Source organism: Lissotriton vulgaris, chromosome 2_2, assembly GCF_964263255.1.
Source record: "Lissotriton vulgaris chromosome 2_2, aLisVul1.2, whole genome shotgun sequence".
NCBI classification, from domain to species: domain Eukaryota; kingdom Metazoa; phylum Chordata; class Amphibia; order Caudata; family Salamandridae; genus Lissotriton; species Lissotriton vulgaris.
Window position 1 is genome coordinate 136,754,383 of NC_141688.1, and position 72,089 is coordinate 136,826,471.

A 72,089-nucleotide genomic window follows, 5' to 3' on the forward strand; every position below is an offset into this window, starting at 1 on the left:
GCTCAAACGGCTGAATGGAATTGCACGAAACTTGGCAAAATTGTAGGGACTGTTAGCCCGATGTGCCTTTGCTAGGTCTCAATATATGTGCTCCAGTGGATTTTGAGAAATTAACGTTCAAAAAAAGATATATATCTGTAACAGCGCTCCGGGCAGCGCTCCGGTTCGCGTACTTTTCGCGTAACGGAGCTTTGCGAAGCGAAGCTGATTGGCTCTCCGGTGTCTGTCAACATTCTAAACAGTCCGGAGTGGCCGCCATCTTGTCTCTGGGTAGGATCGAGAGACAAGAGGAGGCCAAAACAAAGGGGGAAATGAAGGAAAGGGGGCAAGGCAGACCCCTTCTGACCCCCTAGGATTGATGAGGGGGATATTATAGAGACACGCGGGGCAAAAAAAAAAAAAATCTGATTTTTTCGCCGTAGAGACGCGTCTTGGTACGCGAACAGGGCAGCTAACCAAGCAGCTAACCGGGCAGCTAACCGGCAGTGTAACGGGAGTCTGAGGGGTAGCTGATTGGCTGTCAACATTGTAAACAGTCCGGAGCGGCTGCCATCTTGTCTCTCTGTAGGATCGAGAGACAAGAGGTGGTGAAAAACGAAGGGGGAAATGAAGGAAAGGGGGCAAGGTAGACCCCTCCTGACCCCCTAGGATTGATGAGGGGGATATTAAAGTGCCCCGCGGGGCAAAAAAAAAAAATGCGATTTTTCGCCGTAGAGGCCCGTCCCGGTACGCGAACCGGGCAGCTAACTGGGCAGCTAACCGGCAGCGTAACGGGAGTCTGAGGAGAAGCTGATTGGCTGTTAACATTGTAAACAGTCCGGAGCGGCCGCCATTTTGTCTCTCGGTGGGATCGAGAGACAAGAGGTGGAAAAAAAAAGGTGTAAATGAAGGAAAGGGGTAAGGTAGACCCCTCCTGAACCCCTAGGATTGATGAGGGGGCTATTAAAGTTCCCCGCGGGGCAAAAAAACCGGGCAGCTAACCGGCAGCGTAACGTAACATATTGTGTTTTTGGAGCGTTTGTTTGCATACCGGGTAGCGTTCCGGTAAGCGTAACAAGGGGAAAATCAAGAGAAACAGTAAAATAAAATTTAAAGGAGTAGATTTCCACCAAACTTGGCAAAATTGTAGGGACTGTTTGTTTGATGTGCCTTTGCAAGGCCTCAAGATATGTGCACGTGTGGATTTTGTCTAATTAAGGTTAAAAAAATATATATATATCTGTAAGCGTGCTCCGGCGCGCTTACGTTACGGGTTTTGTTTGCGCTGCAGAGACGATACGTCACGGTTATGCGATGCGTCATGAGGCGTCTCACGGGCTATGTGATATGTCACGTAATAAAGAATATATTTTAAAGCTATAGATATTAGCTTTTAAAAAACCAATGAAATTCACTGAAAAAACCATAGGTTATAGACCATATATAGTTAGAAATTTGCATTTACAAAACCTTGAAAATTCACTGAAAAAACCATAGGTTATAGACCATATATAGTTAGGGATTAGCATTTACAAAACCTTATTTTACTTGCACAAAACCATTGAAATTCCATATATAGTTAGTTGCACTAACTATATATCGCGCACCCGCAATCCACTGCTAATGATGTCACATATTACATCATTCATGACATGGTCAGTGACATCACTGATGACATCACTGATGACATCTCAAATGACATCACTGATGACATCACTGATGACATCTCAAATGACATCACTGATCACATCACTGATGATATCATTTATGTGATAATACAATGAACATCTTCAGACTCTAATATAACCTTAGATACAATCAGTATAAACAGACACTCACAGACTGTCACTTATCCATGGAGTTACTCACACACCTAGTCAGTTATGCAAACAATCAATCACACCTCCATTTCCTCAACAATGCAGTTATACACACCTTACTTAATCAAACATATACTAACACATATTTACTGTCTTATACAATCCCTGATACAAGTTCACAATGATCCATACAGCCATTCACACATTCACTGGCTCTTATGCACAGTTATTTATATATGTCAACTCTCACATGTACTGTGTTTTACATATGTACTTACTTTGACATGTAGCACTGAGATATCCATTCACTCACCAATACACTCATGCACACAGTCAACCGCCCATACAGCTGTTTCCACATGCACTTTTGAACCCATACATTTAGTGAATCAACTGCTCACACATCTATGCACAGTCATACACCTCCCAGCCACCCACACACATACTCAGTCTCCCATACAAATACTTGGGCAACCATTCAATAACCCATATAGTTACTCATATAGCTACTGATTTAAACATGCAGCAGTTTACAGAACAACAGATATAATGATGCACAAATTAAGACAGTTTAGTCACTAACCCATGCACTCAGTGAGACACATTTAATCATTCTCTCATACAGTCAGTCATGCACCTACTAAATCCTTCATCCAGACACTTATACATCCACTCATTTTTCAATATGTAAGACATATTTCAACTTTACAGAAATATACAGTCACTGGGTGTTGTCATCAGTGATGTCATCAGTGATGTCATTTGAGATGTCATCAGTGATGTCATCAGTGATGTCATTTGAGATGTCATCAGTGATGTCATCAGTGATGTCACTGACCATGTCATGAATGATGTAATATGTGACATCATTAGCAGTGGATTGCGGGTGCGCGATATTTAGTTAGTGCAACTAACTATATATGGAATTTCAATGGTTTTGTGCAAGTAAAATAAGGTTTTGTAAATGCTAATCCCTAACTATATATGGTCTATAACCTATGGTTTTTTCAGTGAATTTTCAAGGTTTTGTAAATGCAAATTCCTAACTATATATGGTCTATAACCTATGGTTTTTTCAGTGAATATATATATATATATATATATATATATATATATATATATATATATATATATATTTTTATATATATATATATATATATATATATATATATATATATATATATATATATATATACATAATATTAACAAAACATATACAACATTTTTTCCGTAGGATAGCGAGAGGGTTAAATAAATTTACTATTCACACTCCAGAGAGTGCAACAGTAGGGAATGCGTTGGATAGCGTAGGGGTAAAAATTACTATTCCCACTCCAGGGAGCGCAACAGTAGGGAAAGCGTTGGATAGCGTACGGTTAAAAATTACTATTCCCACTCCAGTGAGCGCAACAGTAGGGAAAGCGTTGGATAGCGTAGGGGTAAAAATTACTATTCCCATTCCAGTGAGTGCAACAGTAGGGAAAGCGTTGGATAGCGTAGGGGTAAAAATTACTATTCCAACTCCAGAGAGTGCAACAGTAGGGCAAGCGTTGGATAGTGATAGGGTAAAACTTACTATTACCACTCCAGAGAGAGCAACAGTAGGGAAAGCGTTGGATAGCGTAGGGATAAAAATTACTATTTCCACTCCAGAGAGCGCAACAGTAGGGAAAGCATTGGATAGCGTAGGGTTAAAAATAACTACTCCCACTCCAGAGACTGCAACAGTAGGGAAAGTGTTGGGTAGCGTAGGAGTAAAAATTGCTATTCCCACTCCAGTGAGTGCAATAGTAGGGAAAGTGTTGGATAGCGTAGGGATAAAAATTATTATTCCTACTCCAGAAAGTATAACAGTAGGTACGGCGTTGGATAGCGTAGGGATAACAATTACTATTCCCACTCCAGTGACTGCAACAGTAGGGAAAGCGTTGGAAAGCGTAGGGGTAAAAATTACTATTACAACTCCAGAAAGTGCAACAGTAGGGAAAGCGTTGGATAGCGTAGGGGTAAAAATTACTATTCCCACTCCAGTGAGTGCAACAGTAGGGAAAGCATTGTATAGCGTAGAGGTAAAAATTACTATTCCAACTCCAAAGAGTGCAACAGTAGGGAAAGCGTTGGATAGCGTAGGGGTAAAAATTACTATTCCCACTCCAGTGAGTGCAACAGTAGGGAAAGCGTTGGATAGCGTAGGGGTAAAAATTACTATACCTTCTCCTGTGAGTACAATAGTAGGGAAAGTAAATCCTTCATATATAAATATAAATAACATGAATATTAATACAAATTCCAAAATAATTAAAATATTTTACAATTTTATAAAATGTATTTATTAATCAATTAAAATTACAAATAAAAATTAACTGATAATAAAAATTACCTAGTAATACTAATGATTTACCAATTACCCAAAAATTAGTTTACAATATAAAAATAAATAAAAATTAGACACAAAAAAATATTTTAAAAATGTAATTACTTACAATTAAATTACTTCCCAAGCCATTCCCCTATAAACATACAACCCACTACAGAAAATAAATAATGTAAAAAAAGTAACATATTTATCAATTAATCAATTACAATAAATTACAAATTATATTTTAATTAATTACCAATTAATAATTAATTAAAAATAATTCTAAATAAATAACATATTTAATAAGTTATAATTAAATTACTTTCCACCCTATTCCCCTCTAAACCCACAACCCGGTACAGAAAATAAATTACTAAAATTAACATATTTATCAATTAAAAAATTAAAATTAATTACCAATTATATTTTAATTAATTACCAATTAAAAATTAATTCTAAATAAATATCAATAAATAAAATAACATATTTAATTAATTATAATTAAATTAATTCCCACCCTATTCCCCTGTAAGCCCACAACCCGCTACAGAAAATAAATTACTTAAATTAACATATTTATCAATTAATCAATTAAAATTAATTACCAATTATATTTTAATTAATTACCAATTAATAATTATTTAACAATTATTTCTAAATAAATAACAATAAATAAAATAACATATTTAATTAATTATAATTAAATTACTTCCCACCCTATTCCCCTATAAACCCACAACCCGCTACAGAAAATAAATTACTAAAATTAACATATTTATCAATTAATCAATTAAAATTAATTACTAATTATATTTGAAATAATTACCAATTAATACTAAATTAACAATTAATTCTAAATAAATACCAATAAATAAAATAACATATTTAATTAATCATAATTAAATAACTTCCCATCCTATTCCCCTATAAACCCACAACCCGCTACAGAATTATATTACACAAAAATTAAAAATAAATATTAACTTGCCTTAAATTCGATATTTTTGTTGTCTATATTATGTCTAGTCGATATTATGTCCATTCTTTATTTTTGATTCAATATTATTTCCATTCTATTCGATATGAAAATTTTCTAGTCAATATTTTGGTAGACTATATTATGTCTAGTCGATAATATGTCTATTCTATATTTTATACTCGATATTATGTCTAGTCGATAATTAAAACTCAATATTTTGACTCTATACCGCTTGATTCCAGTGGCATGGAGAGCACAGGGTCCAAGTCTGGACATATCCGTCTCACTCGGCGTGACAAATGCAAAAAGGACAATTGATGGACAAAATGCAGAACAATGTCATACATTCATCCCATTAAAGAAATCTGGGGCTAAATGCATTTTTTCTTTTTTTTCAGTCTAGGGAAGACCTAGCTTGTCAGTTCGGGCTGGACTGTTCCTATGAGGCACCGGGTTAAGACTGATTTGCATATGGCTGGGTCTGAACTGGGGTGGTGAAGTGAGCTAAACAATGATGATGGATTTAACCTAGATCTGTGACTGGGGCTGAGTGTCTGAAAAGTTTCAGCGCTCATCCATCATTTCCTTGTGTTTGCTTTGTTCACTTAAGTTGGCACGGTATGCCCAGAGGAGGGTCCCTTGCTCACTTTGCCAATTGATTCAAACTAGCTTGGCTGATAAGGGGTATTACCCAAAACTGGTCCCAGGGTGCTTGTTTTTGGTTCAGGGAAGACCTGCCTTGGCAGTCCGGGCTGGACTGTTCTCATGAGGCACAGGGTCAAGACTGATTTCCATATGGGTGGGTCAGAACTGGGGTGGCGAAGTAAACTAAAGATGGATTCAACCAAGATATGTTGTTCGGAGTGAGTGTCTGAAAACTGTCAGTGCTCTGTCCATCATCTCCTTGTGTTTGCTTCAGTTCTCAGGTAGTAGCTCTTCTTTGTCTGCATCTTCTTCTTGTCCATCTAATATGATGTTCATAGTCCAGGAATGCCAGCTAAATATTGAATTTTGGGGTGTTAAAGGGGATGACAGGTAGTAATTAATGGGCTACCTATCCTTAGGGTGCCTACATACTCTAAGTGTACGCTTCCTGTAGGAAGCTGCACTACCATAGCCCTGATAGGTAACCCCGGATGTATTCGGCATAGCGGTGCTACACGGATGGCCACGGAGTTGAGAATAAACTCCGTGGAACTCTGTGAAGCTCAGCTACGCAACCCGCTTACCCTTTCTCGGGAAATGCACATGCGTGGGCATGTGTGCAAACACAGTTTTTCCAGAGAACGTGATGAAGAGGAGGAGGGCAGCCTGGGGCAGCTAAGGTAAGGTGTTTTTAATTACTTTATAGTTGTTTTATTTAACTTGTAATAAATTAGTAATAGGATGGGTGGGAGGTGGGGCCTGGCCAATTCCACTCCGCCACAGAGTGTGTGGAGATTTGCCTACTCTGTGTTCTCCACAGAACACGGAGTAGACAAATCTCCACACACTCCACGGCCGGAGCAGAGGTCTCCACCAGGGGTTACTGATGATGGTGGATTTTCAAAAGTGGGGTTCACATCGCCTGCTACACCTTAGGGGTGTTGCTGGTTGACTGTGGGCACACCTTCTCTTCTAACTCATTTTCCCACCTTTCCTCTCACCAAAATGGGAGCAGAAAAGAGGGGTTGAGATCCTCCGCTATCTGGAGATGCCTGGGTTACATTTCAAAGGCAGTTTCACCTTTGAAGCTTCCTGTCTTGGGAGACCTTCCTGTCCTGGGGGAGGTGTGAAGTATCTACACCCAGAGTTGGCTTTGTTACTGGCCCCTGAGAGTGCTGGCTGTTACCTCATGTTGTCTGAAACATGTTTGGTGGTGGCAGGCTGGCTGGAACTCGACAGAGACCACACCAGTGATTGGTAGGTTTTCAGGGGACCCTCTAAAGTGTCTCAGGTGTGCATGTATTAATAAATCCAACATTGGCATCAGTGAGGATTTATTAGGATGAGATGTTTGGTACAGTACCAAACATCTTAGGGTACAGGCTAGAGCATCATGGAGCTAAAAAACTCATAATGACAAGTATCCAGTCTATGTACTTTCTATTGCTTCCCTGTGCACTTACAATATCTAAGAATGGCTCAAATATTGCTGGTTCATAGCTGCTCTTGCAGATATGTCCACACATGTGATATACTGCACCCGGCTTAGGGCAAAAAGGCCTGCAGAGGGGTGTCTAACCTATATATATCATACAGTGATTGGGGGCATGGCACACGGGACTATGTGCCATGTTGATTGGTATGTTTTCTCTGCACCAAGACACGCACCCTGCAATGGCAGTCTCAACAGTCTTGGTGAGGGTTCCTTGGATCGGAACAATCTGTGCTGCAGCCCTAGTGGAACCCTCTTCAGTGCCCATGCTCTAGGTACCATGGGTAAAATTTACTAGGGACTTGCAGGGGTGGCTGAAGTTGTGTCAGTCGTGGTACAGTTTTGTGAAGGAGAACTCGCACAGGGAGGCTGGTTAACAGGCACCCAGTGCACTTACAGTTTGAAATCACATTAGGCAGAAAGTAGGGCCTAACCATGTTAAAAGAGGCACTTTCATACAGGAGGCATTCCATGGGTATCGTGGTAGGTCTTGCCATGCAACCCCCACTGATGTTGACACTGCCCCACATTTACAAGCCCATGTAAACCTGTGAATGGGCCAAAACCTTACACCTCTCGAGATAAGACACAATGAGGAGAAATTACTTTATTTCTCCTCGTTTATTCCTCTTTCTATGTGTGCTGCATTCTGCAGATGGGTATGGGAGCATAGGACCAGGTCATCTGCAAAGTCCAGATCGTTGTTGTGAGTCCAAGGTGTCCACTGGTTCTCATTTCTTCCCCTTGCTGTGGATGTCCTCATGATCCACTAAACGGCTAGCAGTAAAAGAAAAGGCTACAGCAACTCTGGCAGACCTCTATCCTCACTTGAAAGGTTTCAGTAACTTTTCCTCCATAGACTAATTTGCAGGTCATTCCCTCCTAAGAGTTCCTGATGATTCTTACAAGTTTATCTGGCACACCTTAGTGGCAGTGGAGTTTCCAAAGGATGTCTTTGTCCCTGCAGTTGAATGCCTTCTCATAGTCACTAAAGTTAACCTAGAGGGTGGAGTTTCATTTCATAGGCTGTGCAAGTGTGTCTCCCCCAGAGCCCCTTCTCATGCGCTCCCAAACTCCAACAGGGCCACTAGGGCAGCATGACCACGAAGGGCAATTCTCAGTGAGAAATACCATGATCTTTGTAAGTGGAGGTTGGGGAGAAATTTGATAAATAATGCAAATGTGTTTTCTGAATTATAGTACCTAGGAATATGATTTTACCGTTTCTGTGTATTAGAAACAGATATGGATCATTTTTAGGGCATCACAAAATTTAAAAAAGTGTTATATTTTATTTGAATTTATGTTAAATGTGTTTACATATTGAAGCACAGTAAAAAGGATGAATAGTTTCAGGAAAAACACTGTTACTTGTCCCAGACAGATCCCTCCTCCAGCACAGGCCCAAGCCGCTCAAGTGCAGCAGTCTTTGGAATTATAGGAAGTGGGCGGAGCTGGCCTCCACCCGCGGAGCTGGGAGTCCTGTCACCGCTTCTCAGAGTTGGCTAAAGCTAATAAAATTCGATCCTACTGAGAGCTTTTAATGGAACACAAGGTCCAAAAAGCAACCATATTGGTGAGATGTAAAGGCTCCTGTTTTTTGTAAATCCAGGCTCATGGTCAGGTGTCCTCTGCCTGTTCAAATCTGCATTTAAGATCATAGCAAAGTAATATTTGTTTGTAAGATTTTAACAATGCAATGCGTAAGTTTTCTTAGCCCTCTCTATTTATATTACAATATGTAACCTCTTTAAGTAGGGCCCTGTCTTTTATACTGTCCCCTGCAAATTGACACATTTGCTAGTCTTTTGACACGTTTAAGAGTTTTTTTAAATTGAATTGATATCGTATTTTTCTTCAGCACTATGTTGATGTAATTTATACCTATGGTATGAAGTGCTACTGTATTTATCTCTGAAGAGGTCAAAATTATTAAAACATTCAAATTAATAAGAAGGTATGGACTTTCCAGGCGCTGCTTTAAGAACCAATGGATCATTGGTAGGTGAAATATTTCTATTCCAGGGTTATATTCCCAATCTACATAAACATAGGGGCATATTATTAAGGGGTTTATCCCCGCTTTTTTGGCTTTAAAAGCCAAGAAAGCGGAGATAAAATTATCTCCCTATTACCTAGCTGCCGCTAACACCAGTTAGCGGCAGCTAGTAGGAGATAGCGACCATCTTGGGCCCCACTTTGCATGTCAGTGATATTTATCACTAATGAGATGCAAAGTGTGCGTGCCAAGATGTTAGAGACTGAAAACAGTCGCTAACATCGCTATCTCCTATTACCAACTTTTGGAGATATTCGCGCTAAGCGGGAATATCTCCAAAAGCTAACACCTGCCCTGAGCAGTTCTTAGCCATGTTATCCAATGGGAGGTGGATAACATGGCTAAGAGCATTAGCTCGCTAATGCATGAATATCGCTGACTTTTCAGCGATATTCATGCTTTGCGGCGATTTTTACCGCATTTGCGTTAAACCTTGGTAATACCAAGGTTTATTTGCGGTACAAATCGCCGCAGCGCGGTGGTAAATTTTTGTCTCTAACCAAGCAATAGCGATAATTATCGCTATTGCTTGGTAATATGCCCCATAGTTGTTCATTTGACTTCAATGTTACAGCTGGGCTGTAAACTCCGCTCCATTCGAAACATTTCCAAAGTTTTCCGTGCTCCGCAGAGCACGCAGATTTCGTAAAACTCAGGGGCATATTATCAAGGACTGGCGTTAAAATTATCGCCGCTTTAGCACAGTTTTTTGCAGCTACAGCGGCGATAATTTTATCGCCGTGCTTGATACCATGCCCCTCGACTCCGCTAAGCAGAGTATTTTCCTCGCTCGCCAACGTAAAATTTGCGAGCGACCACGGAAAAAATCCAATACGAGACCATCGCTGAGTCCAAGGTACCTTGCTTGTCCCTGGTGCGTACACTTATAGCATCCTGATTGTGAAAAAAGTGACTATACGTTAGTTTAACTAACAAATAGGAAAACCCGCAAGATTTCGGAATTTGTACATATGTATGTATGGTATTCTCACATATAAGGTGCAAACCAGTTTTCCAATACCCTTTTTGAGAAGAACTGAATCACTGAGGATATTCTGCGTGTGTTGGGTTAGGGAATGCATGCTATTTTTTTTTACTCCTGAAAAATCATTTTCCCATGAGGAGTATCCCCTTCTTCTTCACCTTTACCCCATTCTAAGAAATGAGGTCTCTATGCACATTGCTACTATTCCTTCACCACCTTCCGCCGGATCGTTTGTGTGTACGATTTGAAGCAGAGGTAAGTGTGCATATGTGTACTCACATAGGTATGTTTCTGTGAATGTGCATCTCATTTCTATTGGATTTCCTACACCACCCAACCACTACCTGAGGAATACCCCTTACCCTGCACACACTACAGAAACGTTACTCTCCCCACTGAGTAAAAACGTGCACTAACGCTGCCTTTGTGCATCGGATCATGCTTTTGCAAGCAGAAGATGAAGCTATTGTAGCACCTTGGTCTAAGTAAGAACAGGACCCTGAGAATCAGCCTAAGCCATCTTGGCGCATAGCCAAGTAACCTTAAGGAATGGGCCTGCAGCCTTTACTGTGACATCACCACTCACCATAAATCAACAATGCCCACTCCACTCCACCTCGCGTTACAAGAAAAGAGTAGCAAACTGGTGGATTAAGGATGCATGTCGGAAAACAATGATTTCCTGTACTGCCTAGGCTTTTGTTCTTTTTTGGTTAGATGTGAGCATTTAATGCAGTAAAATCCATCAAATGTTTTACAGATTTTCTCTGTTTAAAAACACAAAAATGCACAAGAAGTAAATTAATAAGTAAAACCCTCAAGCACAAAACGATCAAAAGTCGTGACTGAATACGTTTGATATATTTCTGTATCTCATAAGAATCGCATCAGCAAGTCTTTCTTAAAGCTCTTCTACCTCTGAGTCATACAATCCCTCGATGCGTCAGTGAGAAATGCCATGATCTTTGTAAGTGGAGGTTGGGGAGAAATTTGATAAATAATGCAAATGTGTTTTCTGAATTATAGTACCTAGGAATATGATTTTACCGTTTCTGTGTATTAGAAACAGATATGGATCATTTTTAGGGCATCACAAAATTTACAAGTGTTATATTTTATTTGAATTTTTGTTAAATGTGTTTACATATTGAAGCACGGTAAAAATGATGTATGGTTTCGGGACCACTGCTGCTTGCTGTTTCTTTCCTTAGAAGATAATGGTCTGAACAATAGAGAAGTTCACTGTAAAACTTTCCATTTTATTAAGAAGGTGGGCGTATGCTGTGGTTTGCATTGATTTGCTTCGTCAGTTTTGTTTCTGGTGGGTGGAAAATCAATCGCCGACACCCACTGTTGAAAGTAATCTTGTTCAATTGAAACACGATAGACGGGAAGGTAAACAACTAAGCTGGAAGGGAACCAGAAACATCAATTCAGAGCTTGAAAGGAGGTACTTTCTGAGGTCGTGATGGAAAAGTAGTGCTAGCCCAGTAGTTTGAAAGTATTAACTTAGTGTAGCCATAGTCTTAAAATCCATCATTGTATGCTATAGTTTTACTTTGCAGTACTTGTTTGCAGTCACCTATACCCAGGGGCTTAACTTGGTTAGTTAGATTAGAGGGGTATAAGCTTCAGATTTCCCAACAATCACGCTGGCATACCTTGTTAAAATACATTATGAGCAAGGCCACACTGGGAACGCAAACCGTTCCTGGCATTATAGTCCGGCCAGCGGGGGTGGGTGGAGTGCGGGTAAACCACTCGGCTGCTTTTGTTACAGGGGGCCGATATTCGAACTACTCTGCAAAAACGACCCACAGTAACAAAAATGGGCCCCCAAGGGTCAAAAACCAGCCCCCACCCTGGCGGCCCACCGGGGAAACGCCCAGTGCCGCTATGACCGGTCCGGCCCTGATCATGAGAAACAGCACGCAATGAGGCCTTAAGAGGCAGTGGAAAGAGAGAGGAATGCAGATTGATAAGGGTACTTAAATCACAATGGTTTACAACTAACCAGGTTTTAAGGCAGAGAGTGTGTCAGTGTGGGCATGTAAAATTCCAGGGTGAAATCTGACTGATGCCTCACCATACCTGACTGAGAGCACCTGTGTCCAACTGTGTAATACAGAATACATTTTTAGTGGGATGTAAGCCCCTCCCCCAAAAGCTATGCCCCTGCCTATACCAAGAAAGCAGTATCCATACAAATATTCTTCATTCTCTTTCCCATTTTGTTACGCGATCAGGGGAAGGTGGTCTAGAAACAATCAATTGGCCTTTTTTATAGTACTACAAATGGGTTGGCCCTGTCTTTAGCATGTGGTTTGGTGTGCTTTACAGCTAGGGACCCTGAACCTCCGGTTGAATGTCCCCCATGTTCCATCCTTTTGAACGATCATCGGTGATAATGTTCGCTGTTAAAGAGGGGGGAAGGGGCATTTGGAGTATAGAGTAGTGGAAGGTTTTTGAGGCATTGTGGCCTTCCTAGCTTAACGCCTCACGCAGCCACTTCAGAAACGCAGAGCTGCACCATATTTACAAGAATATGGTGCAGCCCTGCATTCCCTACTTGCGCTGGCGCTACAGTTAGCATGCTAGCACCAATGCAGACAGCCTTGCACCATAGTACAAGGGTGTCTACATACAGGGGAAGAATGTTCAAGTGCAGGAAGGTCCCCCTTCCTGCACATAAACAATCTTTCAATGCTGTTTTGTAACTTCTATGTGTGCTGCTTAATGCAACACACATAGAAATTACAAAACTGAATTTTTACAAATGATTGTTTATGTGCAGGAAGTTGGACCTTTCTGTACATAAACAATCAATGGCCTTTTCTGTATTCATGTGTGCTGCCAAATGCAGAACACATGAAAATAGCAAAAACAAGAAGAAATGAAACGATTCTCCTCGTTGCGCCAGGGTAAGACCAAGTTTTCCCTGGTCTAAATTCTGGTGCTGCTTCCTTCTTACGCCTCCCTTGTAAATAGGGGGCAGCATCATAATCAATGGGTGTTGCGGTGAAACGCAAACAGCTCACCCAATGCCCTCCCCTTTCATGCTAAGCATGGCGTGAAAGAGGGCCTTATTTACAAGGCAGTGTTAAGCCGAGTTAAGTCGCTCAATGCTGCCTAGTAAATAAGGCGAAGCCCCTATCACCACAGGAAGGTCATAATAAGTGACGCTCCTGTGGTGATAGGGGCTTGTAAATATGCCCCATAATCTTTATGATCACTTAGAGCCAATGTAGTGTTTAGTGTGGCTGTGATATGAACACATTTCCACATGTGCAGGCATAATCTGGCTGTCTACTTTTAGGGTCTTTGCTGCTTGTTAGTTAACCTTTTGATAGCCCAGTGCAACAAATGTATCATTAGTCACCAGGGTTCTTGTTAACTCCGCTCAGTTGTCAGAACTGAGTGGTAGAAGAAATTTTGAAGGAGAGAGCGCTGCGGTTTGTTGCCTTTAATGTTGATTGCAAGATAAAATACATCTCTGAAACAAATATGACCAAGTTCTGACCTTTCATAGTGGTACATTGTGATTTACCAAGGCTGGTGGTAATCTTTTTTTTATAAAACTTTTTATTGAAACAGACATTGGTTCAAATAAACAGTACAGAGGAGTCAGCCAGATTATATGCAGTAATACGGTACAGGAGGAGGATTATATCATGACATAGGAGGGGAATGTTACGGGGTGAGGGGGACGTTTTGTTCAACACAACAAGGTGGTGTACACATTTCTCCACAATAACTATTTTAAGGGCTCCAAATTCGGGACCACTTTTTGGGGCAACATCTGGCAACATACACCTTCTTCTCCCTAAACATACACCAATCAAGGTCCCTTTCCTAAGCCTCTAATGTGGGTGGTTTAGCAGTGCTCCATAGTTGTGCAATATTTCTCTTGACGATCATGACCCCAGAGTGGCCCATTGCGTCTGGTGATCGTTCAGGTCTATGGGTTCCCAGATGTTTAGGAGACACCCTCTTGCCTCTAGATGGAGACGGATATGTAGAACTGCATATGTAGCACTGCATATAATGTCTCATGTACCTCGTGCCAGAAGGAGCTGACGTGTTTACATTCCCATATGATGTGTACGAACGTTTCCAAATGGCCACATCTTCTTTTGCACTCCCCACTATTGATTTTTCCCATATGTATCAGACGGGGCCTGGTGATATACACTCTGTGAATTTTTTTTAGCTGTACCAGTCTAAGGCGTGCCATAATGGCGACCACTCTCGGGGAAGACATTGCCCCTGCCAGTCGTCATCATCTATCTCAATCGCATCACCCATCCATCTCTCCTGTAATGCCTGAAGGGGATCTGTTATGTTGTTAATTAGTTTTTTGTATATTAAGGAAATCGTCTTGTCTGGTAGGTGGCCATCCAAGATCCTGTCCTCTAAGGGTGAGGCCTCGGGAGGAGCTGTCCCCCTAGGTAGAAATGATTGAAGTGAGTGTAGAACCTGTGCATATTGGAAGTATTCAGTGTCGGCCAGATCTTATTCCTTCTGTAGCGTGGTGAACGCTCTGGACCCTGTACCTGCTCATTACTTTAGGGAGGTGGAGGGCCTTCAGAGAGACCTGTTATGGGACGGAAGACCACGTATTGCCCTAAAGAAGCTGACCTTAAGCTGGTACGATGTTGGCATAAGCCTCTCAGACATTAAAAAATATTACTTGTCAGCACGCCTTGCGGCTGTTAACCACGGCACCTATGGCCGAGGTGACGACCCTAGCTATGTCATGGATAAATGACTCCTTCCCGGAGGCAATTACAACAGGGCTTTCTATTTGCGACCTAAACGATACCCCCACTGACAGGCCCCACCAACCACACGGTTCAAATTTGGCACAACGCAATTGTGGCATCCTGCTAATGCAGCTTGTTGCCAGGTTGCCACATGCATTAGAATGCTCTGTACAGGTTCTGAGGTTGTTTAGTTTAGAGTATCCAGGCAGTTAAGCTTGGACCTTGCTACTGGCGACTGTTTATCCTGTGGATGGGATCCTATTCTACAATAAATACTTATTTTATTTACAACTCACCATTGAACTTCTTTACATTGGCGACGAGGATGGGATCTAACATTACTCCTAAATCTTTTTGATCAAACCAACTGAAAATATTGTCTCCTTTTTGTGAAATATAAATTTTTGAGTTAGTGAGTCTCCCCTTGTAATCAATGTTTCCTAGGAAGTACCCTACAAGCTCTATAGGTTTCCTACCATATGCAAGTGGTTTTATATCCGGATGAAACATCTTAATATTCCCTTGTAAATACTTGAGATAAAATTCTTTTGCCACAATGGTGATTTTGGCACCTGAATCAAATAATACCTTAATGGAATGACCATTAACCAAAATTTCATCAATAGGACAATTCTTTGGTTGGGGACCAAAAACTACTTGGACCAAAACTTGGCCACAGTCAACATTTTCATCACATTCACTTGTCTCATCAAAATCATAAAAAATCTCATTAACCTTGCCTTGCCTTTGTACTCCCACCCCTTGCAAGCAACAGTGAAATGTCCCTTTCTTTTGCACTTGCCACAAGTGGCTTTCCATCCAGGACATTGCCTGTCGTTTGCAAAATGTCCCATTTTGCCACATCTAAAGCATTTCACTTGCGCAAAATCAATTTTTTTATCTGGTTTACCATTGAGAGGTTTGTTACTGGTTACATCTCTCATACTACTTCTCTGGCTAGCATTTCATTTAGTTACATTCGAGGTCTTAACAAGACTAACAGTACTTTTGTCTTTGCTTTCACCATTCTTTTTTATGACCTCTACACATTTAATAGAATGTTCAATCCTTTTTGCTATGGTAATCACATCATCTAAATCAGGCTCATCTTTCTGCCATAACTCTTCTCTAACACGTTCAATGCTACATCCCAGCATGAACTGATCCCTTATTCTTTCATCAATAGAGGCAGCAAATTTGCAAGATGATGCTAATAGGGCAGTTATATAGTTCTCTATGATTTCTTCTTCGAGTTGTAATCTTCGACCAAAATGATATCTCTCTAAAATAGTAGATACTTTCGGAAGGTAATGTTTGTCTAGCATTGCTATACAAATTTCATACTCATTTAGATTCCTATCTTGTATTTCAGGAAGGTGATCAAACACCTCCTGGCCCTCCGACCCTAAACAGTGTAATAACAAAGCTGTTTTCCTTTCCGCACTTAAGTTGGCACCACAAACTTTTGCATATCTTTCAAAGACTTTACACCACTTTTTCCATCTAATGGAAGGATCCCCAGGAGATTGTAAGAAGAACGGAGGAGCTGTGACGTTCTGCATTATGTGAACTGAGCCAACTTTACATAAAATATAACAATGTCAATGCAAAAGTTATGTCAAACAATATAACATTAAGGATACTTTTCAAGACCAGTAATAATGAATGGCTACTGTAATTTCTACACTTAGTGAAAAATATAAGATTATGAAAACATTTAGAAAGTAGAAATGGTGTAAAGATTAAAATATTATTTTTGAAAAACAGTCTCAGTGTCTTTTCCCTTTCTTTTAAACATAAACTAAATCACACAGTTTCATACCTGCTGCTGCGCGATATTTCTGTGAACAGAGAAGCACTTCAGAGTGAAATTTGACAAGAATCGTGACGTATGTGCTGCTGTGGAAAGAAAATGATAGCAATCGTCACGAATATGCTGCTCTGAAAATAAAATGGCCGCCACGTTGTCGTAAATATGTCATTACGCTCCTGCGTGATGACAATTACTCAGGAGGCAGTCTGTGAGGAAGAACTGTAAAGCTCTGGTGGAATTGTGGTGTCCGTGAGTGAGGGAGAACGTTGCACTCGAGCAGAAGGCACGGTAAGCTTTTAAAAAGATGCCGATGCTAGGGCCGATGCTGAGTTGTTTACTTTTTATTGTGTACGGGCAGGTCGGGAGCGCTTAAAATGACAAAAACTGAGCAAGTGAACGCTGCGTTTAAAATCACCAACACGAGCAAGTGTGTGCTGCGCAGGGAAAGACTGCCAAATGGTGCTGCGCAGGGAAACACTGCAAATGGGGTGAAACAAATTGTCAAAAGATGCAAAGTAAAGCGCTTTTCCAAAAACTCCACCGACTAGCAATCAGCCCAAAACTTCTCTTTGCATGAAAAGAGCGCTGTCCACAGAAGTCAGACACAATATCTCCTTAAAAGTGGTTCAAGTGATATATAAATAAGTAGAAGTTGTCAAAAAAAATCCTTAATCCATGAAGGGCTGTAGTTATGAGTGCCTCCCCTTCATTTAATCATTAGAACAGTTTCACATTATTGCACAGCTTATAGTTAGTACATTAAATATTCATCCCCAGGTTTTCATTGTAGTTCATTGCTTTGGTCGAGAGGTCAAAAAAGTGTCTTTAGCTTTTTATGTCGATATGGAGATGTGCTGGACGTAGTACAGCATATTGTATATTTAGCTGTTTTCGTTTTTCTTTACCTCTGCAGATGCGGATTTGGGCCGAAATCTCAATAGAACGAGATAAGATTTAGATTGATTATATTATGTATATGTATATAATATTATATTATATTATATATATCACAACTCTAAGTCTCCTGTGTCAAGTTCTTCATCTACAGGTACCTCATCTCATTGGGCCGTGATTGGTCCTGTCATCGAGAGGAAATCTTCAACAGGTACCTCATTTCATCGGGCTGTGATTGGTCCTGTCATCGTGAGGAAATCTTCAAGGATTACACGTGTACCTACTCATTTTAATGATTTTGTAAAATAATGTTTTTCTGTTTATTGCTATCTGTTATAGGAAGGGAGATGTGTGGCATCCTGCTAATGCAGCTTGTTGCCAGGTTGCCACATGCATTAGAATGCTCTGTACAGGTTCTGAGATTGTTTAGTTTAGAGTATCCAGGCAGTTAAGCTTGGACCTTGCTACTGATGACTGTTTATCCTGTGGATGGGATCCTATTCTACAATAAATACTTATTTTATTTACAACTCACCATTGAACTTCTTTACATCAATAACCTCTCTCTGATGAGGACATAAATGGACATTAGCAACCCCACTTTGGGATTCTGAAAAACTGGGTAGCCTATGGAGGTCAAAAGGATTCGATAGGTGGGACCTCATTCGTATTTCGCAAGTCAAAGACATTTGGGGAGAGGGAGGAGTCAAGTCCTTCAACACGCTACAAACAGAATATTATCTGGCCGACACTAAATACTTCCGATATGCACAGGCCCTACACTCGAGGTCGACTGCTCTAGCCGTAAGGCTACATCCTTTCCCCCAGGTTAGTTTAATTCAGGGCAAGAGGCTGAGGCAGAGGTGTTATGTATGACTTTCATGACATGTCTACTCTTATATAGATAGGGGCATATATAACACATAATGTTAGATGGGGTGCCTGTAAATAAATGGGATGCTTTTCACCTGAAGGTTTTGAGTGACATCATAGATAGCTCAAAATGTTATGCTATTCAGATCCCTAGGCAAGAAAACAGTCCTGTTATTTACAGGTACTGTTAGTAATGGGGTTTCTGGTTGGCAGGGTGTTCACCTAAGGCAGGCAGTACCCACCACTTACGTCAGGGTAAGGGAGTTACACACACAAGATAACCCATTCTCACCCCTTCGGTAGCTTGGCAGAGCAGTCAGGCTTATTCCAGAGACAATGTGTAAAGCATTTGCACAACACAAACCCACACACCAGTAACATACTAGGCACACCACAAAAAGAGACTCCACACAAGGTTATATAAAAATCACTGTATTATATAATATCACATGTAGTGCAATAAAGCACATCCTTGCAAGTTGCACAGATTAGCAATCATCTGAAAACATTATGCCCAACATCACTTTGAGAGCCAAAAAAGTAACTACTCATAGAGTGTATATGTCATAAATGAACCATTCAGGAAAACATTATCATGAGCCTTAATAGGTAGGTAGTTCCTGCAGTAGAAACACATTTTAGCTGGCAGCGCATTTAGGGCAGTAAAGCAGAGGCTGATACCATGCTGTTACCATGCAGCCATCAGGGCATGAAACCAAAATGCTGTACTTAGGTTTATACGCTACTATCGCCCACTCATGGCAGAGTTATCTCCCAGTCATGCCATAGTCGTTCAAGGAGCAACACCTGTGATGCTACTATCAGAATAAGGGTAATCTGGTCTTCTTCTGCCGGCACAAAGCGGGGACGCCTATCACTGTCTGCGGGCCAGCAGCACAAAGCACACACAGGTCTCAGTCCCCCTGCACTCCCATTACAGGGAGTACTGTAGATGCGACTTCTGTGTAATGGGCATAGGGGCCTCTGTCGGGGTTTACCCCGCAGTGTAAGATCCCATAGTAAATCGCCACACTGGCTGCAATGGGAGCTGTGATGGGTGAAGCTTGGTCTGGCTCCACCGTGAGCGTTTGGCTCACGCTCACAATACCTGACTCCTAGCTGCCGCGGTGTGTTAAGTTTACAGGACGTACACTGTGGCAGTCCCACGTCCTCACTGAACCCCCTCCGGCTCTCTCACTTCCCCCCAGCCGGTTGAAACAATCTCTTTTAATCCCAACAGGGATGCTCCTTCCCTCAGCCCATCCCTCCTGTGTCTTCCTCCCGATGTGGGACGTACTGGGTTTGGGTCTTCTTGCACAACAAGCTCTGTCAGGCGCTGGGCAGGGCTGAGGTGAAGACTGCTTCTCCCTCTGGCTGGTGGGGGTGGCTTGCAGAGGCGTTGCTGGACGCCATGGGAACCTTCTGTGGTGTCTGTTGCTCGACAACGTTTGGCAGTCCTGTGGCATGCCCAGCTGGGGAGCAGCTGCACTTTGCTATCTATGAAGTCAGAGACCTCACGGTGGACTTTTCACATAAACTCATCTGTCAGGAAAGCAGAGAGAGAGGCTTTCCACAGCAGACAATGACCACAACGGCACCGGAACAGGTTAGGGTCATTGTTAAAGCACCAGAAGGAAGCTTCCCAAGAAATAAGCACCGGGATGGTGCAAATTAAAGTGAAAGCACATGGACCTGGTAACATAAATGGTAAAACAAAGATAATGCACCAGAATGTTTCACAAAGCAAAGGGAAAGCATGCAGAAAGAAGACTTTGATGTTCCTTATTCATCAAAAAACAGGAGGCAAGAACACACAAGCCCTTGGAGATACTTCACAAGCAGGTTACCACAGCAGAGCAAAAAGAGTCAGTCCTTTTCCTCCACCACAGACAGAACCAGCACCTGTAGGCCTACCCACCCCTCACACAGAAAACGCAGTGGTACTCAAAGTCATTCCACTCTTCTCCTAGGCAGGGTCCTGTTGTTCCTTGAAGTAATCTAAAATCCTGGGGTTTCAGGTGCATTACTTGTACCACATTTTATCATTGTTCTCTTTGTTGCAAGGGTTTCTGAACCCATTTCAAACCGGTCCAGTCCTCCTTGGTGCAGCATGACCACAGGGTGCGGAGACAGCATTTTGAAAAAGGAGACACAGCCTAATCAGGTACGAGTGAATCCCTTTCTTTCCACTCTAAATGCAGACCAGGTGTATTCAGCCCTGCAATGAGTTACCTAGGCAAGGCCAGGGCACACCTCAACTCCCTTAGTGATTGTCTAGAATGAATGCACATCCCTGCTTCTGTCACTCAAACACCAGATGCTGAATACACAAACAGCCAGAGGCACACCGAATGGTAAAGTAAGAAAATGCTAACTCTCTAACACACAATTTAAAAATCACCTTTACCAAAATGTGTGTTAATATATTCTGAGTTCAGAGAGCCTAAACTTAATTTTTTCTACCTTGTCCCTATTGAAAGTTACACATGTAATAATGTTACAGTGCAATCCCAATGATAAGCCTAAGGGACAGATAGTCTTCAATACTGAAAAATGAAATATTCAGTATTTTACTCTCAGGACATATCACACACACCAGTAAATGTCCTAACTTTCAAATACACTGCAACTTGCCCATGGGGGTACCATGGGTCTACCTTAGGCATGCCTAACATGTAAGGAAAGAAACAGTTTGGGCCTAGGAAGTGGGTGCACTTGCCAGGGCGCTCGCAGACACTACAGTGGTAGGTCTGAAACAGATTTATATGGATACTTATGTGGGTGGCACAACCAGTGCTGCAAGCTCACTAGTAGCATTTGATTTACAGGCCCTGGTACACACTGTGCACTTTAATATGGACCTACTAGTGAATCAAATATGACAATCATGGATAACCAATCATATCATAATTTATACATAAAGTATATGCACTTTAGCACTGATCAGCAGTGGTAAAGTGCCCAGAATACTATAGCCAACAAAAATAGACTCAGAAAAATAGGAAGCCAAAAACAAAACATTTTGGGATGACCTTGCAGAAAAGGCAATTTCCAACAGTTACCCAGCTCCAGATATTCTTGCTTAGAGACCAAGTGGACTGGACATTCTTTTTTTTAAGGTGTATGTAGTTGGAAAGGGGCTGCCCTATGGTCCTACGTTGTAGCCGTGGAGGACGGGTCTGATGTGATTTTTCAAGCCAGCGGATCCAGTTGCTTCTATCTTTCAGCTGGGACGTTACTGGCTTCAGCAGAACTACACTAGGAATAAACTAGGTAAGGAATATGCAACACAAATCCATCATCTCTCTAAAAGGCACAGCACTTTGATAGAAACAACAAGCTTTGTAGTGTATTATGTACTGTGGTTTATACACATAAAATCCCTTCATTACTTCATAAAGCACCTTATAGCACCATGGGGTTCATCTGCTTGTGACAGATTCAATGCTTTACCAAACACATTTAATCAATATATCCATGCATGCACAAACTAGGTGAGTGCTCAGCACCATATAATCATATACATGTGATATTTCCCATAAAGCGTAAGGGAAAAGTGACCAGAAACTAATCATCACAGTGGTTTCCATCCGCATAGCTTTGCATCCATGCAGACTTTGTGATTGGATTCAGAATGGATTTGGTATTCACATAAAAAATAGAGTCTAAATTAGTGCATGCTATGTCAATTATCCAATGCCCTTGTCTCTCAGCCCAAAAGTCATTGTCTCTCAGCCTCCATATCAATCTGTCTGTATTTTTCAGGTTGGTATGTGATCTTGTCTTTCTATTGGTTAATTTTCTCATTCATTGTTCCTGTCTGTGACATTCCAGTTATAGTGAATTTTAATGCGGATGTATAAAGTCTCCCACCTTAATATGGATTAAAAAAACTGTGGGGCACAAATATTGTGTTCAAAATATCATGATGTGAAGACTATCGTGGAATAGAATATCACAGGTAAGAATAGTCTTTTAAAGTATTTATTAAAATCATTGGTAAACATCTTCTTGTATTTAACAGCATTGCAATCTGTATTGTTTTATTTATTTAAGTTTTATTTGTTTTAAAATATTGGTTTGATTTTTCCAATGTATGTTTTATTTTGGATTATAGGTTTAGGTGAGGGATGTTGGGATTGTAAGGGAATTAGGTGGGGCGTAATTTATATCATTCAACCAATTAATAAATCAATCACAAAATCCTTTATTCTGCAAATGCCTTAAAAGTATACATATACAAAACAGATAAAAACAAGATGGAAAAGAAAAAGTCTCATTTAAAGTATACTTAAAAAAGTAAGTTATTTAATTTCTAGGTCTAGGAAAAGATTCTGCGATATCTTAAATTAGATGTTGTATCATGAAGTAACAACAGAGGTCAAGACATCTATTAACAGGAGGAGGGGTTACAACTGAGGTCAATCGGAAGTGAGTTCCATATCCCGTACATTATCAGAAAAGGATCAGGATTGAGTGGTTGTCTTTTTGAATTTCGGAGGGATGAGAAGAAGAGAGGTGGAACTTCTCGGGGATCTGGATTTTCCAGCTTTGACCAGTTTGCTGTTAAGGAAGTTGGGGGAATGTGAGTGGAGGGTTTTGTGTGTGATGCAGGCCAATTTGTAGATACATCTGCCTTCAATGGGTAGCCAGTTGAGGGAGTGGGGGGATGGTGTCATGTGATCAAACCTTCTGACCCCCGTTATGAGTCGAGCAGCCATGTTAAGCACGGACCTTAGAGGGGTTAAGTGAGCTTTTGGCGTCCCTGTAAGAATGGCGTTCCCGTAGTCCAGTTTGGATAGGACAAGGGATTGAACAACAATCTTGAAATCGTCTTGGGGAATGAAAGGTTTCATTTTCTTCAGGTGTATTAAAGAGTACAGCTCAATTTTTGTAGAGTTTTTGATGTGGTCCTTCATCGATAAGTTCTTGTCCAAGGTAATTCCAAGTGACTTAACTGAGTCAGTTATAGCAAGGGAGCAGTTTAGGGCATCCAGGTTCTTGAGCCAGTCATGGATAGGAAGGTGGTTACTTTTTGTAGAGAAAAGTATTAATTCTGTTTTGTCTAGGTTCAACTTTAAGTGGCTTGCGTTAAACCAGGAATGGATTTTCGTTAGTGTGACATTGAGGTGTTGAATGTCGCTGGGTGATTTGATTTTGTAGTAGAGTTGAGGGTCATCTGCATATAGGTGATATTTAACTCCTGCTTCTTTCAGAATTATTGGAAGGGGTTCCATGAAGATATTGAAGAGGGCAGGGGAGAGGATCGAGCATTGAGGGACCCCGAGTGTGGCTCACGTTGGCTTAGAGAGACAGGAGTTGTAATTTGCTGAAACTGGTGCTGAAGGTAGGACGCAAACCATTTTAGTACCATGTCATCAAAGCCAGAATGGCCTTTCAGAGTCGCGAGTAAAGCTAGGTTATTAATTGTGTCAAAAGCCACAGATAGGTCAATAAGGATGAGAAGACAGGCTTCACCTTTGTCTAAGGCTCTGTGTATGTCGTCCGAAATATTAAGCATGGCTGTTTCAGTGCTACACCCTTTCCTGAATCCAGATTGAAAGGTGTCGAGGAGGTCGAAGTCTTCAATATGTTTGTTAAGTTGTTGGAGAATGCACTTCTCCAATGTTTTTCGCCAGGAGGAGAGTTTAGAGATAGGTCTGAGATTGTTGAGATCATTAGGGTCGACTCCTGTTTTTTTTAATATGGGTGTGATTTGCCGTAATTGAAGGGAGCCTGGTACACAACCTTATGTGAGAGAGGAGTTGATGATCTTAGTCCAGAAAGGGTTAATGATGTGGTTGAGTTTTTATACAATAGTGGCTGGGAGGGGGTCCATAGTGTGGGAAGTGGGCTTTAGGCTCGCACTTATTTTGAAGACCTCGTTTTCCAACACCAGTTTGAAGTCTGACTAATTTGCGTCATTTTTCAGTTGGCAGCGGACCTGGTTGTCCTTGGTGTGAATTGGATCAGCTCGGTCGAGGGAAAGTGGTGGGAGGCAATTTGAGATTGAAGATGTATTGGAGGTTTGGAAGAAGGATTGCTCAATTTTTGTGATCTTGTCTGTGAAGAAGCTGGCAATTTCTTCACATCGATCCTTGGTTGCTATAATTTCGTGTGGGGATTTGTGGTTTGTTTGCCTTTTGACAATATTGAAGAGTTCTCTAGGTGTATTCTTAGCCTGGTCTAGTTGGCTGCAGAAGAATGAGGCTTTTCTCTGAAAATGTGCTTTTTATATTCTGACCGAGCAGACCTAAGAAGAGCTAGGTGCCTTGTTGATGGGTCTTGTCTCCAAGGGCCATATGTATCAAGAAAACGATTTGCGATTCTGAATTAGCGATTATTACCGAATCGCTAATTCAGAATCGCAAATCGGGATGTAACAACGCAATCGCAAATTTTTAGCGATTCGGAGAAAATCGCTAAAAATTTGTGCGATGCAAATCAGCGATTCCTTAAACGTAAAAAATCGCAATTTACCGAGTTCGCAACCAGTAATTCGCAAAATAGCGCGATCGCAGCCCGAAAATCGCTAAATTGCGATGTTCCCACGCGAAAAATCGCAAATTAGCGATTTTCTGGAAACATCCAATCGCAATCCTGATGCATACTGATGACATCACCATCCAGGAAGTGAGTGATTACCCAAGGTGCCTCAGGACAGAGACAGAGAGTGTGAGAGTGTTGTTTGGAAGTCAGGAGCAATGGCAGAAGGTGGAAACCAGGATGTCCCAGCAAGCCAGCAGGACCAGCAAGAAGGGGAAGCAGGCAGGAATAGGAAACTAAAGTTTTCAGAGGCTGAACTGGAGACCCTCATCACCGAAATGGTGCCACACCATGAGGCATTATTTGGGAGGAGTTCCCACAAGGTGCCAGAAGCCAGCAAAAGGAGGATTTGGGAGGGCATCCAAGCCAAAGTGAATGCCCTAGGAGTCACCCACAGGACAGTGGAAGTGTTGAGGAAGCGCTGGTATGACCTGAGACAGCGCTCCAAGGAGAAGTTGGCTGCCAGGCTGGAGCAGTCCCAGCTCATCGGTGGGGGAACCTCCGACGTCCCTGACTCTACACCACTGGAGAAGGTGGTAGAGGCCACACTGCCTCCACAGAGTGTTGCGGGCGTGCCAGTGCTCGACAGCTCAGCACAACCAGCTGCAAGACCAGGTAAGAAGCATGCCTCCCCACCCTAAACCACCCCCAGCAATCCCCTGCAGCAACCTAGGGATTAGGGGAACCATATGGCAGGCTAGAGCAATTACACAGGCAGACATAGCAATGCATTATGGGAGTTGTAGTCACCATAGACTGTAATGTAGAATGTAGCTACAGACTTCAACTTAGTACAGATGTTCAGGTCAGGATAGGTGAATGACACAAGTAAAGTCAGGGAAGACTGTGAAAATTTTATTTGAACATCACATATAATGAAAAAAAATTAACGTGTGCTGTTCTATCCACAGCACCTGCAAGTGGGAAGGCTACAGCCACTGCACCTCAGACAGGACCCCAAGCCTCAGGAGAAGGCAGCCATGGCCATGAATCAGATGGGGAGGACAGTCCTTTCATCTGGCCACAGGGACAAAGTAGGAGGAACGTCAGGCCATTCAAGATTCTGGATGACGATGAGGAAGAAAATGAAAATGTGCAGTCTGATGCACCAGTACCCCAGCAGCAGGAGTCCAGACCAATGTCCAGAGGCAGGCGTAGACCCCGCACGGCCATCAGCTCCAATGTCCAACCAGAAGAATCTGTGTTCGAAGGCCTGGAGATGCACATTCTGCAGGTTCACCGGCTGCAAGCAAAGCACATGAAGGCCATACAGAGGGAGATCAGGGCAGGGAACAGAGGAATACGGGAGGAAATCAGGGGGGCTGTGCAGGAACTGACTGCAGAGTTGAGAGCGGAACGCGCAGCCAGGTATCCCTCTCCAAATTCCCCTATTGAGAGTCTACGGTATAGCCCACTGTGTCGGAATATGAAGGTGTCATGTGTGCTTCCAGTGTACTTTGCCACTATATCGGTGATTATGTTTTTGGCATCACACACCATCTGTATGTTCAGTGAGTGGTAGCATTTCCTGTTCCGGAATACATACTCTATGTTTGAGGGGGGTGAAATGGCAACATGTGTTCCATCTATACATCCTATGACGTGGGGAAATTGGGCTATGTTGTAAAATTCCTGCTTGGTCTGTGCTAGTTCCTGTGGGGTGCTGGGGAAGTGTATGTGATGTTGCATCCTATGTGTCATGGCGTCGAGGAACGCATGGAAAAAGCGCGACAGGGCACTTTATGACACCCCTCCTGCAGAGGCTATGACCCCCTGGAAACTACCTGAGGCCAGCAGGTGTAGTGAACAGAGGACCTGGATGTGAGTGGGTATGGCTTGTGTCCTGCGGGTGGGGTGTTCTAGGTGGGGCCTGAGTTCCTCTATCAAATCAAGTATGCTGTCTTCCACCAGTCTGTAATGGGTGTAGATATCCTCCTCAGTGCGTTGGAAGATGGTGGTGCGCAACCGGAATATCCTCTCCTGCCGTCTCCTCCTCTGCGCCAGAGCTCTCACTCTTCGCCTCCTCACTATCATGTACAGGCCGGACATTGTGGCTGGGAGTGTGTTGCATCCTGGGCTTGAATTTATAGTTTGCACCTGGTTACCACCTGCTCCCACTTGATGGGAATTGCGATTCCTTATTTTGCGATTTTGAGTATTTCGCTATTTGCGATTGTTTGATACATTCCTTTGCGATTTCTAAATTGCAATTCCCACTTTAGCGATTTTCGCTAACAGGTTTCATCGCTAATTTGGAAATCGCTATTTTAGTCGCTATTTAGCATTTTCGCTACACTTGGGAATCGCTATTTTGCGATTCCTTACTTTGCATGCGTTTTTGGCTTCATACATTGCGATTAGCGTTTTTTGAGTCGCAAACGCTACTTTTTACCGATTCACAGCGTTTGCGACTCATTTTTTGCTTCATACATATGGCGCCAAGTCCTTTCAGCCAGTCTGAGTTGTCCTTTTTCAGTTTTGAGATACACATTGAACCATGATTTAGATTTGATAGATCTCAATTGTTTAAGTGGCACTTCTTGATCTAACACCTCCGTCATTGTAGAGTTAAAGTGAGCAGTAAGGTCATCGGCCGATCTAGTGGTAGGCTGGGACTGTAGAGGGGCGTGAATCTTGGATTCAAGTTCGTAGATAAGGACTTCATTGATGTCTCTGATCCAGTGTTTGGGTTTGTCGGATTGTATTGGTTGGTGTCTGACAGGTGAGTTGATATTAAAAAAAATGAGGTGGTGGTCAGACCAGTCAATGGGTGAGATTGACCTCAGAGAGACTAGTTCATTACTGGTGATGAGCGCGTCTAGAGTTGCTCCTTTGATGTGAGTTGATTCATTGCAGAGTTGTTTTAGGTTGGTTATTTCAAGCAGGTTGGAGAGGTTCTGGACAATGGTGTCTTCTGTGTTGTTCCAGTGGATATTAAAGTCACTGAGGGAAACATTTAGTTCTTGGGCGAAGAGGGTGTGCTTCCCAGGGGGGTGGTACATGGTGTGAAATTTGATGGGGGTGTTGCCTTTCACTGCAAGTTCGATGCCAAGGTACTCCAGAGTCAGGTATTCCCCCGGTTTTAATGTAGTGATCAGAATACTTTCTTTGTGAATGATTGCTAGCCCTCCACCTAATTTAACAGTCTGTCCTGTCTAATGACGTTGTAACTTGGAGGGGAGAGTAGGTCAAGAATGGGGTTGAAGTGATCATTGAGCCAGGTTTCTGTGAGAAATACTATGTCTATTTCTTCTCTAAGCAAAACTTTGACAATGCCGGTGGCGTGTTATACTGCTAATCGGCAGTTGAGGAGCATGCAAGATAAAGGGCAGGACGTTACAATGTCAGGGTGTGCTGTAAGGATAGAGGTGTATTGCGCCAGGGGTCTGGGCAAGTGGACTGTTCTAGGTGTTCTGCTTGTGCCAACAATGACTGGGATTGGGACGGAGCTGTATTCTGTTTTTTTTGCAGGGTGGTAGTTGTTGATCTCCTCTGTTTCCATTATAGAAAGGGTGTGGAGAGCTTGATTAGGTCAATGAGCGTGCCTCCCCAAAGGAATGGTGGGTCATGGGGGGTCAGGCGAGGCCATGGAAGCAGTTGTGTGGGGAGGAGGAGTGTTACTACCCGGATAGCATGGGCAAGGTGGCTTGAATAAGTTGGGCCGGTCTAGTTCTAGATGTAGGATGTTGACAGTTAGGCCGTTGATTTTTTCCTGCATTCAGGTCAGTTGTTGGGTAAGGGAGTTAAAAGAGTTACTAGTCTTCGGAGGGGCAGCGTATGACTAGGGTCTGTAGAAGGAGAGAGTGCTAGGTTCTGGGAATGAATGGAAACATTGCGGGTAGGCGTAGGGATAGGTTGAGCGTGTTGAGTTGGGTCATTGATGTTTCCATACTTGAGGTAAGAAAGGGGTGTTGTGGGATGATGGCCAAAGGGAGGAGGGTGAGCAAAGGTCTGGCGGGGTCAGAGTCCAGGGGATTGGCAGTGATATTGGTTGTGGGGCAGGGTTGGGCATGCGGTTTTGGGTCAGAGGAAGGAGAGTGAGCAATGATTAGGGGGGGATTAGCGTCCGAGGGTTTGTCGGTGCCGTTAGACCTGGGGATGTTAATGGCAGATGGAGTAGGGTCAGTGTTATAGTTGGGGGTTAGTCGTGAGGGTAGAGCCAAATCTACTGAGGTCAGGAGGGGTGTGGTTGTATTAAGCCCCGTAGTGGGAGACTGCAGTTTGTGTCTGATCTGTCTGGTTCAAGAACGACCTTGCAGTGTTTGTTGGCAATGCATTTGCTGGTCCTGGTGGGATTAGTGGATGTCAAGATAGTTCCCCTTTAAAGGTGGGGGAGATGGACGTCAACATTTTTTTCCCCATATGGATGATTGACAGACTTGGTGACTCGGAAGTGCAGATGTAGGGTGTTTTTCCACTTTTTCGGACGGTTGGTGTAGAAGACGAAGTCCGTTTTCGTCTTGCCGTTAGTTGTGGTGTGGCAGTTTTCTACTATGAGTATTTCCGGGTGCTGTTTTAGGGTTCTGTGTTTGAAGTAAAACCAGTGTAAGGGGCTGAAAAGGCGTTAGCAGCACTGCTTTGTTGCATGGATTGAAGACATACAGGTATACACTGTATTAAATACATCAAGGCTATATGGCTGATATGGGCTGTGGAATAACAATACGCAACCAACCAGGGTGATTGGGCGCTGGCAACTGTAAGCATGTGTCAGCTTCAGCTGGCCGATAGGAGCCACGATCGCACCAGCGCATCTGAGAGATGAGTCTCTGTCGCCGGTATCCAATCGAGTGACGGAGACCTGTGGAAGTCAGAACTGCCCAGACTGCAGCCACAGAGTGAGTATGCCAACTTGCACTCCATTCATTAGCTTAGCAGCATAGGCATGACCGGTATTTCTCCAGAGTCCCTTTTTTTAGGAATGATGGATCACTGAACTGCTGTTCAGCTACCGCTGGCTCCTCTAATCCACAGAAGGAAGCGCCTTTACATGGTATAACATGGTGCCACTGCCACTCTTGCAATGCCTACAGTTATGAGTGAGAGTCAGAGCCGGCCGCTATTTTAAAGTCAGGCATGCCGCGGCCAGACTCCCTCAAGCAGAAGCTTTGTCTGTCCCTGGGCAGTGTAGTCATAACCAGGCTTCACAGAACAAGTGATCACCTGTTCTCACTGGGATCCCCGGCGGTGCCAATCGTTTCCCCTGTTACCGCCAGTATCGGAGTGCAGATGGCGGGCACGGTCTGTAGCAATGCGGCCTCGTCATTCCTCACCGATGCACCGATGCACCGATCAGACAGGCCTCACTTCATGCATCAACTTTCAGAGGCGCTGGACCCCAACTCAGCCAGGGTAATCTCGTCTCTCCGGTCAGCAGCCTCATTTCGCATCACTCTTGCAGAGATGGGCAGCCGTGGGAGTGATGCCATACCAGGTTAAGCTGAGCCTGTCCAGGCATTCAGCGCGTCGGGCCTCAGACTGCTATTGTGGCAGGGGACTCCATCAGTTTTGGGCGAGCGCAAGCCCAGGTGCTGAGAACGCGCTCCCCAGCCCCAAAATGCCCCAAAGTGAACGACCGAGCAGGGGGAGCGAGGGAAGGACTCACCGACCAACAGTATCATGGGAGTCACCCGGACGCCTTGTCGGTCCAAGACAGCGATAATCTTTGGTAGATCTGCCAAGGCTCCTGATAGTTAGGGATCCTTTGATGTAGTTAAATACTGAATAACAATTTTTAAGTTGCTGTAAAAATAACAAGGCATTCTTAAGCTGTCTAATATTAGCTACCTGTAGAAAAGGCACCAGAAAGTGACTGCGTAGAATGCTTTAAAGTGTGCTAAAAAGCATACATTTGCAAATGCTTTGTTGCGACAAACTGTCACAAGGACAAAGAGGAGGGTTTGCAAACCAAGCATCCTGGAAACGGAAAGCCAACAATAAATGCTCAATACCAAGTTGAAGACAGGTGAGGTCAAACCTATAATGCAGGTTATGTATAATGGCTAAGTAAGGTTCCAAGGTCAAAGAAGGACTAAGGGGTAAATGCATGACAACAGTCTACATAGATGTAAAAAGGTTTCTGAAGCAACCAATAAACAAAGATCCTTAAGTATTGCCCGGCGGTGTCGCCTTTTTAACCCACAAAATATTAATCAATGAAGAGGCAGGCGCTGGAGACTGGAAGGCAGGAAACAAGGGTTTATTCTCTCCGGAGGAGAACACATCAGTTCGGACAGCAGGTATCGTCACGAGGTGCTCTAGCCGCATCTCTGAGGCTTGGCCTCTTATACACAAGTTTATGATCTTTATTGCATGTAACACATTCTTGCAATGCTTTGAAGTATGAAAGGACATCCTCGGAATCTCCCCTTCAGGCCCGTTCCCACACACATTTACAGTTGAAGTCCCCACCCCGGTCACAACAGGTGATGATTATCGCGCAGCTGGACATTCCGCCGATTCACGGAATGTGTGGGGTTGATCGGATCTCATAGGGTGGGGGCTTTGATAAATTCGAGGGTCCTTTAATGGGGGAGGCTTCCTACTGTACGGGGGGGGGGGGCAATAAACAATATCCGCAGGGCCAGGTGGCGGCCTGGGAACGAGGAAGACAAACGGGCACACAGGAAAAGGGGGTTTGTATCAAAGGACCTGGGACCATGAAAGGAATGAAGGGAGGTGTCGCGCTGGGAACAGGATGGGATTCCGAGGCAGAGCTGCGCTGAAGAGGGGTTTATGACCCAAGGCATGTGAGAGCGGGGGGGGGGTTGTCAGCGTGCGGGGGATGCCTGCGAGGTTAGGAGAGAGAGAGAGAGAGAGAGAGAGACGCGCTGGCTATCAGCGAGGGGCAGGGAGGCCATGGTGCTCAAAATGGCTGCTGCTTACGTGCACGAATTAGCTCAAAAAGAGCAAGATGGCGCCGATAATGTTGACGTTTGCAGCCTAACTTTTAACAGTCCTCCCTTTTCAACATATCTAGCCAACTTGCCTACTCAATGTCAATCTTCATCAAATTCCTAACCTCGGCATCATATAATGCTCCCATGCGTTCGTTTCCAAAGTCCACAGTCTTAGGGCAAATACAATTTGTACATAATGAACACAGAGGTGGCAGACATTGAATTCCTAAGCATAGACCGCATATTACAACTACAGGAATCAGGATAATGGTGAACAGTCTCCAGCCCCAGTTCTTAACGGTGTTCCAGAACCAACCACCAAGCGACCATTCTTCCTGTTCCTGGTGGACTTCTGAAGAGAGTCTGTGAAGATGTTCGATGGCTTTGTACACTGAGGGTGAGTTGTCCGGTATGTATGTACAGCAGCTGAACCCAATAATGCGGCATGCTCCACCACGGTCTGCAAGAACCAGATCTATGACAAGGCGGTTCTGGAGGGCCACCAAACGGACCGCTTGAAGCTCGGCGGTGTTGTTAGCAAGGATACCAGCTGTGATGTTCATTGTTGTCTCAACTGCCTGAGTCAGATGTCGGATGGCACGGCTGTTTGCCATCGGGCTCCAGAGTGGAACAAGTCCCTTCATAGCATCGAGGAACTGCGCTCCTGTTGAGTCTGCTTGTTCAATGTCCTTGGCTCGTTTTTGTCTATGATGATTCGCTGGAGCCACATAAGTCGGAGGAAGGATGAAGGAGATGAAACAAGTGCCCCCCCAGCCTTTGGGGAGCCAGGTGTAAGCCTTTGTGCCACAGACGAAATACATGTTTGGGGACGACACAAAGGAAGGTGGATCAGTGGAGTCCAAAGTTCTGGTAAAACGGCAAGCACTGCGGCCTACCAGCTGTGTCCCAAGCCCTTCTATGCACATGTGGCCTGTGACGTTGATGACTGACAGGGCCACAGTCAGAGTGGCAGCCGTTCGTTTCCGCAGGTAGGAGAAGGTGGGTCTGGTTGGATTGTTGAACACCTGCATTTCAATTCGTTGTTTAGCAGGGATGTCCATGTGGATTGAGTCGTTGGAGGTCTGGGGGCAGAAGTGTGTCTTTGTTTTGTTTCGCCAGACCCCGTGGAAGAAATGCGTTATGGTTTTGCTGGAGGTGGCATTGTCCTTATAGCTTTCTTGCAGGAGGATCAGCCAAGCAAGGCAGGAGCCATGAACTGAGAAGGGTGAAGGGATGAATGGTATCGAGTGTCCAGTGGCGTGGGGTAGCAACCCACAGATCCAACAGTTGGTGGCATTGGTGGCGAGATTGTGCTGGTGAAGTAGCTGTACGAAAGAGTTATTCCAAAACTCCTTTCGCCTCTCTCTGAGTTGAGGAGAGAGCGAAATCAGATAATGTTCCTTCATGGTGGTAGGCTGAGCAGTGGTCAGGAATGTTTCGTGAGCAGGTGCATTTTCTTCCATAATCCAGAGTGTGGTCATGAGGAGAAAGCAGAAAAGAATTGTGATGAAGAGTGCAATTGTCTTTGAGCTGTGGAGTCTGTCTGTTCTTGGGTTTCTGTAGTGGGTATTTCCTGTTGCTTCCATCATCTTCTTATTTGGCGCTTCCATCATCTTCTTATCTGGCGCTTCCATCATCTTCAAGGTGCTCAGTAGCGGGCAGAACCACAGACTTCGTTTAGCTTCTCTCCGGGTGACCCTTGGTGGTGTTTAGGTCACCGTTCTGACACTTCACTTAGTCCGTGGTCTACTTAGCCGAAGCTCCCTCCTTTCGACGCAGGAAATACCCTTCTCTGGATGGCACAGTGGGATCAGAGAATTTTGAAAGTTCAAGTGCTTCGGTATCAGGATAGCAAGTTAGTGACGGTCGGTCCTTGTTCAGGAGCTCTTCTTGGTTGTCAATGTTTTCTGTCGTGGCCAGGGTCGAGGAGACCTTCTTACAGTGGTGTGCGTGCAGCCAGTGCCGTTTCCCCTCCACACAAAGAGCCGTCCGGGTGGTGATTAACACTTGCCAGGGGCCCATCCACCGGGGTTCCAAACTCTTCGACCGCTGAAAGTTTCGGATCAGCACGAAATCTCCAGGTTGGATGGCGTGACCCGGACCCCTGGAAGCATCGGGGATGGCCTGCTGCACCTGCTGATGAATGACAGACAGAGTTTCAGTCAATTTATACAGATAATCAGACATTAGGACGTCCGGGACGTCATGAATGGAAGTTGGTTTCGGTGCAGACCAGACACTCATGGGTCGACCGAAAACAACCTCATAAGGTGTCAAGTGATGTTTGGTGGGGGTGGAACGCATCGATAGCAATGCCAGTGGGAGGGCGTCTGGCCATTTCAGACCCGTGGTAGCCACTATCTTGGCCAGTTTAAGTTTTAGTGTGGCATTGTGTCGCTCAACAAGTCCAGCAGACTGGGGGTGGAAGACTGCGTGGAACTTCTGCTTGATGCCCAGCCCCTTTAAGATGAGCTGGATGACTTCGGCTATGAAGTGGGGGCCATTGTCGCTCCATAAAATACGACAAAGGCCGTAACGGGGGAAAAACTCCTTTAACAGTACTTTTGCAGTGGCCATAGCAGTGTTGTCACTGGTTGGGTATGCTTCCACTCATTTGCTAAATGCGCATACCACAACAAGTACATATTTCAGGCCTTGGCATCTGTCTAGCTGGATGTAGTCCATCTGCAGGACTTCAAACGGGTGATTTGGGACCCCAAACCCTCCCCGGGGTACTACAGTTCCTTTCCCGGGGTTGTGTTGCAGGCATATCAAGCATTGTTGGACCAGACGTTTGGCGGAGTCTGTGATTTTATCATTGTGCCAAACTCTGGAGACAAGTTCAATCATGGGGGCTGATCCTATGTGGGCAGGGGAGTGTGCCATAGTCAGTATGGGAATCAGTTACGAGTCAGGTAGCAACCATTTGTTTGTGTCTTTTGTCCGCCAGCAGCCTTTGTCATCTTTTAATCCCACCCGTGTCCATTCAGTCAGTTCGTGTTGTGTGCTAGCCATTTGAATGTCTCTAATAGTGTCCCTAGCGTCAGTCCATTTTCTGCTAGTGACCTGGTCACGTACATATGTGTTGTCGTCCTATTTTCAGCTGTCGTTCGGGCAGTGATGTCGGCTAGTGCATTTCCCTGTCCAATAATGTCTGTCACCTTTTTGTGTGCCTGGCATTTGACGACTGCAAGCTTTTTGGGGAGAAGGACAGCTTCGATCAAGGCGGAGACTAGATCCCCGTGCAAAATGGGGGTGCCGTGTGAGGTCAAGAATCCCCTTTCCCTCCAAAGGAGCCCAAAATGGTGAACCACCCCGAAGGCGTACTGGCTGTCGGTGTAAATGTTCGCTGTGGTTCCTGCTGCTAGAATGCAGGCTCGTGTCAGGGCAATCAGTTCCGCTGCCTAGGCAGACCGTTGCGTGATGCGGGCTGTCTCGACTACAGTTCGAGCCGTGGTGACTGCATAGGCAGCTGAAGTGGTGCCATCGGGGAGTTTGATGCAAGAACCGTCCACCCACAGCTCTCCGTCAGGGTCAGGAAAAGCCGTGTCTCTGAGGTCAACCCTACTTCTAGTCTGTTCGTCCGTAAGAGTCACGCAGTCATGTACAGGGTGCACATTGGGATCGTTCTCTGGTAAGGGTAACAGAGTTGCTGGGTTCAGTGTGGTGCATCTTTTCAGGGTGATATGGGGTGCAAGCAAAGTCAGTTCGTATCCAGTCAGTCGTGCACTCGTCAGGTGTTGCGTCTTGGTTTGGTTCTGCATGGGGTACCAGTACCGTGAGGGAATTTGCGAGCATGATCCCCTCACTCTGTCGGATAGAGATTGCAGCGGCAGCTACAGCTCGAAGACAGGCAGGCAAGGCTCTGGCTACAGGGTCAAGAGTGGCAGAGAAGTAAGCGCATGGTCGTTTCTTTGGGCCAATGGACTGGGTCAGGACAGATAAAGCGCACCCCTCCCTTTCGTGAGTGTAAAGGGAGAAGGGCTTTGTGTAATCGGGGGTACCTAGGACAGGGGCCGAACAAAGGGCATCTCGTAGTTCCGTGAAGGAGGTTTGACATTCAGGGGTCCAAGGGAGTGGGAAGGGGACGTCTTTAGCTAGCAGAGAAAGCAGCGGTTTCACAATGAGGCTAAAGTTTGGTAACCACTGTCGGCAGAAGGAGGTGAGGCCTAGTAGGGAGCGAACCTGTTTCTGAGTCTTAGGGACAGGAGTTTCGAGAATGGTTTGGATCCGGTCGGGAGTGAGTTTCCTTCCGTCTTTGGACAAAAGGTGGCCTAAGTAAGTGACCTGGGGTTGGCAGAATTGCAACTTCTTCTTGGAGACCTTGTGGCCATTTTCCACAAGGAAGTGCAGGAGTTGAATGGTGGCTGTAACTGCTAATGGAGTGGTGTCGGCTGCCAAAAGGATGTCATCGACATATTGCACTAACACCACTCCATCGGGTAACTGGACTTGATCCAGTTGTCTCTTGAGGGCCTGGCTGTAGATGCTAGGGCTTTCTGTGTAGCCCTGGGGTGCTCGGCAGAACCTATATGAGCGGGCTTTTAGGGTGAAGCCGAAGAGATATCGGCTGTCTGGGTGGATGGGGATGGAAAAGAATGCGTTTTTGAGGTCAATGACAGTGAAGGTGGTGGCAGTGGAAGGAATCAAAGTCAGGATGGTGGTGATGTCCGAGACCACGGGGTACTGGGGTACCACCACTTTGTTGATCTCTCGAAGGTCAATGATAAAGCGGTATGCTTTCTCATCTCCCTCTCCCTGTTTCTTGATGATGGGCAAGATAGGGCTGTTGCAAACGTTGCTAACCACTTCCTCTACCACTCCTGCGTCTATCAGTGACTGAATAATCTTTACCAATGCCTTCTCGCCCTCGGGCGATATCCGATATTGTGGAAGTTTTGGGAGTGTTGCGTCTGGTCGGACAGTAATGTGCACTGGGTCAATCATCATGCGCCCTACGTCCGAATCCGTCTTGGCCCACAGATACGGAGGCAGAGTGTCAAGCAGGGATGTGTCAGCGTCGGTGATGGAAAACATGCGTCGGGGAGGGCAATGTCTAAGCAGAACGGGGTTGTCGTAAAGGAAAACTCGAACTCCATCTTGAGAACATCTAATTGTCGCTCGGAAGTGTTTCAATAAGTCAAGTCCCATAATGGCGTCAGGGCTATTGGAGGAAAGCAAAACGTGGTGTCAGTGGTGTTGTTTTCTAAGTCGAAGAGGATCGGGGCGGACAAAGGGTTAGTGGAGGGCGTTCCATCGAAACCTGTCGATGTTATAAGTGAGCCAGACAAGGGTGCCCTTGGAATCAGTCGTTTAGATAACGCACTACGTGTTGCGCCAGTGTCTACCAGAAATGGAGACTTTGTACCCAAGACCTTAGCAGTGACGTAAGGGCCTTGCTGGTCAACATAGAGCTCGACTGGATCCCTCCCTTGCCCTTGGCAGTCCTATGCAAAGTTGTGGGCGTCATCGTAGTCAGATTGCTGGCATTGGTTCTGTCTGGGTCGATCAAATGTATTTGGTCTGCCTGATCTGTCGTTAGTCGTGTCATTTGGGGGCCCTCGCTGCTGTCCCTTATTTCTCGGTCCACTTGCTATGTCCTTGGGGTCTTTGTTTCTGATTATTTCCAAAAGAACCGGGCACTGGGATTTCCAATGGCCAGTTCCTTTACAGAAAGCACACTGGTCCTCTCTAATGTCTGTACGTCCAATGTGGGGAGTCAAAGTGCGGTCCTTGGGAGGTGCAGTCTTAGGGACGTTCGTCTGATAGTTTCCCCGGTATTGGTCTCGTCCTATAGTCACCCCTTGCAGTTGTGCAATCATCACCCTCTCTTTCAAGTCCTTCTTCTTTTTCTCTGTTGCTCTATCGTTTTCATTTTTCTGATGTTCATAATATTGGGCCATCTGGAGGATAGCCGTAGGTTTGGAGGCTGCCCAACTACTCTCGCTGGCCTGCAGTTTCTGGGAGACCTCTGGTGACAGACCCTTAACATAATTCTGGACAAACAGATGGTGTCCGGTTGCAGTGGTCATGTCCTGGCCGCTGTAATCGGAGAACACCATTTCAAACCGGGAGAAGTAGTCCGATACATCCTCCTGGGGTTTCTGGCGACAGGCCGTTACTATCGACCAGTCCACTTTCTTTTCTGGAATTAGGGTTTTTAATTTCTGTACGATTTTATCTGGGAGGTCTAAAATGGATTTCAAAGGCTTTTGTCCAGGTTCTCGTTGTTTATCAATGCCATCGAGTTGTGACCAGGTATGTCCAAACAGCTCAAGGTGGTTGACTTTCCGGATTTGCTTCCACACATCAGCTGGTAGACATAACCCGAAAAACAAGTCGATGTCAGCCAAGGTCATAATCGTTGAACCTAGGGCTGTACCTAATTCAGTATAGAAGGCAGTGGGGTTTTTACGTAGGTCAGGCAGAGATTTCCGGAATGTCAGAATCTCTTGCCGGTCCCATGGCTGGTAGACCCAGTTGTACACTACCCTTCCTTTTGCATCTTTGTGGTTTGCATCATCGTTAGTCCCTTCACCTCGTGGAGGAACCCAGTAAGGGGCAGCCTCTCGTATCGGCATCATGGCGTTAGATTGCTCAGTTTGTGGTTCGGTCGCTACGGATGTCGTGGGTTTAGTTCTCGATTCTTGTTCAGTGAGGTGGCGGAAAACCTCAAGCGTACGCATAAGGAGGTCCGTCACATCACACTCGCCCTCATCCCCGATATCGACCTTCCGGTACAGAGTCGTTAGGCTCTCGGGACCTTTGTCTCGATATCGGTCCTCGTATGCGTTCAAGACATGGTAACACAGTCGTACGGTAAAATGTCGTCTGTGACTCCCTGTATACGAGTTAAACATATCCGTGATGTACTCTTCATCTGCCTTCCTTTCTACCAGTGTCCTTGCTATCTTGTCAATCCCTGCTCGCTCATCTTTGCTTAGTCTGCTTGTTCTTGCAGAACCAACCCTTCGGGTCTCAGGGTCGCCTAACGTTGTCGTTTGCGTAGTATCTAATACAAGGAGTTCGGCCGGCACAGAGGCCATGGGGGCCAAAGCTGTGGCGCTACTCTCGTTTGTATCTGGGGGTGGTGGGTGCTGTGCTAAGAGTTGGGAAGGGGCATATGGAGGGGGCATGTAGATGATCGGAGGACCTAACAGCAGATCATCGTTGGCTCGTTGTTTCGAGGGTAATTCAGGGTAGAGCGTGGAGGACGTTCTAACCGGACACTGGCTTGATGTTTCCATTTCTAGTTTCTGGTTGGCTTCCTCTCTTTCCTTTATCTCTTCTTCTAGTTTCTGAGCAGCTAGGTGGGCTGCTTTTCGCAGCTCTTTTCCCAACCTACTCTCAGTTCTCTTTTTACGTTGTTCAGTTTCTTTGCGCCACATGCCGAAACTATCAAGCATAGTGGGCGTTGTCTTGTTTTTACCAAGGGCTGTTTCTAGCGCGTTTATTTTATCATCATCGAAGGATCCTATCAGTGGCCACTGACTTTCTCGATCCTTTTTCGTATATTTATGCCACAGCTTGCTATAGGCTATAGCGATCAATCCATGCTTCATGAACATGTCCTTATTAGGGGTGCCTTCCAGTGGAGCCGGATGGTTCATCTCTAATAAGCGGTCCGGGCTAAACAGGCTACCAATCAGTGGGGAGAAGACAGGCATGACGGATCACAATGGGGACAAAAGTCAGCACTACCTATCTTATCACTGCGTGCAAAGACTAGACAGAATATTTCTATTCTACGTTGTTTGCAGGCAGTGAATACCTCATGAACCAATATCGAACAGTCAATGTTCGGTCAATCAAACAATCAGTGGGGAGAATAAGTAGGCCCGCAAAGGTCTGCATTACCTACCCCTTTCACTATCTGCAAAGAGGGAACCTGTTCTTTCCTGTTTGCAGACAGCGAATCTCAAAACAACTCAACAAAGAGTAATACTAGTATTTTCCAAACAATCAAACAATCATTTCGCAATTCATCGTGTTTACACGACCTTACCCGGACCGCATGGACAGTTTCTTGTCTTCCGAATCCAGCGCCCGATCGTCCTCTTTTCTTCGTATTCCTCGCGGCACTCCTGATGGTTCCCAGTCAGGACCGTAGATCACTCAAGAGAGGTCTGTTCGGAACCAGTGAAGTTCGGATGATCGGCTGTCAGACGAGGGTCTATCGGACAGGTGCACTCCCGATCGTTGCAGTCGTTCACTCTGTCGTCAGGACCTCTCCCACTGGATCCACGAGTCGCTGATGGGCCCCACGTTTGGGACGCCAATTGTAAAAAGGTTTCTGAAGCAACCAATAAACAAAGATCCTTAAGTATTGCCCGGCGGTGTCGCCTTTTTAACCCACAAAATATTAATCAATGAAGAGGCAGGCGCTGGAGACTGGAAGGCAGGAAACAAGGGTTTATTCTCTCCGGAGGAGAACACATCAGTTCGGACAGCAGGTATCGTCACGAGGTGCTCTAGCCACATCTCTGAGGCTTGGCCTCTTATACACAAGTTTATGATCTTTATTGCATGTAACACATTCTTGCAATGCTTTGAAGTATGAAAGGACATCCTCGGAATCTCCCCTTCAGGCCCGTTCCCACACACATTTACAGTTGAAGTCCCCACCCCGGTCACAACAGGTGATGATTATCGCGCAGCTGGACATTCCACCGATTCACGGAATGTGTGGGGTTGATCGGATCTCATAGGGTGGGGGCTTTGATCAATTCGAGGGTCCTTTAATGGGGGAGGCTTCCTACTGTTCGGGGGGGGGGGCAATAAACAATATCCGCAGGGCCAGGTGGTGGCCTGGGAACGAGGAAGACAAACGGGCACACAGGAAAAGGGGGTTTGTATCAAAGGACCTGGGACCATGAAAGGAATGAAGGGAGGTGTCGCGCTGGGAACAGGATGGGATTCCGAGGCAGAGCTGCGCTGAAGAGGGGTTTATGACCCAAGGCATGTGAGAGCGGGGGGGGGGTTGTCAGCGTGCGGGGGATGCCTGCGAGGTTAGGAGAGAGAGAGAGAGAGAGAGAGACGCGCTGGCTATCAGCGAGGGGCAGGGAGGCCATGGTGCTCAAAATGGCTGCCGCTTACGTGCACGAATGGGCTCAAAAAGAGCAAGATGGCGCCGATAATGTTGACGTTTGCAGCCTAACTTTTAACATAGATTGTACCATAGCATTATGCATTCATGAGATGTAATTAAAAAAGCTTTTTCACCCCGTCTTCATGGATGCAATCTAAAGACTCCTGTTTATGAAAGTAATCTGGCACACATAGCTTAATAAAGATCTGCTTTACTTACGTGAGCCATGAGTTCTCAGCCATGTTATGTAGGGCTAGGCAACCTCTAAGGATTAATGTAGGGAATCCTGCATCCGGTGACAAACCGTCAAGGCGTAATGGAAGCCACTCCTATAGCATTCTTTAGATAACTTATTCAATTCTCATCATGGCATATGACACTTACAGTACCTTGGAAGACTGAAAACAACCTGCTTATAATGCTATTTTCAGCTCTGTGATGAGATTAAACATTTGTATAAACCAGATTCCTACACTGTAGTGTCCTGCAGGATAAATCTGGGAAAATTTATGAAAAGTGGTGCATCTCTGCACTGCTGCAGAGATGTGTTAAAACCTTTTTAAGACATGGATGTGCCGAATGTATGGTTTGGTACACCATCTTGCAAGTGAAGAGTAAAGGTAAATAAAATTGACATTGATGCCGCCTTCGGGGTGTGCAAAAAAGTGACAAAAGTGCTTTAAAAGTGATGTAAGTCACTGTCAGACCTGGCACCATTGGCGTGGGTCTCCCTTCGATTTTTGCTGTTGCCTCATGTGTTTTTGCTGGTGTAAGATGCTTTGGGCCCTGTGCCACTGCTGTCCAGTGCCACAGTGCAAGTGCTCCCTATTGTAAATTGATGTTTCGATTAGTGATTCCATGACTGGCTTGTTTGGTTTACTTTCAGACCCTAGTACAGTGCACTGAGTGTGCCCAGTGCTTGTAAATCCAAATGCTGCTGGTGGGCTAGCAGCACTGGTTGTGCCACCCACAGAAGCAGCCTTGTAAAATGTGTCTAAGGCCTGCCATTGCAGAGCCTGTGTGCAGTCTGGTACTGTCATGCTGACTGGGCAAGTGCACCCACTTGCCAGTCCCTAAACCTTCCCTTTTCTTCTTTGAAAGCCTCCAAACCGGCACCCTCGGCAGATATAGGTACAGCCAACGAAAATTTTAACCGCTGGATTACAAGTTCCCTGGATTTCCTTATTCCTGAAAAAGATCTGAAAATCAAGGCCAAAAACCAAAATAAAACGTGGTATACGGATGCTCCCCGAGTCTTAAAACAGAATTGTAAAAAAACAGAGAGAGCTTGGAGAACAAACTTTCCCCCAGACTCAAAAGAGAAATACAGGAAAAATATCAGCCTCTGCAAAGCCAATATTGGAACAGCACAGGCCAGCTATCACAAGGGGAAAAATCCTAGCAGCATCCAACTCGACGCGAGAGATCTTTAAGGTTGTGAAAACCCTCTCAAAACCTCCCCCAAATCCTGCCTACTCCGACACTTCAGGTTACCAGTGTGACAATCTTGCCGAATTCTTTTCACTAAAATCAACACTATATGTTCCTCCTTTCCCCCTGTAAATAAAGATATCCCACTCACTTCCCCCGGTAACAGGCAGCCCAGCCTTAATTACTTTCCGCCTTAGAAATGCCAGAATTAGAAAAACTGTTCCTCAAAGTTAAAAGTGGATCTCCCAAAGATGCCGCTCCGTTACGTAGGCTCACACAGGCGGCAGATGTAGTCCTCCCGGTAATCCTAGAATTAGTCAACAACTCACTTGCATCAGGAATAGTGCCCCCTGCCTGGAAGGAAGCCATGGTGAAGGCCCTGCTGAAAAAACTCACCCTGGACCCGTCTGTTTTAGGAAACTGCCGGCCCATTTCTCTTTTGCACGGGATAAGTAAAATTACGGAAAAATACGTCAACACGATTCTTTCCTCTTTCCGAGAGACCCACAATCTTCTCCATCACACTCAGACGGGTTTCCGCCCACGTCAGGGAACAGAAACTGCCCTGATCTCGGTAGTAGAGGAAACCAGAAAAATAATTGACTCAGGTGGTACAGCGGTAATCCTGCTTCTTAATCTTAGCACAGCATTCGATACCGTCAATCAACACATCTTAGTCCAAAGGTTGAGTAACAGAGTTATCTCTGGTGCCGCATTGGCCTGGTTCCAGTTGTTTCTAGATAAAAGATCATTTCAAGTGTTCCCCAATGAAGTATCCTCCCCAAAAAAAACCCTCTAATGTGGAGTACCCCAGAGCTCTCTCTAAGCCCTACCCTTTTCAATGTATATACCCATACCCTTGCCGAAACAGTTCTCCCCTTCGGAGTCGATATTATCACATATGCTGATGGTGATTGGATTCAACAAAATTTACAGTAATCCTCCAAGCCTAAATTCCTGTCTTCAAGAAATAGCCTGCTGGATGAGGGGCTCCTTGCTGAAATTAAACGGGGTTAAAATTGAAATTATGGTCTTGGGAAATTGTTCCCCACTTGAAATGAGAAAAATCTGGCCTGCTGTCCCTGGCCCGGCCCCCACCCCCAAAACCCAAGTCAAGAGTCTGGGTGTTTGGCTGGACCAGGACTTATCCTTTACATCCCAGGCGCGGAAGTCGGCCACCACCTGCTATGGTCTCCTCCAAATTTCTCACAAAATTCTCCTAATCCTGCCATTCAGGGCAAGAAAGACCATGGTACAGGCCCTTGTCTTGTCCAGGTTGGACTACGCAAACACGCTTTATCTGAGTACTCCAATGGCCAATATTTCAAGGCTTCAGACGGTCCAGAATCAGGCTGCGAGATTACTGCTTGACATACCTAAAATGCAATCCGCAAGACCAGCGCTAAAATACCTCCATTGGCTTCCCATGAGGAAAGAATTAAGTTTAAATCACTTTGTATTGCCCATAAATCATTCCACAACCTGGGCCCCCCCATCCTTAGAAACGTCATCTAGCGCAACAAGGCCAACAGAGCCCTCCGATCCAAATCCCTTAATCTGGCATCCGTTCCTAAAGTAAAAAAAACAGAAGTGGAGGCAGTCAATTTTCCCTGCACACTGCCAAACTCTGGAACTCCCTCCCGCCTTATCTTTGTGCCAAACCCAACCATTTCTCCTTCCGCAGATCCCTTAAGACACTGCTGTTTCCTTAACGTGTTCTGATCATCTGCCTCTGTCTATCTTAAGCGCTGTGAGGCCTCCGGGTAGCCATGCACTATATAAATACCACTCAATTTCAATTTCAATCAAACACCCCTATGGTAGGCCCAAGGGCAGGGTGCATTGTAAGTATAAGGTAGAACATGCCTTGGTGTGTGCGTATGCCCTAATAGTGAATTACAGCCATTTTCATTTTTCACTATTGCAAGGCTACCTGTTCTCCACAGGCCAGAATGGGCAGTTAGATTACTACATCTTATAATCCTAACTGACTCAGGGAACATGGTAGAAATTTGAGTTTAGTATGCCTGAACTCAGAATGATAAAATACATCTTTTAGTGAAGTTGGTTTTAACGTTCTGTGTTTGAAAATACCACTTTTAGAAAGTACGTATTTTCTTGTCTAACTATTCAGGCCTGCCTCTGTTAGGGTGCGTATTCCTTGTCTGGAGTTTTAGTGACAGGGCTGGGGGATTGCAAGAGACAGGATGAGTCAGCCCAGTGGTGAATAGAGAGATCTGCATCTAGATGGGAGGGAGGAGTTGCACCTGGGACCTGAATAGGGCTGTGCCTTCCCTCCAAAATGCTGACTCCACCTCCTGTGGTGCGTCTGATGTATCGGCCCTGCACTGTGAAAGGAGAGAAAGAATCATGTCAACAAAGTGCTCCAGGGCTGTGCCTGTCCTCCACAATGCTGGCTCCACCTCCTGTGGTGCGTCTGATGTCTATGCCCTGCACTGTGAAAGGAAAGAAGGAGTGATGTCAACATGGTTCTCCAGAACTGGTTTGGACTAGGCAAAGGCCCCTCTTCCCACAGAGGACAAAGGATTTTGGGATATAAATATTGCGACCCTGATCCCAAGAAATTAGATCACTTTTGGACTACAAGAATAAACCTTTGCTGAGGAGAGGAACCTGAAGAAATTGAAGAGAGACTATCCCTAAGCTGAAGTGCTGCTTGGGGGGGTTGGGCTGCAGTGGTTGCCTGACTGCCAAAGGAAGGAGAAAGGAACTTTGTGTGCTTTATCTCAACTTGTGAAGGATCTCCAAGGAAAAGAGCTTGCCCCCTGACCGAAGTCTCAGGACCAGTAGACTGCACCAGCCTTTGTGGATTGCTGCTGGGAACGCTGTTTCAGTGGCTACTGAGGCAGGGAGCTGTGATCGACTCTCACGACTGGCCCGGCGTCCTGTAGGCACCGCATCGAACAATGTCCACAACGAACAACGCTAGCTCTGAGCTGACCAACTCCGTCCTGACGCCATCACTGAGCCATTGCCTGCACCGCGACTTGTGAACACTGCGGCGTGGAACACCAAATCGAACTGGTCTGACTGACACGATCACTGTTGCTGAGTTCGAGTCCTGTGAACGCATCGGAGAAAAGCACCGCTCGCACACTTTGTGACGCACCACCCGACTTGTAAGTTGTCCAGACTGATCGACGCCAACTTACACAATCCATCTCTGTTGCTGCACCGCAAGCTGCAAGCACCGCATCGAAGCACCGTGTCGCCCTGCAACGTACGCCTCCGACCCACCGACTCCGTCAATGGGCCCTTGCCTGCATCGCATCAAGGGACAACGCGTCCTGCAACACTTTCTTTTCAGCACAGTAACGAACGGCTCAAGTAAAGGTACTGTGACTGAGTCTGTCGACACTTGAGTGGGCCCATACTAACGCAGTCCGCTGGATTTGTTAGACTCTGTGTTATTTCAGCAACGCTGCAGCCGGACAGGGCTACCGACTCGCACAGTACTTTAAGTTAAGCATTTTTAACAAGAACTCTTGATTTCTAATAGTATTGTGTATTATTTTTATTGTTTATGGTCTTGTGGTAAATCTATATAAAGTATACTTATTTTTATTAATATACAACCTGTGTGGCGTCCATTTGTAGTGTTGTCACTGGATCACTGTATGTGTTCACAAATGCTTTTCACACTGCCTCTGAGATAAGCATGTCTGCTCGTGCCAAACTACCAAGGGAGTGAGCAGGGGTTTGTTTAGGAGTGTACCCCCTTACCCTGAATAGAGGAGAGGGTGCTTATTTGTCACAAGTACCTACCTGTGCCAATTGGAGACCCCCAAATCTAACAGTTACAATTGCATATTAGGACGCAAGCCAAACTACTGTTTCACCATTTCTGGTTGCGCCAAGACAGAAAAATACATGCAAATCAATTAATATAATTTGTAAAGCTTAAAAGACATCCATGGAGCAGGGAGGAGACACAAGCAGTCAAGAGAACAACCCCCACACCAGCCAGGATGTCCAGACCAAAACCCAGTGAGGAGGAGAATGAGATCCTAATAACTGAGGTGACAGATGACCAACATCCACTGTTTGTCATTTCTAAGTTGCCATTATTAAGAAAAGATGCCATTTCGCATTCCATACTGGCAAAGGACAACTGTGTGGCTCAAGCAAAAATGATAGTGCTAGATTTGAAGAAATGCTGGCATGACATCAAGCGCAGGACAAAAGAGAAAATGGACAAAAACTAAAGGCAACGTTGCAGACCGAGGAGGGAGTCCAGCATAACAGGAGGAGCTGGATGCTCTGGAGGAGCAGGTGGCAGCTGTCATCCCAGAGCCGTCTGTAGAAAGACTTCTAAGACAGGTGATGAAGCGAGTTTCAGAAATGAATTATATTTTGACTCGTGAAGTTAAACTTCCATATTAATTAATCATATTAATGAGTTTATGCACGAAAATGTACTAATCAACCTAGATTAAAATGCATACACGACATATGGGTTTAACATTATGTGCTCTTTGTTTCATTCGCAAGTACGTTGAAAAATAATGAACTAACCTTGTCTATTTGTTTTGTCAACATTAGTTGCGGATGTTTAATTAATGGCATGTGCCTATTTTAAATGTGCTTTTGTCTATGTCGTATCTTGTATGTGGCAAAGGTTCGTGGAGAATCATGTTGGCCTAAAAAGAAGATGGTAAATAAAACGCTGCTTTTATGTGCTTAAAGCTAGATAACATAAACTAATGGGTTAACATTAGTAAAGGGGGTGGGTAACAGAATGATTTTCATTACTCAAATTAATTAATGTTTTGTGTTTGTTTGAATACTAGCCTTCAAGAAAAAGGCCTGAGGCCTTGCTTTTTAAATGGGTGTTTGGAATCCTGTCGCGATGAGCCGAGCACAGCTAAGAAAGGTGAAAAGTTTGCCACATTTACGTTTATCAGAAAATAAATAAATGGAACTGTGCAAGATGTGCTCTGGGTTGAATAACTTCAAGGACAGGAAGCGGCAGAACAGCCAAGCTGAGGAAGCAGCGAACTGTTATTTAATAAGATGTTGCAAATCCTCGGAAGCTAATGTCGCCTGTGGATAAAGGACAAAGACGTTTTAGAAAGGCACAACTTTGGATTGAAAAGGTTATGATCTCATATGGACTGACGGCTGTCAGCCAATAGAAATGCTGAATGAGGAGAAAAAGTATTCTTTTAGTGTGAATTAATACGTTTTAGATAGAGAAAAGGTATAAAATCTGGCCCCTTCGGAGGAGGGCTGCTGGCTCGTTCCTGATTCCTGAAGGGCGTGAAGTGCTGTCGGACCTTTGACTCACGTAAGGATAGCTGAACTAATGACTTTTCCTTTTAGGTATAAATGAGTTTAGTCAGGGAAATAGAATTTAGGGAATGAGACCTTTTCTACTTTAATTCTTTACAAGCTGATCTGTTTTGAAATGTCAGTCTAATGTGCCTTTACTTTGATTAAAAGATGCTTTCAAATTGCTAATAAAAAGATTTCTATTTCTAAAATGCTCTTTGTTTGATAATAAAATTAATAAATTAGATTTTGAAATGACAAGCTGGTCTTGTTTATTTTTAGTCTAGTTACCATCAGTTGATCCATTTACCTAAGTGACTTAATTAAATGTTTCCGTTATATTTTCATGATTATGATGATGATAAACTGCAGTTGTATATAATATGTAAATAGTTTGTGAATAGTTCCGATTAATTAGGTCACATGATTCAGTTGCCCAATATTTGTCTCAGTTATTAATGGGCCTTATGTAGAGTTTATGATTAATGGTGAGTATCATGGTGTTGGGTAGTGTTGTTGAGACAGATTTTCTGTAGGGGCGCTGGATCACAGGGCAGTGCTGAGCATGACGAACTGAAAAATCTACAGGGTAAGTCGCAGCAAGGTGCAATGTGGGTAACATGCTAATGTTGTGCTGTGCATTTAGCTATGTACAAGTCCTCTGTAGCGCCATGTGCAGGGCAAAGGGTAGGTATGAGTCTCAATTACAGTTAAGTATCACATAAATGTTACATACACTGCACAGTCAGATGTCGCCCAGCTCACCCTAAATCCATCATGTAACTCACATACATATTTGAAGTGCAGTACCAAGCCACTGTCACCTCTGGAAACTGCCACATGTAGTTGTACCTACACCATACCCACCAGAACTACAAATCCCACAACACCCTGCAAACAACAGAGCACCTTATTGATGAGGTTGGTTTATGTCAGTGCCACAAGGGATGCTATGCTGCCCTATGTCAAAACAAAAGGGCAGGAATGTGCTGTATCCATGAGATACAGAAAATTCCTGTGCTTCCCCCCTTCACTGGGGTAGAATGAGCTGCCATGCGTCAATGTATGCACAATGGCACCATTGTGCAAGGGTGCCTGCGTTGCAGGGATGTTTGATTTTGTGCAGGAAGGGATACCTTCTTGCACAAAATCAATGAATTCAGGCAATTTCCTCTTTTTAATGTGTGCTGCAGAAGGTAAAAAGGAAACAACGAGGAGACATAAAAACATTTCTCCTCGTTGCACCTCCCTAATGCCACCTCTGGGGTGGCATTAGATTCGGATTCATTCCCAGGTTTACTATTTATCGTAAATCAGGGAACGCTTCAGATTCTATGGGTGTTGTGTGGCAACACCCACAGCAACACCCATGGAAAGCCTCTTTAACACAGTGTTCTACGTGAGAAGGGCACATATTTACAAGGCCAAGAAAAGCCATGTCAAGTGCCTTTACATGGCTTTGTAAATATGCCACAGCACTTTGTGCCACCGGAACATCAAAAAAGTGACGTTCCGGTGGTGAAAAAGTGCTGCAAGGGGCCTCATAAATAGCGCCCATAGAGGCTCATTTACAAGCACCTTGTGCTGCCGATGCCACATTTTTTCCAGTGTAAAAAGTGACACACCAGCGGCGCAAGGGGCTAGTCAATAAGCTCCATAGCATCTCATGAACAATGCCACATCAACACTGGTGGGTCCTTCATGAGATGTATCTGTGGCACAGGGGTCCAGGAAACATTTACAAAGCCATGTAAAGTCACCTTGTGTGGCATTTGTGGCCTTGTATTCATGGTTCCCTTACAGGCAGTACTATGTGTAAATGAATTGTACCATGGGTCTTGTTGTGGGTATTTTGACACAACACCCATGGTCTACAACACATACCTTTAATGTCAATGCTTCGCAAACCTTTTATTGCATCTGACTCCCACAACCCCACTGTGGCAAAAAGAGGATAAAAATATGGATCTATCCATGTATATTCATCTTTCAGGGCACATTTTGAGTCCCCTTGCTGCACTTTTGCAGCACACACAGAAAGAGGAAATTGCCTGATGTGGTTGATTTTGTGCAGGTAAGTGTCCCTTCCTGCACAATCTGCCCAGCAACGCAGGCACCCTTGCACCATAGTGCAAGGAAATGGACAGGAATGTGCCATATCTCATAGATAAGGCACAATCATGCCCTTTTGTTCTGATGAATGATAGCACAGCAAGATTCTTTGTGGCGCTTCTCTGCTGCTAAACCTCTTAAATGAGGTCCTCAATGTGTGCTACAATCTGCAACACATATCGAAATACGGAAATGACATGATTGATTTTGTATTTTGTATTTTGCAGGAAGATATCTCTCCTTGCACAGCAACAATCACCCCTGCAATTGAAGCACCCATGCACCACGGCATAAGGGTGGCTGCCCTGGTGTACGGCTGTGTTTGTTCAATGCAGCAAGGTGAATGGCCAGGAATATGCCATATATTGTATTAATGGCACATTCATGTTCATTTCCATCACCACAAGGCAGAGCAGTTTGAAGGCTAGCTGTGCTGCTGTGCATCACAATACAGTAAATGAGGGCTCCAGTATTATTCTTACCAGAGTCCCGTGTTGTGTAAAACTTACATTTCATGACACTCTGGTGGTCTATATTTCTCAATGATATATGTGATGCCTTGCAAAGCCACACTGTGTGGTTTGTCATGCCCTATATACATTGTGCACCATACAAGCATTAGACTGGGTGAAAGGTGTTTTGGTGTGTTGCTTGGTTTGTTACATAACAAAAGCCATGAAATCAGATACAAATCAAGTTTTACTAGGTGCCGAAAACTTTGCAATTCGTCCCATTCCTATGCTGGCCCAGGTAAGGCGTAGTGTGTGGGTGTGTGCAGATTCCCCCCACCTTGTGATGCTTTGTGTAGCCCCACTATGCCCACTACGCCCAGCGTTAGCGTCTATGCACTAGACTGCGTAAATGATGTACATGTATGTCACGTTTTGAAAAATAGCTCACTTGCCTACTGACACTGCTGACATTACCACCTCCCTGAAGTCAGCTGCTGGGTGCCACCTTTGGGAGCACCCATGCTAGGCCAAGCAGGTGAGAGGGGCACTGCCTTCACACCAGAAGAGCTGGAGATGCTGGTTATAGAGGTACCTCCTCTGCATGGCCAGCTCTTTGGCTCACCAGAGGAGCAGGTATGTTTTGCATGATGTATGAAGGACACTGATGTCTTAACCCTAACATGTACATGTTCAACTATATGACTATGAGTTACAGAGTGGAAATACAGACACATTTGTTAGGGAGTAATCCCAACATTTAGGTCAGAGCTGTGATGAACAGTGGCTGCAAACACTGTCCATAATAATGTTGTAGTCACACTATATCCTACCCCTGTGCCATGCACTAACAACTGCAGGCAGAGTGTGATGAGGAGTAATATGGGCTTCACATGGAGATAGTATTCAATCTGCCAAGGAATGATCATGTAGCAATGCATTTCTAGTGGAGGTAACATGTAAGGTGCAGCAGTAACTGAATTTCAAGTACGTGTATGGTCCCCCAGATCTCTCAGCACATATTAGTCCACACAAACCTCTTGGCTGGGAGTGACGGAAGGTCACAAACCTGTTAAGTGAGCAACACAACGTTATTTTTGCTTCCTTGCGCCTAGACTCTGGAATACGCTCCCTAGTGATCTCAAACTGATCTCCTCTCACCTTCAGTTCCGCAGGGCACTTAAGACTTGGCTATTTCTAGCAGCTTATCTCTAAGTTTCCCCCCTGGTTGATATCTGAGCTCTCTGGTTACCATCTTCAGCGCCTTGATGCCTATGGGTTTAGTTGCGCTTCTTATATACAAATTGCTTTTATAGTCCTGTATTGCACGACCATTACATTTACACCAACTTTTTAACAAAGCTAAGCCTGCCAATGATTCCTACCCACTCTGGACCAAGATTTAGTGGAGGTATATGTGACATAGCACTGCATCACAGTATCCTCTTTTAGGAGATTGCTGCCAATCTAGAGATCGTGTTTGAAATAGCGTTCAGGGAAAATTAGTGACCCTAAGACATTTCATAAAAACAACATATGAGATTAGACCTGACAGGTCGCAGGAGCCACAGACCTAAGTGTGCTTGCCATTTATCCTCATTGTCAATTTGTTACACTGCCTTAGGACAGGCCTTTCAATACCACAATTGTGTTGTAACAGGCCCATGATTCGTGTTCTAAATGGGCAGAGTATTTGCACTCTTGATACTTACTATGCAGTCAGTTGGTGATTCCTGCAGTCAGATCCATCACTGCATCCCCAGTTTTGTCACATGAAGATAACAGATCATCTGTACAACGGAATGTTGAGGTTTTCTGTGCATGCGTCCCCGGCCGTCTGACATCACAGTGGGCGTGTGCGTTGGATGGCCTGGGGCCGTTCAATTTGCGCATGCGTGGAATTCGCCCGCATGGCGGGGGATTTCCAGTCACTCCCAAAGGGTTAACTTGGACTTGTACACATGACCACTATTTTGCAGATTGTAACACAAAGTGTGACACATGCCAGACCTTCCAAGTTGAAGGACGTTTTTGGGATGCATCTCCGTGTGTGCTAACAGTCAACTTGTGAATAGCATGTACAGAGTCATACGTCTAGCCTGTAAACCTGTCTATACAGTCATGCAGATTTTCACCAGCTGTAATATGCTCCTAATGGTGTGTAGTGGTACATATAGTATAAATAAACAGAACATGTGTAGTGGCCCTGGCCTTAGTGTTATATTTAGGTTGGCATAGGCCGTAGACTTCCCATTCAGAGTTTGATATAGCTGTCAGATGATTAGTGCAATATTGCCTGATTTCAGTGTGCATGGACATCAAGGGAGACCACACATTTGTAGTATTGTCAAGTTTCACACGGACATTCCTGGCATGTAGATCGTCTTGATCTGCTACACAGATGACTTCTGTTTTGCATGTCCACTCAAGTCTCCTCTACTACTGCATCCGCTCAGGTCAATGCCCATCTCAAGCTAAGACATTGGAAAGCAATTGTCCGGAAAGTCGGTCCTGGGAGTCTATCACCACTGCAGGAAGAGGTCAGAGGACCGGAATGCTGAACCAGGAACATCGCAGAAGTCCAGCTTGGGAAGTCCTCCCAAAATCGTAGGGGCGTGCACTGGACCCTGACTCTCCTAATGGCCCATGTCCTACCAGTGGCCTACATGGTGCTTGATGGGCCGTTGAGGGCACAACAGCAGCTAGGAGGGGGTGAGTAATTTGCTGGCTAATCTGAGTCTTGCCTAACCATCTATTCGTAGTAACAGGCTCCTGCGACCACATAAACCTGGAGCTTGACTGATGCTAATCCATATAGAAGAGTACTTGCATGTGTTGGTAGGGTTGTCATTGGTAATATATCTGTGCTGTATTATCATATGCAGAAGTGTTTACTACAGGATCGATGGCTCTACATAGTATGACATCTGTGTGCATCACAATTGAATGTGTTAGCCAAGGTGTCAAGGACTTTTGTGACTTGTGATGTGCATACATGTCATAGCTCATCACAGTCAGGATTGTGTGGACATGGGTGGGTTTGTCACACATCATCATTTGTATTCTTTATTCTAAAACATATGATGCAAATTTTGATGCAATTTCATACATGGTCTGAGGACTGACAGTACTATCTCACAATTTGATGTCCATTGCTGGTGAGGTGTCAGTAGACGTGTAAGTGACATGCACATATGGAATTGTGGAGGAACTGTAACTGCCTGCTGACATGCAGTAGGCGGTGAACATCAGACTTGGAGTCTTATATGAGTGTGTACTGTCAGCATTGTATCAGAACATTTCTAAGTCCGAAAAATGTAGGTGCTGTAATGTCCCTTGTCTATTGCCTACAAGTGTAACATACACTGCATGGAAATGACAATCCCTGTGTCTCATCACTCTTACCTGTTGTAATAGCTATACAATATGTTATTGGGAAACGGTTGTGGTGAGTTCACCAAACTGCAGTGGGAATGTCCCTAGTCCTAGGTGGCATCAGTCCATTTGGGTGTATAGGATAATATCTCAACCAAAGTTGAGCCAAATTGTCTCCAGAATACTTTGGTGTGAGACACATAATGCATAGCTAAGCTTACCCTTTTATTCAGTATTTAGATGTGATGTGGCAGATAAAATATGAAGAAGTGTGAATGTTGTTGTGTAAATAGTGTGGACTGGGCACTTTCTTAGACACATTATCCTTTTTCCCACACATATTGCTGGGAGATACCTGTATTAGGCTCACATCAGTGCATAAGGAAGTGGGTTTCAGAAATGATTCGTGGCTGTAGCAGGACATTGTGTGGAGTGGGGAGGACTGCTGTAAGTATGGCCATGCTAATTGAGGTCATATGGTCACTGTAGTATGTGAAAGGGGCAAAGTATACAGGATGAAGTAATACGCTACAACATACAGGAAGATTTAGTAGTAACAAGATGATTTATGCAATTGTGGCAGAATGTGGTCAAGACATCATTGTGTGCAATTGTTCCAAAGTCATGTTGCATACATGCATGTGGGTTGTTTAGACATCCTAGTAGGTGGTATGAGTGGAGTGGTGTGGCTCACTGGTTAGAGGTGGCAGACCCAGAAGCATAGGACAGCCTGGGACCAGGGTTCAATTCCCGACGCGGCAGGGTTGTGGACCAGGGTCAGCGGGCTCGATAATTCTTGCCTCGGTGCCTACTCTAACCAGGGATCACACTCGGCAACTCAGGGCATTAGCTTGCCTCATCTCCACAACGGCCCCCCACATACGCCGGGGATGCCTTGTTTCACCTTGGAGATAAACCCAGTAGGGACCATCTCACAGGGAAAGCCAGGATGGGTTCCCCAGCGGTCTACAGCGCGGAGATACCCCATGTGGGGGATTCATGCGCTTTGCAAGACATCATAACATTACAAGATAATATCAATTTTGGTGTGCTGTGTGTACGAGGTGTTCCTCCTGCATGTCGATGCTTTTGAATTTAGCCAAGCTTATTTGTCCTTTCAGCAACTACCCAGGCAAGTGTAGGAGACAACCTTTAGCACTGGGTTTTTATGACATATTTCTAGTATTGTGGTGACACCCTAACAAAACACATAAGCCTTACTTTTAACAACTGCATCCCATGGTATTGCATTTTAGCATATATGGGGTGCAATGTGTTTTTAGTGTTCAGGGCTCGCAGAGGTGTCAACTGTTATAGAGTGTCTCAAAAGGTTTTTCCACCTACTGTCATAAATATATTAGTAAATTAATGCACAGGAATGAGTACAGTGTGTGTAATAAAGTACGCTTCTGTTTTAAAAGTAAAAACACTGACTGGACAATGATTTATTCTGTATTGTTGTGTGTGCCTAAGGTCTGTGGTACTAACACGCACACCTTCCTAGAGCAGTCTGCGGATTGTTTTGCCTCTTTACCCTGAGTTAGTCAAATGCTAGAATGAGGTACGAATAATGTAAAAAGATGTGGTTCACTGTTAAACCGGACACCACGCTGGGACCTAATCGGAGCATTTGTAATCCAATCTATACTAATAATATAAAGAGAGAGACCAAACCGTTGAGGCGGGTAAGCTCCAGAACCACAGCGCCAACCGGAACACGGCATGCAGCATTGGAAAGGTGAGGCAAAGCAGATGGACATAGGCTATACACCAGGGCACAATTTACTTAGTAAGGGACAAAGCACGTTGTGGGACAAAGTAGTCTGTTGGAAGTAGCACCAGCTCTGAGGTGGGCTTGTGCGTTGGGCATTGTGGTGGGCATGTGCATTCAGCATTGGAAAGCGTGAGACGCTGCCTGAGAATAACGTTCTATTGCAGCATTGTAAAAGCGTGAGAATAGCGTTCTATCACAGACATTGTGGTGGGCGTGTGCGTTCAGCATTGTAAAGCGTGAGACGTTGCCTATATTGTAAACATGAGAATAGCGTTCTATCACAGCATTGTAAAAGCATGAGAATAGCGTTCTATCACAGCACAGCATTGTAAAGCATGAGAATAGCATTCTATCACGTAGAAATGTGTGGCGTCTGAGTACGCCGTCGGATGACGTTGACACGGTGTGTGGCGTCTCAGTGCACCAGGTGTGTGGCGTCTCAGTGCACCACGCCGTGTTTCAGAAGTGTGTTAACGTACAAAGGCACCCAGGCACATTTTGCAGGCCAGGGCGGCTGTGGCGCGCCAAGGACAGAGAACCTCAGAGCACACACTCACCTCCTGCACCAAGGACTGAGGACTTAACAGCGGGCACACACGCTGAATGTTGGCGCCTTAATCAGCAGATGCAGAGGCACTTATCGCTGGGGCGCTTTCGGGCACTGGCTGGACAAACGGAGACACATGTTCTGCTGCAAGGTACCCCCAGCATTAGCGTGTCTGCAAGGATCGACAACTCAGGTAAAAAACATTTTCTAAATTAGCGAAAGAAAGCGTGTTAGTCTTGAGAACAACTACATCAATTAGGACCTACTGACCCTTACCTACTCGAACCATTGCAGACATCCATTTTTATACCCGGACAACGTCGGGATGGGCCGCTAGAATTTCCTGAAAACTACATCTTTTTTAATCTTTTGCACAAAGAAAAATATACTAGAAGACAACATGTATATGGAGCCCTGAAGAAGTCCCTGGTGGACGAAATGCGTTGGCTACTGCACGTTTGGCTACTGCATGTTTGCTATGATTTTAAGAAAAGGATGAACAATAAATAATTTTTTGAAGAAGATACTACTCTCACATTTGTTTATTGAGATGTCAATGCTTTATTGTGTCTTATCATTTACTATGTATTGAGGATATATGAAGTACATATAATGGAATCTGAAATTGAGTGCTGAACCACTGTTGCATGTGAATATTTGAAAAGTATCAGACTCTTCGAATATTAGATATACTCTTCCCACTCCAATATAATCAATACTAGGGAATGAGCTGGACTTCAGCAGGGTTACATTTATTATTCATTTTTTTAATATTTTATTGCATTTTGGCATAGTCAACAGATCCAAATATGGCATACAATAACAACACTCTGTACCGGAGGAAGGAAGTCAGTTACATTTCAACTGTTTTTGTTCATATCACCATCCAATACAACATGCATGGGTTGCCCACTCCCCCAACAAGTTTCCACTATCGGGGGGGGGGGTTAGAGGTGCCCAACCATGATAACACTAAGCACACGCCTGTGATAATTGGGGGGAAACCCGCTTCTGAGCAGTAAAGGTAACTGCAGCAAACACATTCACTTTTCAAAATGAATAGTACAATTAGAGAAAACACAAATGACAAACCCCATCTCTAAAATCATAAGTAATCAGTTTCCTTTCACCTCTGCATCGTGCTTCCCCATCATACCTCATTCGTTACCCAATCACGTGGCAGGATGTCATTTTGCCTGAAACACTAAAGGTGTCTCTCGAAGCCTGGCCCTTATTTTATTTATTTATTTATTTATTTGGAGTTTTATATAGCGCATAGTTACCCTCGGGCATCCCAGCACTTATCCAGACGCCAACAGTTTAACAAGAGGCCGGTTCAGCAGCATCAAGCAGGAAACAGATGAGTTTTGAGAAGTTTGCGAAACCGAAGAGTACAGTACCCACGTCCAGCAGACCCCTTGCCCTTTCTTGGTGGCAAAATGCTGAATAAGTAAGGTGTAGTCTCTATACCTCTCATCAGCATGTGGGGAGTGACGGTTCTCTTATGGAGTGCGGCCATCTGCGTCGGACTGTAATTTGTCCCCGTGGATTCACCCCGCTCCCTCTGTGTACTGCTAGCTCAGCCAGCGCCCCTTTGTGCATTTTGAACTGCTATCATTGCGGTTGGGGGGAGGCGGGGGCCTGCTGTAGTATCACAATATTTTTGCATCACAATATTTTTTCTTGACATTTCGATGTTCTGATATTTCAAACTCAATATTTTGTCCAAAAACCAGGCATACAGCACGCATTTTGCCACGCGGCATAGCACTTTTAAACATGTCTCGGGCCTGCCACTGCAACCTGTCGGCCAGTTTGAAACTGTCATTTTAACCTGCCAATAAACCTTTTGCCAGGCCTAATCTTTTCCATAGTAGTATATATGTCACCGCTAAGGTCAGCACTAAAGGCCCATAGGGCAGGGTGTCTTGTATTAAAAAAGTAGGATATCTGCCCTTCAGTTCTACATTTCCTGATGGTAAAAAAAACTCCCACATTTCTGTTGAAAGGCCTATCTCTATCATTGTAGAACGTTGGGGTACCTTATTACCTTTTAATAGGTGGCAATCTGTGATTTGGATGTCAATTTTAAACTCAGCAACATGGTGCAAGGGTGCCTACATTGGCGATTGGCAGTCACAAGTGCACAAGTGCAGAGGAAGAAAAGGAATGCACCATTTCTTAGCTGTTATGGCACATTCCTTCTCTCTCCATTTGACATAACACAGCCCAGCAAGCTGTCCTTCTGCGTTGCACCGAATATTAGTCAATATGCCCCTGAATGTTAACAGTGCTGCAGATTAGCTTACCTATTCAGGGACTGTTCAGCTACTCCTATCTTGCATGATAGCTTGAGTTTTTTATCATTCTTCGTTGCTTCGTTGCGTTCTACGTTGCTCTTGATTATTTATTGCTTGAATATTCTTAAGAAATCGCATTACATGTCGCGAGAGGAGATTCCGAGAGGTGTGTGTTGTAGTTTTCATAGTATGTTATCGCTACGCCATGACGCCCATTGCTCTTCAAGATGCGGCCACCGGTGACTTTTGCCTTTGGGCACCATTGATTGTGGGACTGCTGCTCAATGTGCCAGTATAGCAAACAGTGTAAGGCATGTTAGAGTTTATTAGCACAAGTTGGGACATAGCTAAGGAGATGTGTAGAGGGTGTGATGATCAATAATTGAGTGAGTTTGTGAGGGTTTTTAAATGCCCCAGGGAATGCAATGATCAGACAAGTGTTAAAAAAAGACGTTAGAAACAACAACTTAGGTTAGATTCAATACGGTCGATTTCATATGTGGTCTTTGTAGTGCTGTAAATACGAATGAAGTATGACATTATATTGCATTGGTATTATATATTAAGTTTTACTCCTGCATTTTTAGCAATTAATTCAGACTACACACGCTAGGGAGGAGAGTTAGTTAAATCCAAGCTGTGACTTGGATAATGATGTTGTAACACCAATATAGTTAAGCATCTATTTCATGGAAATGAACTGCAATCTGTACAACCCCAACAGTATTGGGGCACTTTGTTATTTAAACATGAGCATTTAAAATAATAGATGGAGGTGTAGGGGATACAGATGAGAGCCACAAAAAACGGATAGAAAACGGTGTTTTAGAGCATATCGCTCAGATATTTTATATTAATTTAATAACATAGAGATAATTAATGTAACCAATGAAACACGATATTAGCACATAATTGACCAAGGGTAGTGGTGTGCTTGTCCTCATTAATTGCCAATTGCTGTGTTGAAGAGTTATAGAAACAATGAAAATTAAATGATTAGAACGCATTCACTTTCCCACTAAAGTGATTTGTTCTATCTAAAATGAATCCATCATGTGAAGAATAGATATTTAATCTATTCACACTATTGAAGAACCCTGTCAAAATACAGACGGTGGATTACTTTATTGTTCTCTCACTCTGCCACATCCTCTTGGGGCAGGTGATTGGCATATAAACAGCGACATAAGACACAGACCTGGCAGGAACTGTACTAGCCATTCACTCAATAAATGCTGCTTTTTAATCTGGTGGCTAGCATATAATCTGCCTGTCCATTTTTCTGCATATTTATTTTTCCTAGGTGCATCTGACTTTAATTCACTCGTCCTACATGCGCCCAGTGACAGATGGAGGTAGTCATGCTAGTATTACAAAGTTTCAATCTCCCTTTAATTTTGGAGCAGGAACAGAAACTGTGAAAAAATATTACTGGAACTACATATGACTTGTTTATGTACTTTTAGAAGGTAACCTTCTACTTCCACCCATATGTCCTCCTTCGTTACAACTGTAGCACCCTACCCTGCCCAATTGCTCACCAATGACAACGTAGAGCCTAATATAACACATCTTTAGTCTTTTGTGTGTAACCGCATACTCAACAATCTGAACCTGCATTCACTTCTATACACTCTAATGCTTACATCACAGTTCTACAGAATGTATCAGGAGCCACAATAGAAAATCTAACTGAGATCTTCTTCATTGCAGGTCCAATAGATGTGGGAAAAACGCCTGGCAAAGGTCTTGCCTTGCTCTAGATATTCTGCCAGGTGGATATTATAAGCCAACCCCAGAAGGAAGGTTCTGTAACACTGAGGGACCACCAGCACATGGGCTGCCCCATGTCACCAAACTTTAGGCTCCCTGTAAAGGAGGCCATTCCCCAAATTGTTAAAGTTATCCCCAGAGGTATCACCTGCTGCCGGGCCTCAGTTTGCTGCCTTAAACTCTTAGAGTTAGGCACTGCTTCTGCATTTTGTAGAATCCCTCCCTCATTGGCTCCTACTCAACTCCCCATCCAGGAAGCTTAGGCAGGTCTCCCAGGGTGGCAATGTCCTACTCGGTAATCTCAGTTGTATCCTCCTCAGGTGCCTTGTCAACTTGGACCGTGAGATGAGCATGGGCTGATTTCCCACACAACTTGCCCCTACTCTTCTTGGCAGCTGCATGTGACATTCTTGTAAAATATAAATGTAAATGTAAATGTGGGTGTGCTTGTAAAGCGCACTGCGACTCCATGGAGTATCCTGGCGCTGAAGACCGCTGGGGAACCCGTTCTGGTTTTCCCTGTGAGATGGTCCCTTTCTGGGTATCTCCAAGGTGAAACCAGGCATCCCCTCCGTCTGTGGGGGGCCGTTGTAGAGATGAGGCAAGCTTAATGCCCAGAGTTGTCGAATGTGTTCCCTTGTTAGAGTAGGCACCGAGGCGAGAATTATCGAGTCCGTTTTTGACCCGGGTTTACGACCCTGCCGCTTCAGGAATTGAACCCTGGTCCCGGGCCGTTCTCTGATTACGGGTCTTAAATGCTCCAGTCTCCATTGACTCCCTTCCTAGGCAGCCAAGGATCTTGTGATCATACAGACCCACTCAGGCAATCCTAACATCTTCAAATATGACCTGCGGTCCACCTGTTTCCAGATAGTGTGCTTTAGATCATTGCCTAACAGTCCATCAACAGGCATGACAGGGATCACAGCTACTTTCAGAAAAGCTGACACCGCCCAAAATTAAAATGGAAACAATCAACAGTTGGTGACTCCTTTTTTTTTTTTTTTATTTATAAAGTTTTATTGTTTTATTGCAAGGAAATACAGCAAGGCGTTATACTAAACAACATACACAAAAAAACATGTAAAATAAAAAAGCAGATTGTCTTCAAGAAAAAGCAAGTTATATGACAAAATTTTGGCAGAAAACAGATTGGAATAGCGACTAAAAAATACATAGAGTTCAATCAAATCCACTCGGCAATTGGTGCCCATATTTTTTCCCCCATGATTCTTTTTTTTTACCCACTTGAGCTTATAGATAGCCGATTCCATATTAAACATAAGTAATAATTTTTCCTTCCACATAAAAAACGTAGGGGGATCCTGGCTAATCCATTCTTTGGTGATACAAGATCTAATTGCGGCCATACACAGAAAAAGAAAATAAGAGATTGGTCTAGGCCAAGTAGTAGTATGATCTATACCAAGCAGTACTAATTCATTAGTCACCTTTATATTACATTTCAAAATAATAGACAAAAAAATTTCAATTTGTTGAAACAGCGATGATAATTTAGGACAAGAAAAAAACATATGCAATTCATCAGCTGCGTACAATCCACATCGGCTACAATTCGTACCTGCCGAAGTACTCCATTTAACTACTTTTTTAGGAGTATAATAAAGGTTGTGAATACACATAAAGTGTTGGGATTTCATCATCCCGGTTATAAGACATTCTGCAGCCATTCTTATTGACAATAAAATATCAACTTCTACTATGCCTAGACTATTGGCCCATTTAGTCTGGCATTGACCTAGATCATCACCAAATTCCTGCATTAGGCTTAAATATATAGGACCTATTAGAGGTTTTCTTTGTAAAAGCTTTAATAAAGAATTTTTAATCGGTGGAATAGCGGGGTGGCCCTGTAGGAAACTACGAAGTTGTAGGTATTTAAAAAAATCATTTCTTCCCACGGAAAAGTTGGTCATTAGATCCTGAAACGAGATCATTTGCCCATTACAAAATAAATCACCCAAGTGCTTTATTCCTTTCTGCTGCCACCTGTGCATAGTTAAATCAAAGAAAACTTCTGGAAATAGCTCCGTTGATATAAGAGGAGTATAGAAATTTAATTTCGCTAGTTTAATATGTTTTCGAATTTTCTGCCAGACTCCAAAAGCAGATTCAAAGTCTTATATTTAGTTTTTTTGTAGTAACTGGGTTCTACTATTCTCAGAAAGCTACCCTTAACTTTCTCGCCCAGAAGCATTTGATAGATTGATGGGGTCTGGCATTCTGCAAGTTCAGTTCTTTCACCCAAAATGAGAGGACCAATATATTGTAAAACAGCAGAAAAGTAATAAAAAAAAAATACGGTACATTCCAGCCGCCACATTCCTTACTAAGAATCATTTTTTTAGCAGCTTTTCTATGGCGTTTATAGCCCCAAAGGAAGTGAAATGTGGTTCTTTCTAAAATTTTGAGAGAATGTAGTGGGAAATCCAGAGGAATTGTGCGAAATAAATATAAAGCCTTCGGTAGGACCAGCATTTTTAAGATGTTGGAACGGCCAAAGAGGGACAACCGCAGATGATCAAGACGCTGTAATAAAATGTTGATTTGAGTGATAATAGGGTTTAAGTTACGCTCTGGAATCTTTTCTATAGGTAGCGAGATTTTAATTCCTAAATAAGTAACTTCTAAAGTAGTGGGGATATTAGCTGGTGGGTTTTCTCCGGAGCACAAAACTTGGGTCTTTTCTAGATTAAGTTTGTAGCCCGAAAAGTATCCGAACTGTTTAGCAATCTGATCAATAATGGGTAAAGCTGTTTGGACGTCTGTAGTAGAAATCACAATGTCATCGGCGTAAGCAAGGACTCGGTAGTTAGTATTGGCTAAATGTATGGGTTTAATATCGATTTCCGGAAAAAAACGATTGATTAAGGGATCAATATAAAAAGCAAAAAGTAAAGGACAACAGGGACATCCTTGACGGGTACCTCTAGAAATTAATAAAGGTGAAGATAATTGTCCATTAATTCGAATATATGCTTTTGGGGTAATATACAAAGTTTTCAAGGCTTTAACAATCCCCTGACCTAATCCCTTCCTGAGCAAAATTTCCCAAAGATAATCCCAAGCAACCCGGTCAAAAGCTTTTTCAGCATCTAAAAATACGAGTCCAATATTAGACCGAGTTGCTTGGGACCAATCCAAAAAAGAAATCACACGTCGAATGTGATCGGCGGTGTCTCTAGCTGGGATAAACCCATGTTGGTATTTAGAGACTAAATGGGAAATAATATTGGAAAGTCTACCCGCTAGGATTTTAGAAAAGATTTTGCTATCAGAATTTATAAGTGAAATAGGGCGAAAAGATGAGGGCAATAAAGGAGGTTTACCTTTTTTAAGAAACACCGTGATAATAGAATCATGCCAAGATTGAGGGGAGTTACCTTGCTGTGCGTTTAAACATAAATCCAATAATTCTGTTTTTAATACATTCCTAAAATGTTTGTAAAATTCTAACGGAATGGCGTCAGGTCCGGCAGCTTTTCCTGAGGCTAGGGACATTAAAGAGAGTTCAATCTCCTCCCAAGTAAATGGCAGATCTAGTTTCTCCTTCTCTTCAATAGATAGAATAGTATTCAATACTGGATTGACAAATTGATTGATCTGGTCTAAGCACTCAGGACGAACTTCATCCGTATACAATTGGGAATAGAAATCTCTAAAAACTCTCAGAATATCTTCCACTTTGCTAACTGTTATCCCTAAATGGTTATCTATTTTATTGATAATAGCAAACTCTGCCTTCTGCCTTGCCCTCTTTGCCAAAATTTTGCCCGAATTTTCACCCACTTCATATAGCTCTGTCCTAAATGCAGAGATTTGTTGTGCAAGTTTCATAGCATATCGTTGGTAAATCGTATTTTTTAGAGCTACTAGTTTCTTTGTAATGTTTTCCGTAGATAACCCTTGCTTACATAGCTGCATAAGTTGAATCTCTAAAGCTCTAAGATTTCTAAGTTCAGAAGTTTCGGGTCTCTTTTTGTTTATTCAATGAATAACTAAGTGTTTCACCCCGAACATTTGAAAGTATCCCAAACTATTTCTAGTGATGTAGTACCTTTATTGTTGAGAAAAAAATTCTGGAATCCAAACGTTCATACGCTCAACATAACCTGGGTCGTACAATAGTTTACGATCGAAAGACCATGCGCGGGTAGTATTAACCATATTCAGGACAAGCTTGAGTATTAGAGGGTTGTGGTCTGAGATAACTTTTGGAAGAACCTCAAATTCAATTTGTGCTAAATCATCGTATAATCCCTTATAAACAAAAAAGTAATCTAATCTAAAAAATCTTTGATGCGGTGCAGAAAAAAAGGTGTGCCCAAATATGTTTCCTCGCTTCTCATGCCCTACATCAGTTAATCTATACTCTTCGATGATCCCTTTAAGTGCTGTAAATACCTTCTTCTTCCTCCCCTTGTATGAAATCCTACTATGAATATCAAAAGTTTCTTCCAGATGCAGATTAAAGTCTCCACAGAAAATAATGTTGGGTGACCATTGTGCCAGCTCTATACTTAAAAAATCCAGTGCACCGGAATCATCCAATATAGATCCATACAAGGAGCATATAGTAACTATCAAGCCTCCAACTTTAAGTTCTGCAATTAACCACCATCCAGTTGGATCCTCTTTAACTCTTTTAACTTCACCCATTCCACGTCTCTTGAGTATTGCAACCCCACGTGTAGTGGAACCCTGACGAGTGCATCCTACCACTTCCAGCCCAAGATCTTTTAGGGTCCCTTTATTGGGCCAAGCGATATGGGTCTCTTGAATGCAAACTACATCCACCCGCATAGTTGATAGCATCTGGGCCAATATACCTCTTTTTCTTTTATCATTCAAACCACATACATTAATGGAATATATTGATAATTTAGCCATTATAAAGTATTTTTGAGTAAACTAAGCTAAACATAAATATATGAGCAACACCTGCCAAAATTCGATATCTGCCAAGAATAAGCCTTAAACAAAAGTCAAATAGACATTCCAGCTGTATGACCTTGCACCCCAAAAAAAAAAATCTTCCCACCCTCCCACCCCATTGTTCCCCCCCACCCCTCCCTTCCCACACCGCCCCCCCACCAGAAACGTAAGGGCTAATGCCCTCATTGATGGAATGTGAGTATCAGCTGTGAGTTCCCCCCGGATCTGACCCTCCTGGTAAAAGTAGCCAAAGAAAATACAATACAAAAAAAAGAAGGAAGATCAAAAAGTATCTAAGCCCAATACTACTAAGAGGATCAGCCTATTCGAAGTAACTGAATTACAACCGATTGAACATAGCTTTGTTCCTATAGCATGAACATAGCTTTGTTCCTATAGCATTTTACTACATAGTCTCTAAGTATTGTTGAGCTTTTATCTCTGATACAAAAAATATGGTTCTTCCTTTATGCACAACTTTGAGTTTAGCAGGATTAAGTAGGAAGGTTTGACCCCCCTTAGCTTGCATTGGTGCCATCAGCTGTTTTAGTCTCCAACGTTGTTGGACAGTTGCAGCACAAAAATCTGGTCTCACAAAAAATTCGTGCCCCAAGCCTTTTCTTGGTTTCGAAGGTCTTGCCAAGTCATACAGAATCTCACGGAGAAGATAATTCTGCACACAGATGAGAATAGCTCTTGGATATTTGTTCCTGCCTTCCTGGTCTGTCTTTTGGTTAAATGGAAACCGATGGGCTCTTATAAACTCCTTATCCCAGTCCCATCCAGTGAGATCCTGAAAAGCATCCGCAAAAAAGTCTATTACAAAGCGTAGAGTGTCTTTCCCTTCAGATTTTTCTCCAATTCCCAGGACACGCAGATTATTAAGTCGAGCGCGATTCTCTAAATTAGTTAGCTTCCAGTCCACGTCTTGCCTGGTACTATCCAGATCTTTGATTGAATTCTTATGTAGCGTTAGTTCATATTCTACTGCTGAGATACGCGTTTCCGTCCCTTGCACTCTCAAGTTAGTATTCGTACTAGACTTGGCCAGACGTCGTACTACATTTTGAAGCTTTCGAACTGCTCCCTGAGTCCGAAGACCTTCCGCCTTGGTTTCTTCTCTGTGAGTTAATATCATACGATACATTGAGGCCTGTAGCTTGTATATAGATTTTAAGGTGATCTCCTCAGACTCTTCTAGTAACTCAGGAGTCTCAGAATTTTCATAATCAGCTTTATTATTATTAGCACCGGCCCCATCCCATTGAGGTTGATCCATAGCTGTTATATTCTCCTTAGATTTTCCCTCTATGACCTTGCGGACTGTGTTTGAAACTCCTTCATTGGTTAGAAAGTCAGGGCCTAGCATATCTTCCTCTGTAATTTGATTACACTCCTCCGCCCAATCTTTGACCTGAGAATGTTCCTCGCTAAGGAGTTCCTCCTCCATATCACATTCTGAAGCAACAGATAAATCAGACATTGAAAAGAATTGGCCCCCAGACTCTACCGATTCTGCATCATGTTGTTGTTGTAAGTCATTTGGTCTGGGTGAGACTCTAACTCCCTCTACCGCAAGGCAAAGCTCTGATACTGCATCATCGTTGTTACCTTCCCCCCTTACACCAACATCTTCATTGACATTAGAGTTAGCTGGAGCTAAGCCAGTATCAGTTTTAGATGGTTGGTTCAGATTGGATTTATCAGGGTTAGAGCGTTCAGTAGCCCTTGCAGGGGTCTCTTCAGTTGTAGAGCCTTTATTAAGGGTAGTCGTAGGTTTTTTCTTGAATAGCTCAGGTATTGTGGGCTCTTTTAAAACCCCATTAGTCTGCAAATTACTAAGTTCCAGATCTACTGCTGTGGTACTGTTTGCAGCATTTGCAGAATTTGAAGCATTTGTAGAATTGGCTAGATTAGAGGCGTTCTTTTTTGTAACTCTGCCTTTGGGAGCCATGTTGAGTATTTAATATAAGAGGAATCTTTTTCCCAGCGCACTCTAAAAAGTACGATCTTTTCTGGGTTTTTCTAAGCGCAGCTAGTTCCACAGTATAGCAAATTCAAGAAAAAAGTGTGTTCCTCACTCACCAAAGGTGTAGAAGTTTGAGCATGCAGCAGGAGGAAGAAAGTTGCTACAATTGCGAGCTGCTACAGTTGCTTGAGCAAGTACTGTCATTAAACGCCTTAATCGTGTCCATACAGCAACCAAAAGCACCGACCAAATCCTTCGAATCCTCCTCGAAATGGTATTGGCAACTAAATATCCACAAATATCCACAATGTAGCAATGTAGCAAAAGACGTCCCAAGTTGCTTTCTCCAAACACTCCGCAGCGGTTCCGCGGCTCAGTCCGCCCGGTCCCACAGCTGACTCCAACCTACGAGCGCCGCGGTTGAGAACGCCGCGGACGCTCGAAAGCACCCAGGTCCCCCACCAGCCGGCAGGGAAAAAGGTCAGCACAGTCCGGCAGCCTGGACCAGCGGCTCGCGTGACACACAGGAGGATCAGCCGATCCTTTCCTCTCTCCTCGGCGCCACGGAAAAGACCTCGTCACGCCTCTCAGCTCCACAGACAGTCGGCAGCAGCAAACGCCTCTCTCACGCCAGGCCAGGACAGATCTCCGGGGAAAACACGCGCAGCTCCTCTCACGGCTGCAGTAGCGGCCGCCATCTTGCTTCTCTCTTCTGGAAATACCAACAGTTGGTGACTCCTGTGGTTGTCTATGACTATGCCGAGGTAGAATGTATTTAGGGAGGACCTGCTCTGAGGACACCAGCTGACACCTCACAGTGGTCATGTACGCTCCTATCTTCTATTCACTCATGCTCGCTCCTGTCTACTATTCGCCCAGAGCCTCAACCTGTTGCCAATTGAGGGTGACCCGCTGCCTATACTTAGAAGTATTTGAAGGCATATGGGCTTTAAGCTCCATCTCCTTTTCCTCCAGGGACACTAAGGTAACCTCTATCGTCTCCTCCAAGCTGAATGGGGTCATCTCCTCCCCTAGTGCTAAATTCACTGACCCACCAGTGGGGAGTTGTGCCCGTTTGAGGCATTAGGTGTCTCTCTTGGAGCGTCCAAACTTGTAGAACTCAGTACACTGGGGGAAAAACCCCTTCTTACCAAACATCACTTTCCTTTTTGGCTCAGATTGGGACTGGTTACTGTTGTTCCCTGGAGAATTATTTTGGCGGGCTTTTGAGAACTCCTTTTTTTTTAGATTTTTTCCCTCCCTCTTTTTTATGGCGTGACGCATGACCGTTCTTCTGGGAGCCCACCTCCAGAATTTAACTGGAAACTCAGGTACTTGCCTGGAGGTCTACTAGCTAAGCAAGCTTCTTTGGGTCAGTCCGCTTGCTGTTCACTAGGTGCTATATATTTACAACAAGGGGTGGTGAGGGACAGAGTCTCTGAATTAAGCAGAAAGCTCTCACCCAGTCAAGAGATCAGGGCTAGATCCAACACCGTTTTTTAGCTCACTGCACCATCCCAGTTTCAGAACCTGGCTGTATGCAAATTAGTCTGTTCCTGTCCCAGTGCATGATGGGAACAGGGCAAACCAAACTACAAAAGCCAATTCTTATACTGGGAAGGAAACAAGCTCCCGGGGACCGGTTTCTGGCATTACAGCCGTCTTCGGCCCGGTTTGCTTGAATCCTGATGGTGCAATGAGCAAGGGTCTCACATCTGAGAATACCCTTCCACGCTTAGGGTGGACAAAAATATTTACAACAAGGGGTGGTGAGGGACAGAGTCTCTGAATTAAGCAGAAAGCTCTCACCCAGTCAAGAGATCAGGGCTAGATCCAACACCGTTTTTTAGCTCACTGCACCATCCCAGTTTCAGAACCTGGCTGTATGCAAACTAGTCTGTTCCTGTCCCAGTGCATGATGGGAACAGGGCAAACCAAACTACAAAAGCCAATTCTTATACTGGGAAGGAAACAAGCTCCCGGGGACCGGTTTCTGGCATTACAGCCGTCTTCGGCCCGGTTTGCTTGAATCCTGATGGTGCAATGAGCAAGGGTCTCACATCTGAGAATACCCTTCCACGCTTAGGGTGGACAAAAATATTTACAACAAGGGGTGGTGAGGGACAGAGTCTCTGAATTAAGCAGAAAGCTCTCACCCAGTCAAGAGATCAGGGCTAGATCCAACACCGTTTTTTAGCTCACTGCACCATCCCAGTTTCAGAACCTGGCTGTATGCAAATTAGTCTGTTCCTGTCCCAGTGCATGATGGGAACAGGGCAAACCAAACTACAAAAGCCAATTCTTATACTGGGAAGGAAACAAGCTCCCGGGGACCGGTTTCTGGCATTACAGCCGTCTTCGGCCCGGTTTGCTTGAATCCTGATGGTGCACTAGGTGCTGGCACACCTCTTTAAAACAACTAGTGAGCATGTGCTACCACAGGATCAAGTAATACAGCAAATTCTAATCATTAACTTTGCTGCCCCTGACCCAGCCATTTGGTACCTTGCTGGCATAGTCCATGAAGTACACCCACAACTTATTTGAGACCTTTTGCAGAACTCCTCAGGAGTCAGCCCAAATTTAGTTACAAGTCTGGCTTTCATGAGGGCATAGCGGGTTTGGTCCTCTACCTCAAGTGTGAGAAGTGTGCCCCTCTGCTATGGAAGCTTAGGTTTACACAAGCCACCCCCCAAGTGGTCCTCTGGGATTGTGTGTACCCTCAGGGTTACTTAAGCAGAAAACAAATTTACCTTTGCCATTTCCCACCACACGACTGGGCACCAGATCCTTTAGGGATGGGGAACTTCTTCTCTCCTTTAGACACTGTATGTGTGCTCCCAGCATGGCTTCTGGACTTTGTTTGTTTGGCTTTAATGTTTAACTCCCTGAGATTCCTCTCATGAGAACATCTTTTCTCCTCCAGGGTCAGCTTCTATTCCATTTTAAGCATGACCATTTGCAGCCTGAACTCTCTATGTGCCTTTCTGTTCACCAGCTCCTCTGCGAATGGACCATCCAAGTATACACTGCTTCCTGCAATGGCAGGGAGTTCCACTTCAGGATATGAGTCATCCCCCACCTCTTTAGGCTGCATCTTATGGCTGATATCCAGGCCCTGATCCTGCTCATCCATCTCATCCTCCTCATCCTGCTTCTCTGTTGCTATTAGCAACACATGAACCTCTCATCAGGCCCTCAGAGCATTTTGAAGCTCCAACTTCTTGGTACCATTCTTGGTGGGGAGTCCCCTTTTCTTACAAAACTGTTCGAGCTCAACCACAATGTAAGTTTCAAAGTAGGCCAGCTCGACTTCCATTACTGCTGGTATTGTCACAGACAATCTGATAGAGACCTTTAATCACAGATTTCTTACCTTAGAATTTTCCACAGGCATCAGACTGTATCCGGAAATGTTTGGTGAGCATTACACCTGTGAGCTAGTAAGTGGTGTCATTACGCTTTGCGTGGTGTGGTTGGTAGTGCCAAAAGTGACTTCCGCAGTACCTATATAGGTGCCACCCCAGTGCCCTCAGGTCATTTCTTTTTTCTCTGCTCGACAGGCAGTGCAGATGCAGAGAGAGCTACCCCCAGTCACTTTTTGACTGACATTTTTATGACCGATGTCGAAGATTTTTTGAGACTTTATCTCCTGGTGTGTAGGAAGTCCGTCATAAATTCAGGTTTACAACAATGCAGCGCCTGCCACTTGCAAATGTTGGTGACAGACCCAGACTTGCCCTGGTGCCTTGAGCACAATCACAACACCAAGACATGCAAGGATTGCTGCACCATGCATACCAAGGTGCTAAGGGAGCAATACCTCAAACTCCTCACCTTCTGAGATCAAACGACTCTGAGACACTCCAGATCTTGGTCGAGGAGAAGGTCTTGCAATTGTTCGCTAAGTTGAACCTGCCAATTGTCATCCCACTCAAAGTCATAGGGAAGTCGGATAAGTCCCACAAGAAAAAGAAGTCGTCAACTTTGCTGCACAAGTCTTTGAATGAGTCACTGGGGCTTCAGCACTAGTGGCCTAGCTCCATCATGGAGTCTGTGCCTGGGCCATCTCTGCACCTCTCTGAGTTTCAGGGAGCCGGAGTGATCCTCCTCTCAACTGAATGAATTTTATGGGGCCATGCACCTTATCTTTGGGTGGGCCGACTCCTCTAGATTGCCCTCACTGCCCCTCCTGGTCTTACCCCAGCTGGTTCACCCTCGGTGCCATTTGGGTTCCAGGGATCCACTGACAGATCCAGAGCAGCACCAGTCGAGTGACCCCGACTTTCCCAGAACCCGCTTCAGTGCTGATGTCCCCAGTTTTGGGGCAACCAGGGGAAGACCCCCATAATGGAGCCATCAAACTTATTTCTATGACAGGCCTGGATTGTGCAGTGAAAGTATGGGGATCTGCTAGATGCCAGTGACCTGGACACCTCCCCAGACATTGACCTGGAGCCTCCTTCTGTGGCCACGAGGAGGTAGCCTCCATCTGCTATGTGGTGTGGAAGGCGGCTGAAGTCCTGAACTCTACTTGTTTCAGACGGTATTTTCCCTCACAGAACCTTTACTCCCATTTAATGCAGCCCTTACAGATGTCTTTCTTGGGCCTGGTCCAAGCCCTGCAAGTCAAGTCAAGTCAAGTCAAATAATTTATATAGCGTGCTACATACCCAGAGGGTTTCAAGGCGCTTGAGGAAGGGTGGGGAGTTACTTGTCGAATATCCAGGTTTTAAGTTGCTTTCTGAATGCTAGGTGGTTCTGAGTGAGGCGAAGGTGAATAGGAAGTGAGTTCCAGGTTTTAGCTGCCAGGTAGGAGAAGGATCTTCCACCCATGGTGGTTTTGTTGATGCGAGGTACGGCAGCAAGGGCTTGGTTGGAGGAGCGTAACTGGCGGAGGGGGTGTAGAAGGAAAGT